Consider the following 72,089-nt stretch of genomic DNA (forward strand, 5'->3'; position numbering starts at 1 on the left):
GTGTTACATTTCATTACCCCATTATTAGACACACATCCTCAAAATTTATCATGTGGCGTGTGACCTCTAACAAAACATTAAATCATAAATACTAGTGTAAACATAAGTATGATTCCATTAAATTTGATTTTACGATGTTAACATTTAATATGTGTTCCCTTTACGATTAACAAGTATAAAAAATTGAACCCTTTATCACAACCTTAATTATCAGAATAGCCTCAATTAGGAGACTTGTAGGGCAAAAATAATCCAAGGGGGTTGGAAAGCTTTATTCATGTCTCAAAATTGATGTAGATTTGTTGAGTTATACGATTGAAAAACAAATAAGACATTATTTGGATTACTTGTTGTATTGGTGTTGTATGGTTGTGAAGCTTGGGGCAACACATTGACATCAAAATAGAGACAAACAAAAAGGTTGTCAAGGTGTTTAATCACAAGAAATTTTAAAATAAAAGCCATATTCCCATGTGAGATTGTCTTAGTTGAAGTTAGACCATTCCCAATTGAAGTAGCGACAATGATTGTGTTGTTAGTGTAGACGTATAAAAATGACCATATTCCTAAATGAAAATTTTATGTTCATTTCTCTATTTAATTAAATCCAATTTAATTAAATTATCCACATTCCTCTATTTTATTAAGTAAATTACTCAATTTATTTAAATAAAATTCACTATACCCATTTAATGAATAAATCATTTTATTCAATTAAATCCCCCCTATCCACTTTTAATTAAATTCAAATTTAATTAAATAGTTATCCTAAATTGAATCAATCTAATTTATTTAATTTCCCCAAATTGCAACCAAATTGAATTAAATTAACTTTATTTCAATTAAATCCTATTATCCCTCCATCTACTTGCAAAATCCTACATCTCCCACTTGCCTTCCTAAACCCCTTCTTAAATTCTTCTAGACCCTTCTAATCGCTTCTAATTAGCCTAACCCATCTTCTAAACATTGTCACATCCCTAAGCAAAGGGGAGGTCACTTCTCAAAACCTCAAAGTCTTTGATAACCATTAAAGGCTTCAAGTCTTGAACCACTTAATTCCCCAAAGTCTTCAATAACCATTAATGGTTAACTCAAACCCTCTTACATGGTTAAAAAATTTATTTTAACTCAACCTTCATCCAACCTAAGGGTCTCATCAAGCCTTTAATACTTTGACCATGATTATCTCTTAATCATTTGCACAAAGGTTTATCCTTGGATTAACTCTTAATCCATTGGGTAAGCCTAACTTAAGCTTAACCCTTATCTCTAGATAACCATAAGGTCTTCTTAGGCATTTAATGCCTCCAACCCCTTCTCTCAACCCAACCCTATGTTGACACTTGTCACCATTTCATTGGTGCCAATTACAAACATGGATCCCCAACTTTCAAACTCAACCCTTGATTAAACCATTTAATCTTGACCATCCATTGCCCTATTTTTTCTATAAACAGAGCTCTCATTCCTCCATTTTGATCATCCTCCAAACTTGTAGTATCACACTTATGTTTAAATACATTCAAGCTTTTATATATCATTTTCATGCTCATCATTTTAGCCTCTCTTTTAACTAGGAATTAGTCTAAATATGCATGTTTAGAATAGTTTCTTTATCATTTAGCTCAATATATCATGCTAGGATAGTATTCATGCTAACCTTGTCATCTTATCATCTAGTTTATTGCATTTCTAGAATCATGCATAGCTTAGGATGCATTTCATTCTAAAATCTATCAAAGCATCCCTCGTTCTTGCATTTACCATCCCTAAACCATTTTGCTCAGTGATCTGAGAGCAAAAACATTGGTTTGAGGGACATTGTGAGATAGAGAACCATGGGACCTACCTTGGGAAGCTGAGTAATACTTCATTACTCCATAGCTTGCACCAAGAAGTCCTGTGTGTGTGTGTGGACAAGTCTTTTGGAACATTTTTCACATATTAGGTTCTATCGACCTGCTTTTCCCGCATACAGTTAGGTTATTTAAACAAAATAAAGAACACGAAAGAACACCATCAGCTCAAAATAGTAGCAAAGGAAAAGCTAAATAGAAGAAAGACAACATGTATGAATCCAAATGCTAATTGGATGAGTAAATGAGGAATTAGAATGCAAGAGTGCTCAAATGCAAATGTAAATGAGGAATTAGCATGCAAGAGTGCTCAAATGCAAATGCTAATATCATAAGGTATGTGATAGAGAAAGTCAAAGTTGTCTTGTGGACAGAACAACTGAAGCAAAAAGGAAAATATTATGTCAAGCAATTCAACCCTGCATGTGACCACAAGCAAAAGCACTTTATAGGAACATATATAAAATGGAAATTTGTAATCCTAACTGTCCAATCAAGGAATAGTTCGCACAATCTTAGAGGCAAATAGGGAGGTGGAAAATACCTAAAGAGGAGTGGGTTGATAGAGTTTGTCATCTTTGCACATCAAGATCAATGGAAACATAATGGTATTGCATCATAGAGTGTACTACATGGAAACCAATTATGCTAGTAATAAAAAATAATTTCTTTAATAACTTTTTTTTTGGAGAAACGGATAACAAAAGCAACATATTATTTGATCAAAATTCATAGCAGAAAATATATTATCAACAAAGACATAAAAATAATGAAAATAGAAATTATGATTTATTGATTGAATTTTTATTTATTACTTGTCAAATCAACTTTCAAACTTTCAAATATCAGAGACCAAAAATCATTAAAAACTTTCATTTCATGGAAGTTGCAATTCAGTCTGAATTGATCGGTAAATTTGACAAAAAAATTTCTTTAGAGAAAATTCAAAAGTGGGTAGGTAGTAAGTAACGACTTACAACAGGATGGAGCTTCCATGCATAGCACCGTATCACTCTCAATAATTTGATCATTGACTGTAGAACACTCACGAGTTGGAATAAGGAAAAAGATGAGGTTCAAGTGAAGTTTTTTCTACCTGCACTTCTCTCCATATGCTTTCATGTTGAGGTCATGTTTGTAGCTTTTGTGAAGGTTGAACTCTGTCCGCTACATGTAAACAACAAATCTGATTTATTCATCAATTTTACACGGTGTGAAGTGTAAAATTATCATTAACTGATAAGGTTCAACCCTTCTTTCGGAGGAACAATGTTTCTTCCTTTGCTCTTTCTCATGATTTTCCCTTCAGTCATATGTGATGTGATTACCGATGGTCTGCCTGCAATACTGATTCAAATTACACAGAGGGGGGTGCATACTCCACAAAATTGGATCGAGTTATCAGTGATCTGTCTCGTAATGCACCTCAAAGTTCAGGGTTTAACACTTCTTCCCGTGGCCAATCTCCCACTAAAGTTTATGGCCTCCTACAGTGTATGGGTTATATATCAGCAGCGAAATGCTCACCATGAAGCTATTCTGTAACATCTCTTTATCGTGCATGAGATTTTCGTATCGGATTCCTCCCTATCCTCGTGTGTGGGGATGGGTGGAGGGGTAAAGTAGCCAATCCCATGCTGGAATATCCCCCCACTCCGTAACCCGCTCCTGGTCTTCATAGCCGCCTGTCCAGTTGATTTATGATCGGATCTACCCATAGAATTGTAGGGGTTGAGTTGGCCGGGAGGGGTGATGACATAAAGAAGACTTTTCCTCTCATTCTATGGCCCCCCACCCTCGCGTTCAGTCTGCTGGTGGGTCAGTCGAGTTGGACCAGTTGGTCGATTCCCTTGCCGTTGTGATGACCCGATGATGAAATAATGCCGTACCTGAAATGCGACTACCTGACACAAGGTCGGGTGGGCTACGAACCCTATGCCAGTATCCGATTGTGGGATTGCGAATAAGTCTCCCCTGAAAACAAGACCCCCGCTGCCGATTCTTGCCGAAACGACTATCATTGATTGATTGATTGATTGATTGATCGCCATAAGGAACTGCCGTTTGGTCGGGAGGATATAGTTGGGGGGCTGAAGCTATTCTGACTTCAAAACAGATCTTTTGTACAATGTGATAGTGACATGTTAGTCGATCGCAGTCATTTCTTGCAAAATCAACTGTGTAAAACGTGCGACTAACACGCGTGTTAGTCAATCCGTACTATCGTTTTGGAGCCAGAATAGACGCGTCCTAGTTGGGGTGGGTGGGTGGCCCCTTTAGCCCTCCAACTAGAGTCCCTGGGGTTCTAGCCATTTATCTTCTTCCAGAGGCCCCTTAAAATAGTAGGCGACGAACTCGACATTAGGCCGTGTGTGTGGGGATGTGTGGGGGGTTAAAGGGCCACCCGAAACTAGAGTTTCCCACCCACCAACATTAGCTCTATTCTAGAACTATTTAGTGTATTCTAGCTTAATCTAGCTCGATTCTAGCCCTTATTATAGCGTCATTCTAGATGTATTTTAGTGCCCCTACTATTCGATGGGGAGCCCATACAATTCTATAGGCATTATACTAGCGATCTGCTCGCCCTAAAATTCTATGGACTCGCCCTACAATTCTATGGAGCACATTAATGAACGCATTAATTTCAAATTAATTAGTCAAGTAATGACGCTTGCTATAATAAGGGCTAGAATCGAGCTTGCCCTACAATTCTATGTGGGCTTACTCTAGCAAGTGTCATTAATATCGATTCTAGCCACTATTTAACGGGCTTCAATCAAGCCCTACCCATAGAATTGTATGGTTATTCTAGCAGGCGTACATTAATTGACTGGTAGATTAATGTGCCCTAGCCCCCGCCCAATTCTATGGGGGTAGGGCGAGAAACTTGCACTCGATAGTTGCCTTGCTATTCTAAGGGGCCCCCCTACTATTCCCCTCGACATTCTATGGGGGGCTCACCCTACAATAACTATAGTGGGGGGTGGGGGAGGGCCCCTACAATTCTATGGCCCTACTATTCTCAAGGGGTTTCTCCAATTAGTTGTTCTGAGGGCCCCTACTATTCTTAAGTACCTGGTGTTTCGGCAACCATATAGAATAGTAGTGGCCTTTTGCTCTCTGATCTCTCATCGCCCATCAGCCGTAGTCTTGATGAACCCTCTTGTTCCCGTTGTGGTGTTCCAGCCTGAGCTTATAGCTTATAGCTTAGACCATGTATGTAATATGTATGTGATATCATCGAGATTCGAAGACCAAGATTCCTTCATCCCAATTCCTATGCAAGGTGAGCCCCTACTATTCTAAGGGGCCAATCGAATAGGTGGCCAATCAATCAATAGAATGGGTGACCGATCAATGGAATAGGTGGTCGAGAGCATCAATGCCCCGCTATCAATCAATCAATCATATTATGTATGTGATAGCAAGATAAATCAACCCCTATCTATGCGTATTCTATTCATGATCAAGGGTGGGGTAGAGATCTAATCCGAGGGAATTCTAGATCGAGGGAGAGTATTCCCCCCTATAGATCGAGGGGGAGCATAGATAGGGCTTCATCGAGAGGGTGAGTAAAGAATGAATCGCATGAATTGGAATAGGATGTAGCATATCTATCAGTTGAGTCCCTCGACCCTAACCTCCTATCTATATATGGCTCTTGAGAGGCGTATATATAGATGGATATAGATGCATCACTGTTTGCAAAGGTTCATAATGGAATGACGCTAACTAGTAGCTTCGTCCAGCACTTCTCTTTGGATGTCGTATCAAAGCATGCACCAAACATCGACCAGACTTTCTTTCTCTCCCTCGAAGCTATGATCTCTCGGAGGACCGGGATACGACTCCAGTCGTCACTATTCAACCCACCACATTGTGCTTAGATAGATCCCACTGCCCCAAATTTTAGAGCGAGAAGTGAATTCCCATAGAATTGTAGGGGCTTGCTAGCCCTTCAAATAGTAGGGGCTAGAATCCCTCATAGAATTGTAGGGGAGCTTACTCTAGCGTCATTCTAGCAAGTTTATCCATAGAATAGTAGGGCACTAATTAATCTAGAATTAATAAGCCTGCAATTATAGTTGCTAAAATCAAGAACTTTACTATTCATGAACACCAGTCGACGATTCTAGAACTATTTTAGTTACTCTAGCCCCCTACTATTCTAAAGGGTTAGTAGGCATCATTAATCTACTACTTGCATTGTTATTCTGGCTTATTCTCGCCCTTATTATAGGAGGTTTATTAATTCACTTCTCGAATTTATGAATTAATTGGGGGACACCCTACAATTCGGCAGAGCGATTCTAGAACTTTTTTAGTTACTCTGGAAAGCTAATAAATTGGAAGAGGGCTAGCCCCCTACAATAATCTACCTCCAAGTTATTCTAGCGTATTCTAGTGTATTCTTGCCCCCCATTTTCAACAAGGGCTAGCAGGTTTATCCATAGAAAATAGTAGGGCCGATTTAATCGACTAATTAATGTAGGGGGAGCTTACTCTAGCAGGCTGATTAATTGACATGGGGGGGGGGGGGATTATAGCGAGGGGTTATATTGCCTCCCACCAACGACACTATTCCGGGGGTGGGCCCCGACCGGGCCGAACAACCTCAACATTTCCTACCCCGATTATCTGTGTCAGGAACAAAGGCATAGAAATTGGTTCCAAGGGCACAAGCACTACCAACAGTAAGTAATGGAAGCATCTGAGTCAGTGCCAATCAAGTCTTAGATTTTGAGCTGTCAATATTTTGTTCCGAGCATGTTACATCACTATCTCCTCCCACCCGTGAACGACACTATGATAGGGTGGGTGGGAAACTATAGTTGGATATAGATCAAGAAAAACCATCTTTCAAAACTATTGGCCTAAACATGCCAACGAATAGGCTGGGGCCCTCCCACCCGAGAATTGAACAGGGTGGGTGGGAAGCCCCTTCTATCTCCTCCCACCCACAATAATGTCGAGGAAGGCCCACCCCAATGAGAATTGAATAAAAGGCTGATGTGAAAGCAGGAATGTTCCGGTAGCCAGCCCATTTCCAGAGATGCTATAGCTCCAAATGCAAACGCCTACTCCTTCCTTTTCTCCCCTCCTTCAGCGAATAAATCATTTCTAATGGCATGGCTCTGGCCAAGTTGAGATTTTAATGCATAGGTAGAGTGAATCTATCTTTTTGAATGCCCTTGGGAATGAGACCAATTGGGACATGAATTTGAGTGCTCCTCTTAGCCTCTTGTACCACTCTTTGTCCGAAGCGAGAAAGAAACTAGCGCGATCTTTACCCCATAGAATTGTAAGTGCTCCAGCTATCTAATCTAGAATTCCTTTCTATTCCCAATCGTCGTTTCTGACCCACCCAGACCAGAAAGAGCGACAACATACTCTAGTGCATTGATCGACACAAAGAACGAAGTTGCCTGATCGAATTCCACTAATAAATGACCTGTGCATCTTAATTACATTTTCGCATCAGCTTATACGTGGCAGAGTTGCCTCCATTCCCAGCCGGGAAGAAGGGATTCGATCCGGTAATAGAGAGGGACCCCTTGCTACCACCTCAGGTAGGTTTCGCCATGGTTCCCTCCCCTTTCTTGGAACCAGGAGGAATGAAGTAGTTTGACCTCTGCACTCGACCGATCCACCTGAGGTTTAGTCTTTGACTAGGGGAGGTGCTTCCCTAAAGGACACTGAACTACTCAACAACTAAGCAGTAGTTGGGAATCCAAAATATGGCTTTTGATACGAGCACTAGCTATGCAGCGGACAAAATGGCCCGCTCGATGCCATGGATCCTCATCTACGGCCATCCCACGTACGGTGTACATGACTTCTGCAAAAAAGGATGGACCCCATGCCATAAAAGTCTGCTGTTAGAGCTGTCCCTTCAATCCTATGGAACTGTGCCCAAATTTTGCTTTCCCACTCCCGTGACATATTTTCATTTTTTTGACTACTGACTACGTCCGTGGGGGAGGAGGAAAGGATTTTTTTTTAAATGTATGATTATATGTTTAAATTGAAATAATTTATTTTAATATTTTTAATAATTTTTTATTTATTATTATTATTTTTGGTTATATTTGTAAAATAATAAATTAATAATTAATAATGTATTTATATTTTTTATTTATTATATTTTTCTATTTTTTAAGTTATATTTGTAAAATAATAAATAAATAGATAATTATATATTTAATTTTTTTAAATAATAGGCTATATGTTTAATTTTTTTAAAATTAAATTTTTTTAATTTGATTTTTTTAAATGTTTGATTATATTTTTTAAATTGAAATAATTTATTTTCATATTTTTTACAATTTTTTTATTTATTAATTTGTTTGAAATAATAATTTATATTAAATTAATAATTAATAATGTATTTAAAGTTTTTAAATAAAATCAAACATAAAAGAAAACGCATAAAAACTTAAATTCAAACTATAGCATTTTTGTTCAAATTTAGTAAATAAGTAATAAAAGTAGAATGCATAAATTATACACAATATTTGTAGTTTATTCTACACATTCTGTCAAACTTATTTGTACATATGATTTTGAAAATGAAGTAACAACTTAGAACTTTTTAATATTTTTATATTACTTTAACTTAAATTACATTAATTTTATTTCATCATTTATTTATAAAAATAACTTAATAATAAATTTACCATTTTTCAATATCTTTTACAATATTTAAATCCTATATAACAATAACCAATTAAAATCTTTTTATTTTAATTTAATCAACAAAATTATAATTACACAATAATAAATAAAACTAAATCTAAAGACATGCCTTTTATCTAATATTTATAATCTTTTTCCAAAAAGAAACTAAAATTACATTAACATAAGAAATAAGTAAGTTATTTTAACATTACTTAATTTTATTTTCTTTCTTAAGTAATTTTTATTTTCCATACTAAAAGTTTTGGTGAAATTATTGATTCAAACCATAAAAGTTATTTGGATTATTAGCTATAGCATCCATTTTGGTATTTATATTCTTCCAACCAACCATTAAAGATAAGTTTCACACCACACCACAATTGAAAATTGAATAAAAAAATGGAAAAATCACACTTGAAAATTGAATAAAAAAAGGAAAAAATCACACTTGAAAATTGAATTAAAAAATGAACAAATCATTTATATATTGAAAAGGGGAATTGAGCTTTACAAATTTAAAATTTTAAAAAATTAAACATATAGCTTATTATTTAAAAAAATTAAATATATAATTAACTATCAATTTATTCTTTTACAAATATAGCTTAAAAAATAAAAAAATATAATAAATAAAAAATTTAAATACATTATTAATTTTTAATTTATTATTTTACAAATATAACCCAAAAAAATTAAAAATAATAAATAAAAAATTATAAAAAAATATTAAAATAAATTATTTCAATTTAAACATATAATCATGCATTTAGAGAAAAAAACTTTCCCCCCCCCCCACGGATTTGGTAAGAAAAACTGAAAAAATGTCACGGGAGTGGGGAAGCAAATCTGGGCACAGTTCCCATAGGATTGAAGGGACAGCTCTGACAGAAGACAGTTATGGCATGGGGATCTGTCCTTTTCGCAAAAGTCATGTACGTCGTATGTGGGATGGTGGATGAGGATGCATGGCATGGGGCGGGCCATTTTGTCCGCTGCATAGCCAGTGCTTTGATACGGGGTAATAGGGCTTTAAGCACTTGATCACCTGTGACACGTGGATTTCACACCTGGAACCCCAAATAGTAGGTATTATGTTCATTCCGCCAAGCCTGAAGAATCGTCGTCGGGTTCCCAAATGCTGGTGAATAATGGCCAAGGCTCGGGTTATTCTAGCGAGCTGATTAATTAACCATAGAATTTTCGGGGCCCTCGAATTGGGCTTAGAAGTTTTCACCTCGGGAATTAGGGTCACCCATTATTTGAGATAGGGCACAAGAAAGGTCACTAATACTTTGGTTGTTCAACCTTTCAACCCCAATAGAATTTTAGGGCCTTCGGTCGAGTTGGATGGGTGAGCTCTTGGACGGGTTCCTTCTCTGCGAGCTCTTCATGGCGGTCAGTGCAGTAGAGGTGAGCCCATAAAAAACTATAGGCGAGTGGTCGCTCCTCTGTGAGCTCTCTGTGGGGTTGGGCCTTCGGTCGTACCGTCTATAATTTATGCAGTTGGGAGGGGTTGGGGTGGTAATTTCTTCTTCCCAACCCACCCACCTACCTACCCCCTTAGAATAGTAGGGGCCTCACACCCAGCTAAGATTCCCCACAGCGTTGAGTGGGATGCCCGGTAAGGACATTTATAAGGGTCAAAGGTTGTTGGTCGGTCCTATAAAAACTACATTGCATGAGAAGCCATCATTTGCCACGAGGATTCGAGAGAAGAAAACGCGTTAGCACCTGTCCCCCTCATCAATGAGATGCCCACCACCAGTGTTTCTTGTCGATGTGTTCACCGGAATGATGTTTCAAGGTCGGAGCTATCAAGCTCTTATGCTACTCCCACTTCTTATGTTCTCAGCCTTGGGTGAACCCGACACTTCGACTTCCGACATAAAGGAGGGACCGCTTCTGATGACCATAATGAAACAAATCCAGAGGAAGAGGTCGGGTTTACTGTTATCGTTTCCAAACTCCATATCACGAGATACCAAAAATTGTTATTTAACAAATTCACCACTTTTGTATACTAGTATGTGTTTTGGCTTTAATAATTTTGAAATACTGATTTATGGTAATTGACAATTTCACCTAAATAATTTGGTAATTTTTCTCACATGTTAATTAGCAATTTCACTATAAAATTAAAAAAAATATTATTTTAAAATTTTATGTGTTACATTTCATTAACCCATTATTAGACACTCGTCATCAAAATTTATCATGTGGTGTGTGACCTCCAACAAAACATTAAATCATAAATACTAGTGTAAACATAAGTACAATTCCATTAAATTTGATTTTATGATGTTAACATTTAATATGTGTTCCCTTTTATTTGGCCTCCTCCCTTGAAAATAGCCTAGAAAAGCACTTGGAAAACCCTAGCAACCCTGTTCTTCGTGAGGGACTTATCGTCCTCATCATGGAACACACCAAATCCCTTGAAATTGTGCCCCCGCTTGCCAAGATTGGTATGCAGGCGGAGGTCCAAGACGTCTTTGACTCGGAGATGGACCTCGATAATAGTGGGGTTCCTGTTGATGACCCTAAATATGAACTTGCAGATGAAAAGGATAAGATGGTCAAACCTTAGGATGCTTAGTAGCAAGAACCCCCCCAGATGGGCAGCTAGTAAATACAAAACCAATAGCAAGCTAATCTCTAAGGCCGAACCCCTCACCAAAAAAAATAAGTTGCTGGCGAAGGATCACAGCCCGAAGACTACGGACCAAGAGATCAAACTAGACATCCCTATCAATGTCCAAAAAGATAATCAAGGGAAAGATGGTAGTCTGATGAATCTTGTCATGGAAGCCACCAGAAGCGCTGCTGGGAATGGGTTGAGCATGAAATCAACACCCTCAAGACGGGTGTTAAGGAAATAATTGGCATTTTCACTGCTTCCCCTGAACCCAACAAATCGGAAAAACTCATGCTCATGACTCAAAAACTCTCTCAGAATGTTGAGGTCATGAAATGTAACCATGAACAAAGGATTGATAAGGTGGAACAATCTATGGTTGAGATTAAGAAAAATCTCAAGAATCTTGTCGACATTAGTAAAGAAGCCATGAACAACAACATTGAGGGGCTTGAAAAGATTAACGAGATGGTTGTTGATTACAGATCCTTCCATAGTGACCCGGTGAAAGATCTTGGAGGAGATAAAGTGGCTGCTGGAGACAACAAAACCACTGGACCCAGTTCGAGAAGTAGGAGCAGAAACAACAACAAGGGTACCTCCAGATTCATCATGGAGGAACTTGAGGAAATCAACAAGATTTCCATTCAAAAGAACAAGGATCTGGTGCTATCGCTCAAATAAGAGTTTTTTTTCTTTTGCTTGTCTATCTGCATTTTTTGTCTCTATTTTTGTTTGGGGTTGATCCCCTGTTTTGCTGTTGTTTCTTGCCGGATTGGTTGTTGGCTGACTATTGTAAAACTTTAGGTTTCGGGTCCTTGTAAAACTCATTTACCCTTATAAAAAACAAGTATAAAAAATTGAACCCTTTATCACAACCTTAAGTATCATAATAGCCTCAATTGGGAGACTTATAGGGCAAAAATAATCCAAGGGGGTTGGAAAGCTCTATTCATGCCTCAAAATTGATGTAAATTTGTTGAGTTATATGATTGAAAAACAAATAAGACATTATTTGGGTTACTTGTTGCATTGGTGCTGTATGGTTGTGAAGCTTGGGGCAGCACATTGACATCAAAATAGAGACAAACAAAAAGGTTGTCGAGGTGTTTAATCACAAGCAATTTTAAAATAAAAGCCATATTCCCATGTGAGATTGTCTTAGTTGAAGTTGGACCATCCCAATTGAAGTAGCGACAATGATTGTGTTGTTAGGTTATTTAAAAAAAATAAAGAACACGAAAAGACACCATTAGCTCAAAATAGTAGCAAAGGAAAAGCTAAATAGAAGAAAGAAGACATGTATGAATCAAAATGCCAATTGGATGAGTAAATGAGGAATTAGCATGCAAGAGTGCTCAAATGCAAATGCTAATTTCATAAGGTATGTGATAGAGAAAGTCAAAGTTGTCTTGTGCACAGAACAACTGAAGTAGAAATTTTTTTTTATCTCAAGCAATTCAAACCTGCATGACAAGCAAAAACACTTTATAGGAACATATATAAAATGGAAATCTGTAATCCTAATAGTCTGATCAAGGAATGGTTCGCAAAATCTTAGGGCCAAATAGGGAGGTGGGAAATATCTAAAGAGGAGTGGATTGATAGAGTTTGTCATCTTTGCACATCAAGATCAATGAAAACATAATGGTATTGCATCATAGAGTGTACTACATGGAAACCAATTATGCTAGTAATAAAAAAATAATTTCTGTAATAACTTTTTTTTTTTAAGAGAAACAGATAACAAAAGCAACATATTATTTTATCAAAACTCATAGCACAAAATATATGATCAACAGAGACATAAAAGATAATCAAAATAGAAATTATGATTTATTGATTGAAATTTTATTTATTACTTGTCAAATCAGCTTTCAACCATTCAAATATTAGAGACCAAAAGTCATTAAAAACTTTCATTTCATGGAAGTTGCAATTCAGTCTAAATTGATCGGTAAATTTGACAAAAAAAATGCTTTACAGAAAATTCAAAAGTGGGTAGTTAGTAAGTAACGACTTACAACAGGATGGAGCTTCCATGCATTGCACAATATCACTCTCAAATTGTCAATAATTTGATCGTTGACTGTAGAACACTCACGAGTTGGAATAAGGAAAAAGATGAGGTTCAAGTGAAGTTTTTTCTACCTGCACTTCTCTCCTTATGCTATCATGAGGTCATGTTTGTAGCTTTTGTGAAGGTTGAACTCTGTCCGCTATATGTAAACAACAAATCTGATTTATTCATCAATTTTACACGGCAAGAAGTGTAAAATTATCATTAACTGATAAGGTTCAACCCTTCTTTCGGAGGAACAATGTTTCTTCCTTTGCTCTTTCTGATGATTTTCCCTTTTGTCCTCTGTGAGTACCGATGGTCTATCTGCGATAATTCCTCAACTTACACAGAGGGGAGTGCATACTCCACAAACTTGGATCGAGTTATGAGTGATCTGTCTCGTAATGCACCTCAAAGTTCAGGGTTTAACACTTCTTCCCGTGGCCCATCTCCCAATAAAGTTTATGGCCTACTACAGTGTTTGGGTTATATATCAGCAGCGAATTGCTCAAATTGTTTCATGGAGGCAAATAGCACTATTCAAGAACTTTGCGCCAACGACGTAGGTGGGCGAGTGTGGATAGATAACTGCTTCTTGCGCTATGACAACTCCAATTTCATTTCAACATTAGATACCAACTTTGCTCTCCTTGAGAACACGAAGAGTGTGACAAACAATATACAAGATTTTAAGTCCACGACCTCTGGTCTTCTTTCCAATTTGTCTGATAAAGCTTACACCGCTGAGATTAATTTATTTGCGGTTGGCTCGGCCAACTATTCAACCTCGCATAATATATACGGCTTAGTTCAGTGCTGGAGAGATATATCAATCAATGATTGCAAATCCTGTCTGTTTCAAGCAAGGAAAGCGCTGGAGCAGTGCTGTTCTTCAAGACAAGGAGCTCAGGCTATGTCAGGAAGCTGCACAGTGAGATACGAGATATACCCTTTTGTTGACTCCGGGAAGCCAGATGCTAGTTTTTCTATAATAAATAACTCTAAGGATTTCTCAGGCAATATACAGAGTTTCAAATCCACGACCTCTAGTCTTCTCTCCAGTATGTCGTTTGATCTAGCTAACTATCCTCCATACAAGGATTTCGTTATGACAGAGCCAACCAAATACTCAAATTCGGATGAGGTAATCGGTTTAGTTAGGTGCTCGAGTGATTTATCCAAGACGTATTGTAGTTCTTGTTTGCTCGAAGCAAAGCAATTATTGGAGAGCTGCTGTTCTTCAAAAGAATCAGCTCAAGTTACGTCAAAAAGCTGTATGGTGGGATATCATGTACACAAAATTTCTGACCCCGAGGCTCCCACAACTTCACCAACATCAACGCCCAGTCCACCGGTAGACAGGGGTCGTGCTAATCCACCTTCACAGGCAAAATCAAGTTAGTATCTCTGGCCGCCAAATCTATGTTTTCATCAATCAATTATTTTGTTTAATATATAGTTGTAAGGTAGATTGGGATGTCAAGACACTTGAGGGCTTGATAGTTGTAAGGTAGATTGGGATGTCAAGACACTTTGGAGGGCTTGATTGATTTTCTCCTCTTCTTAGCAAAATGACTACTCACAAGTTGATGGTCTTTTTTACTTAAACCCATTTTGCTGGTCTCATTCTAGTGGAAATGGATTGATTATGGAAAAGTCTTTTGTTTCCTTGACATACCTTTTGCCTTTCACACTAAAAATGGATTGATCATGGAGAAGTCTTTTGCTTTCTTGACATATCTTTTGCCTTTCATGCCAGCCCTTCCCTTCTAAGCTCTGGCTTACTGTGCTACCAAAAATTGAGAAGAAACTTTAACTCGCACCAGCCCTTCTAAGCTTTGGCTCGCTGAGATTAATTTATGGTATGGCCTTGCGTGCAAATTGATAATTAGGGCTCTCAATTCTTATTCATTATTGCATTTGTTCTGGCTTCTCTCATGGTTATGTAGCCTGGAAAGGTCTGCACATAGGCACTCCCCTTACCATGAATAATGCAGGGCATCCTGATTTGATCAAATCTCAATTTCGAAATAGTTTGTAAATAACCTGAAATTTTGGCTTTCTCCTTCTGATTTTACTAAAGTTTTGCAAACTCTAGCGCATCGACTTCAAACAAATAAAAAAAAAACATATGCTAGATGGCGAGGCAGCTGGAAGATGGGGTTGGCGCAGAGTAGAGATAGAGATGCGCATAGGAGGTGATGTAATTATAGGCCCGTTAAAAAGCAAGAAATAAAGGAACAGACAAAGGAATGAAATTCGCTGGAAACTGGAAGTACATTCTTTTTTAATTTAATAAAATTGCACAGAGAACTAGAAGGAAAAAGCGACCTGAAAACAAAAACAACAAGGGCTGCATAGTAGCAAGATAGGAGCAGGGGCGCATAAGTAAGAGAGGGGTTTATCAAATTTGAAGCATCTAAAATAAGATGAGGAAGCATAGGGAATAAAACAAGAACATAGAAGTGACTAGTTGAAGCTGCGCTGGAATAGGAAAAAGACTCCAGGTGGTTTGAGATTTCATTGTTTTAGGGAAAAACAGGGAATTTCAGTGTGATGTCCTAATTTTGTAAACATCTGAGATATAGAGGTAGAATAGGGGTGTGAAATTCTCAATTTCATTATGTATACGAGAGGTAAGAGCTTATGTCTGGTTTAAGAATGTTTGGCAGATTTTGGTAGCCAGTTCCTGTGTCAATTCATAATAGCTGTTATTTAGAAATTGTTCAATTTGGACTTTTGTTGAAGTTTGAGAAAGCTGCAAATTTCTTTTCTCTGATAAGACAAAAAGAAATTTGATCTGCATTATCCAGGGCACTCAAACACTAGCTGTGTTAGGATGGAGATGATTTTAACGATGGTTTGTCCATTAATCAATAATCCATTTGGTGATCTCTCACCTTGGACCAAAACTTTCAGATTCTTTAAAAGAGTCCAATCAGAATCCTGTCGGATCTCATCCATCCGGCCACCATTGATTTCCTTCCGTAGCCAGATTCCAAACAGAATTGTCGAATCTCCAATCAAGACAAGACGCACCAGATGGTTCTGGATTTGATTTCCGTACTCTCATTACACAAATTGGGAGTGCGTTGTGTCAAACTCTGGTGGAAAGATTGGAATGGGTATCCAGACACTACCTTCTGGAGTCACAAACCTGCTGCTAAGGGGTACTCTTGGCTCTCACCTCATCTGCTTATGGTCATGGACCAATTTAATTTTCGCTGGCAGTTACAATCCTCTCACAGGGTTTGGCCAAAAAGAGTTCAAAGGAGTCTGGGATGCCATTCTTAGCCAAAATTGGATCACTTTGCTTCGTGCCTTCCTATGGGTATTCGCCTCACCCACATGGGCATTTCCACTCCAATTGTCCATTTTATGGCTAAATTGAGTTGCTCATGCATCTTTGCAAAGTGCCTTCCTATGGATATCCGCCTCACCCACATGGGCATTCCCACTCCAAATTGTACATTTTATGGCTAATTTGAGGAGTTCAAGCTTGTTTTTTAATTCTTCCCACATGCTCGAGAAGCCTAGAATTGCTCCGTGACTTTTTAAGGCCCTTCAAGCTCAATTCCTTCTTGTGGCACATGATTTTGCTTAGAGATTAGTATTTTCTATCTGTGAAGCTTATTCAAATATGACAAATTTTCAAGATGGAAATTTTGTTCAACATATGTAAAAGATAGAAATGTTATTTTATTTAAATGCGTTTCTACTGAAAAGAGATTTTCATTATATTCTAAAGTTGTGTATTCTAAAATTATGATATTCTCTAATGTGCTTATGCAAATTGAGGTACAAGCTAGTAAAATTGCACTTCAAGTTGCTCATCTCCAAGAGCTACTAAACCACTAGGAAAATGCCCCTTGCATTATTTCGTAGGTCCCTATTGACTCCACCTTTTGATGTGGGCATAGGTGTGGACATAGCCACTTTACCGAATGGGACATTCATGGTGACCATGGGTCTTTCTCTCATGGTCTGGTAACCTCAAAATCTTAGGGACTTTTCTATTGTGGAGAATTCTCTAAGCCCTTGTGTCCACCTTCTCCTCAATAGGACACTGGCTAGATAAACACTAGTAAAATTCCCTATGTTCCACTCCCCAGCGCCCCAAACCACACTCAACCACCCCTAGAGAAGAATGTTAAAGATAATGTACTTACTAATTGGGGGCCAATTGATGACTCCACCCTCGCTAATGCTTGGGGGAAGCTAGATGATAATGCTCCCCTTCTACTAGGATTTGCATTAGTTGCTTAATTTTTGTTGGGCTTGGTCTGTACTTTTTGGTTATATGTTAAGGATATGCCCATATGCTAAGACTCATGGGTGTTTCTTTTATCATCATCCCATTTTTTGTGAATATTGTATTATTTTCTTTCAATTGATGCATAGTTAAATAAGATATATTCATAAAAAAATAAAAGATATATTGGGATGTCGAAAAGGATTTCGACCTCTTCAATTTTTTTAAATAATTAATTTTTTATTTTAGAACTAACAATTGGACTTGTAGATTTAATGGGCACACAAATAGTGTTTATAATATTGATTTTTATGTTACACTATTTATCTTATGGCTTGTCAGTGCCCAAATCATTTTTAGTGTTTATTTTGTTAACTACCATGAGTGATAAGAACAAATGAAATTAGTTGTGGCTCATTAATGCACTATTTATGACAAGAAAGAGAGGTATATTAGGTGACCCACTCTCATTCTTTAGAATATTGTAACAATATGGCAATAAAAAGAGATAGATCAAGCGTTACGCTTTCTAATCACTTTTCAAGAAAGAGTGTATGATTTGAACACAACTTTGTGAATCAAATCGTTAAGAAAATCACTTATTTTGCAAATGTTGTTGAATTATGTGCAAACTAGCTTAACATGCAATTGCACCCAATGTGTATTTTCCTTTTACATGTAGGCATATCCACCATTGCTACTTCACATAAAACAACACAAGCAACAACCTTCTAAGTTATGCATTTGACAATTGGGAGTTATTTGAGCATAAGCCTTTATAACTACCTCAATCTTTAACTTTTATAATCATCATGTATCACATTATTATAACATTATTATAAGAACTTGCTATGCATATGTGCCTCTATTGTGTGTTAGACCTTGTGTAATAAGAATTGGCTCCAGATAAGTTTGATATTTGATACCATACATATTCTGCATCTCATTTAATCTGCACCGCATGGGTTTGATACTTTGCAATATCTTGTCCACACATACCACACATTGTGTTAGACTTATTAGCATAGACATGGTTATCATTTGTTATTGTCAACTATATATATTAGCATTATATACCTTATACATCAGAAAGACGTTAGAGTAAACCGTTCCATACATTTGAATTGGCAATTATATCAAGTGAGTCCAACACTCAATCCCAACTTGTGTGCATATGAATTTGTATGCCACATCATTTAGGAAAATAAAAGAAGTAACTTATCCTTTTTTATCATGAAAATTCTCTCTCAATTATCTTCTTTAAAATGAATAACTGACACTGTAGCAGGCCATCTTTTTATTATAAACCTATAATACTGCACGCTTGGCGTGCACTTAAAACATAAACTTATGTAACTACACATGAAATTTTCTTATGCAAGCAAAAGCTGATTTGTAACACCAAGATTAATTTTCTGGTTTTTTGAATTGTTCCTTATTTGATTTATATTAGTAGATATTTTACAGAGTCTTTTTTCAATGATAATTTAAATGGTGCCTTGCAGAGAAGTCATCAAAAAGGTTACCGATGATATTAGGGATCACAATAGGCGTGATTTTAATCTTCGTTGCCTGTTCACTTACAATGTTGAGAAAACTTAAACCTGCAGTTTCCATGAATCCAGCGACCCTTGTGAAGCATAATGAAGGTGCTACTTTAGCTTTACTTGCTATTGTTTTGTAATTTTTTCTGTGTAATAACTAGTTTATCACAACTCTGATATATGGAGATGCCCAGAAAGGAGGCTATTTACGAAAGAGCAAATTGCCTTCAGCTTAGAAACTTTGATCGAAGCAACACAGGATTTTAGTGATAACAATAAGCTTGGAGAGGGAGGCTTTGGCCCAGTTTATAAGGTATGAATTATTGTAGACAGTACTATGTTGGATACCAATGATATTTCAATTAAGATTTTTCTTATACAGATGTGGGCTTGTTCAAATTCTAAGGGAACGACTAGCGACGGAAAGGAGATAGCAGTGAAAAAGCTGTCTGCAAGATCTGCACAGGGAAAAAGAGAATTTATGAATGAAGTGGAACTGGTGGCAAATATTCAACACAGAAACCTTGTGAATTTGCTTGGATGTTGCAGCGAGGAAACCGAAAGGATGCTTGTATATGAGTATATGCCCAACAAAAGTCTTGACACCTTCCTCTTCGGTGAGTCATTTCTTTGTTACCAAAATAACAAGTGTTAAATTTACTCTGTGACTTACATTTTTGTTTAAAATGGAAACAAAAACAGACCCAGTAAAGCGCAGAACGCTCGATTGGCAAAAGCGGTTTAATATCATTATTGGACTCGCTCGCGGCCTTCTATACCTTCACGAGGATTCGCAGCTTCGAATAATTCACAGAGACATCAAAGCAGGCAACATTTTGCTTGATGAGAATCTCAATCCTAAGATAGCCGACTTTGGCTTAGCCAGACTTTTTTCTGATAATGAAACTGAAATCCAATCAAGAGTTGCAGGAACCTAGTAAGAACGTTTTTCTACCTTTTCTGTTTGTTAGTCAATTAAACTGTAAACGTATCATCATGAGCTGGATTTTAATTGACTACAAGCGCGATATCATAAACATGAACATAAACATTTAAAAAACGATTGTTTTGACGCATGCAGTGGCTACATGGCTCCAGAATATGCTATGGGTGGGCAGCTGTCTGTAAAAGCAGATGTTTATAGTTTTGGAGTTTTACTCCTAGAGCTTGTCAGTGGAAGAAAAAATACAGACATGTATCTTTCAAAAGAAAAGCAGAGCATGGGACTATTGGAATGGGTAGGAATTTGGATTTTACCCAATTAGCCATTATTTCAGATGAGAGAGTGAATATTCATGAATGTTTGACCGTTGGTGCAGGCATGGAGACTATTCAAAGGAGGGCATGCTCTCAAAATTTTGGATATTATGTTGGCGGGAAGTTGCCCAGAAGAGCAAGTGATAAGATGCATTCACATTGGACTTCTGTGTACACAGGCTGATCCCGACAGCCGTCCAATGATATCTAGTGTTGTTACAATGATATCTAGTAATTCTGTACCGTTACCAGATCCAACCAGACCTGCGTATGTAAGCATGAGCAGTCAGAGCCCGAATGTTAGTTTCATTCCCACAATTTCTTCTCGGAATGAAATCTCAACAAGTGAATTAGAACCTAGATAATTCCTGGAATTTCTTATATTGAAGAAGACTTCTTACCACAATTCGAATTGAGTATTAGAATAAATCAAAATATAATATGATTTCTTCTACAATAGTTTTTAGTTTTCAGAAGTAGAAGCAACATATTAAAAAACTATTCTGTATGTTATTTATTAGTTTTCTACTTTGCATAAACATGTAATGTGTATATGATCCGTATATTTTGAGATAATCAATGTTCAAAAGCATTTTTCAATTATAATAATGAATTGTTTATATTTTGAAATAGTAATATTCTTATGAATTTTTTCTGGATTCGATTGTGTGTATTTTTTTCCATCAACGTTTCGAATCACACTCCGTGATTCATCATCAGGATGAAAAGAATTCCAAAGACATGAAAGATGTTGAGTTGCAGATTTGAGACAAAATATAAAGACATGAGGGGTAAGGGAGGGCACAAGGATCAAGGAAAAAAGAAAAAGAAAAAAGACCACCAAAAGTTAGGAAGACAAAAAACCCCTAGGAATAACCACCGAAAGAAAAAAACGGAAAGCCTAGCAACACAAACACATCTATTAAAAACAAGAAACAATAAAATAACTATAAACTTTATAAATTTATATATATACACACACACACATATGCATATGTTTATATACATATAAATAATACAAAAAAGCAAATAAACCAAAAGAGGAAGCAGGAGACGCTCAAAGGAAAAAGATAAAAGAAAGAGGGGGAGAAGTCACGGCGGGGGGCGGGGATGATACTGGAGGACAGAAAGTAATGGGTGCCACGAGATACTAAGGTTTAACCCATCATCGCGATTAAGATTGGAGGGGTGATGAAAAATAGCAATGGCCTCTTTAACTTTCCTTTTGAAAAAGTTGTTCTCCCTACACAATATCTGAGTGTCCTCCAAACAAATATGATGCTTGGTAGTTGACGAATGCTCAGCTAAGGCTGATTTGAGGGCACGTTCATGCTTAATGTCAACGCTATGCTCTTTTATTCTAGTCATGAACAAACGACCCATTTCTCCAATGTATGGGGTTCCACATGAGCATACAATCTTGTAGACACCTGACTCTAAAAGGGCATCCCTAGTGTCCTTAAGCGGGGGAGCATGCCTCTTAATGGTGGAAACAGGTTTGAAGGCACAACGGAGACCTTTTTTTTGAAGGATTTTTGAAATCTTGTGTGATATGCCTTCAACATAAGGGAGAGAGACAAATGGGGCCAGAGAAGGAGGAGAGGGCGAGGGGTTAGAGATGGAGAGGAAATAAGATTTGGCTTGGAGGAAGGCCCTAGTGATCTGTTTGTTCAAGTAGCCATTCAATCTAAAGACTTGATGAAGATGGGAGAGCTCTTGGTTTAAGTTATCCTTGCCACAAATCCGATGGGCTCTTAAAGCAAGGGTTTTGAGGATCCCAACTTTCTGGCTAGGGTGGTGATGAGAAGCCAAATGAAGATATAAGTTAGTGTGGGTAGTTTTGCGAAACACCTGACGACCAAGGGATCCATCAGATTTTTTACAAATTAAGACATCAAGAAAAGGTAATTGGTTGTTAGATTCAAGCTCTTTGGTGAAGGCGATAGAAGGAGAAACGTTGTTGAGGTGAGCATGAAACTCCTCTAACATTTCCAAGCTATGTGGCCAACAAATATTGGTGTCATTCATATATCGTTTCCACCAATTTGGCTTGAGGGAGAAAGAATGTAAGGCCACTTCCTCAAAATGTTCCATGAATAAGTTGGCTATAACCGGCAAGAGAGGGGAGCCCATGGCTACTCCATCAATCTGTTCATAAATAACACCTCAGAAGGAGAAAAAGGTTGACCTTAAGCAAAGTTCCACCAAAGAGGCGATCTCCTCATTGACCTTATGCTTGACAATCTTGATGGAGTCAAGAATAGGGACCTTAGTGAAGAGGGATACCACATCGAAGCTCACAAGAGTGTCTTGAGTGTCCAACTTGGTGTCCTTGATAAACTAGACAAATTGGTTGGAATCTTTGATAAACTGCACAAATTTATTTTGAAAATATTATATTCGTTTAAAAATATAATATTTTCAAAATAATTTTTAATTAATATCTCTCCATATTTTTAGGCCTATTTGTGTGGATATTTATATTTTTTTTATTAGAAATAGTTGAACAATCAATTATATGGATCAGGAAGCTATTCGCAATCCTGAATTAGACCACGCAAGGTCTCAGGATTGTATCTTCACTATACAAATTTCTCTAATAACATGCTTTCTACATAATAGAAGATTGTCTTCAAACCTGTTGGCTACTTACTAAGATATACAAACACATGTACTAAGCAAAAATAAATAAAAATACAAACATGTGTATTTATAAAGTGTAGGTGATCATCCTGTACATATAAGCTGTAAGTGATCATCATGTACAAAAACCATTCATAATTAAGCAATCTAAACTGTCCATATAGACTGTAAGTGATCGTTGTGTCAACAGGATGTGTGTACTCCCCTTCTATATTAAACCTGTTCATGGGCAGCAAAATGGAACTTGATGCTTTGCAAAATGGAAGGATTAGTCATGATAACAAAACACAAACAACAAGAAACTAATTTGTTAGTGTTAGAAATCACATGGAAAACACTATCCTAAGCAAGCATATCAAGGAAGACACTACAAGGCAAATAAAAAACTTAATGAATCTACAAAATGTAACTAAACACCTCCATATGCTCTCTATCATACTGGTAGCTTCTCCTTCCTTGTTCATCTCCTCTCCAAGTTCCAAATAAGTGCAACTCTCAGCATCTTTTTGCACTATGGATGTCTTATGGAGGTTCAAGATGAAAAATGATTTACTTTATGCAATGCAAGTGTAAACAAAAAGCTAATATTAGATGATATTGAATGAAAATGATTTATTTTAATCCAAATGACAATATATTAGTGATTTGTGCTAAGTGCTTTTCTCTAAAATTGGCTATAAGGTAAATGCATACAAGGTTTTTAGGATCTGGATTATGAGGAAATGAGCTCTATTTATAGAAAAAATGGAGCAATGAATGGTTGAGATTGAGTAATCTCAACAAGGGTTGGGATTGAAGGCTTAATGATCCATATGGGGGCTTTCAACCCAATCCCAGGATGACAAATGTCAACAAGAGATGGGTTGAGAGGAGAGGAAATAAGCATTAAATGCTTGACATGACTTGAGGGTTGACTTGGGAGGTAAGGTTAAGGTTGAGTTGAATGGATAAATTCATTATCCAAAGAATAATGCTTTTATCCAATGGATAAACTCTTGTGCAAGAGTTAGTGAAGATAACCATGGTCAAAGCAATAAATGCTTGAGGAGACACATGAGGGTTGAGTTAGGGGTCAAAGTCCCTAACCATGGGTGCAAGTGGATTTAACCATAAATGGTTATGTAAAAGCCATTAATGGTCATGTAAGAGCCATTAGTGGTTTGGAAGACTTTAGAGGTTGGATTGTTGAACACATAAAGCATTAAATGTTTTTCAAAGACTTTGGAGTCTTTGAGAAGTGACTTCTAGTTGCTTAGGAATGTGACAATATTTAGGGGATGGATTAGGCTAATTAGGAAGAGGTTAGAAGAATCTAGAAGGGAATTTAGGTTTGCAAGTGGGTTTGGTGGGTGAGGGAAAATAGGATTTTTATTAAAATAAAATTCATTTATTTCAACAAATAGGTGCAACTTGCATTTTCAGGAGAATGCAAGTGGGGGGGATTTTAATGATTTAAATAAATGTTTTATTTAATTTATTTAAAAGAGGAAAGGGGGTTAAATGAAATAAATAGGATTTATTCATTTAATTGATTGTGAATTTAGTTTAATGAATTAATTAAAATATAATTAAAAATTTATTTAATTAATAGGAGAATGTTTGAAGATGAATTAATTAAATGTTAATTTAATTAACTGGTGGCTAGTGGGTTCATTAATCAAATAAATAGTAAATATTCATTTAATTAAAATGGACAGATTTATGTGACTACAGAACTATATACCAAAAACCAATACATTAGAAATTTGTGTTATCACTCTCTACTCTTTGGTTGGCAAGGATTCTTGGTCCACCTTTTACTTGTACTCCCTTTTCTAGATTGTCCACTGAGTATTGATTATTGTACCTCCTTTTGAGCTCCTGGTAATGGAATATTGTCAGCTTAACCAAATGGTCGTTGTCTAGCATGTTTTACCTCTTCCTGTTTACCTCTACAACTCCATTCTTCATTAGCTGAACGAATTTATCCTTAGTGATCTCCATGGTCATAGTCACCCACAAAGAAACATTAAACACTATTGAGTCTTCTTGAAGACTTAGTGAATGCCCTCCCTATCTTTTGAAATTCATCCTCATTTCTATATTTTCAAATAATCCAAAGAATTTCAATAGAAGTATAAACTAAAATAAATTTAATGTTTTGTCTAATTTTTGTACAGAGTCATACAAGATCTCTTTTAAATTAATACAACCATTATCCCCCTATCCATCTAAGTTAGCAAAAAATATATTTTGAACCTCCCCAGCAAAGAAGCATTCAAAGAAATATGCTTTTGACAAATACTACAAATGTCTAAGCTAAAATAACAAGGTAATCTCTATAATAAATTAATAATAATAACACCCACCTAGAACAAGCTTTTTTGGGTTCAATCTTACTAGATCATAATGTTTTAAATATAATTGACCACTATTTTTTAGTCAAATCTAGATTCCAAAAGCCATTAATATAGTTGGCCATATTGCTAGTACCAATTAGAGACATCTTTACTTTTCACATTCTTCAATTTAGTTCCATCTATCCATTTATAAGCATCAAGAATATCAATAGCAAGTTCTTGTATAGCAAGAAAACTTATATTACTACATGCCTTTCTTAATATTGTATAAGTTCTCTAGTTTGAGGGGGCTAATCCCAAAGTCGTTGCAAAGGAAGGACCATGATCTCGGTCTCCCAGTATCAAGAATGTCCTTAAGCATTTGATGCCCTTACTAGAACATGGTTCTGCTGAGCAACTGTGTAGAAGTGCAAGAGGCTTGTTATTGTGTTCTAGGTTCCACCACAATGATCTAGAGAGAAGGGTCTTTTATTTTCTTAGACCACCACTATCTTGGAGATTGCTTCTAACATGTTCCCAAGATCTCCATAGGCTTCTAAAGACATTGGAACCAATAGGAATCATGGAGAATTTATTGGTCATAGATGGGTAAATGCTTCCAATTTTTGGCCTGCATAGGGACAACTTCCTAGATATTATTCCTAATTAATGCGTTCCAAAGTTCATCCCTTGCAAGGCCTTGACGATTCACTTAACAACTAGAGAAACCCCATGTAGTCTTAAGTCTTTCAACCCTAGACCACCCACAACATTCTCCATACAACACCATTCCCACTTAACAAAATATTTTTTCCTTCTCCCTTTTTCATCTGACCAAGGGGTTTTCCTAATCCTTTTTTGAATCTCATTACTTGATAGCTACTAAAGAGCCAAATAGGCTATACGAGGATAAAATTTTTTGACAAATTTGTGCTTTCCTTGCTAAGGATAGGTACTGTTTATTCCATTTGTCAATGTTCTTTTCAATTTTCTCTTTAATCCGTTACTAGATGCCTTTGAGGCATGGATTGATAGAAAATTAAATTCCCAATTATTTGAATTGTAGATTAGGGCTTCCCCATTGAAATTCATAACTGCAGAACCAATCTGGGGGGTGTAGTTCCATTGAGAATAATGGATTTCCTATTAGATAATTAAACTCTAGATGCTTGATAGAAAAATCCATTTTCTGCATTAAATTGTGGAAGTTGTCTTCCTCAATGTTAACAAATAGCACAGTATCATTTGCATAATAAACATTGAAGAGGTTTTTTTTATTAGGTAGTGTATGCCTAAAATGTGGTCTTCCACCTGCAAGAGGGAAAACACTTGAAACACACCAATGAAACATTATGTTAGAGGATTCAAATGAGAAAAACATATTAATCAACCAAAAAATCTAAAATTGTCTCATTTTTCTCTATCTCCAAGGATCCTTCAAATCAAGTTGGCTCTCAACTTGGAAGAGCACTTGATCTCTAGGATGACTATCAAAAGAATGAGAGATATGTATGATTCTAAGATCTAAATGGAATGCAACTAAGATCTTAGTGATATGCTAAATGGATATGAAACTAGATATGTTACCAAAATGAGAAGATTAGCATGAGATTAAGCTAGCATGAGAATGTTATGAACATGAGATTGATCTAGCATGGAAAAGAAACTAGCATGATATACTAAAACATGATGAAATCTATGATATAATGCAACTAAGATGGTCTAAAAATGCTAAGAGAAGACAATGGAGCTCCTTAGTAACCTACACAAAACAATTTAGCTATAGATTAGATGCAAATGAAGATGGATGATTGATTGAAGAAATGGGCTCTATTTATAGAGAAAATAGAGAAATGGATGGTTGAGATTGAGTAATCTCAACAAGGACTAGGATTGAAAGTTGTCAATCCATGTGAGGGATTCAATCCAATCCCCAGTTGACAAATGTCATCTTGAGAGGGCTTGAAAGGAGATGTAAGAGGGATTAAATTCCTGAGGAGACATGGTGGTTACCTTAGGAGGTAAGGTTATGGCTGGGTTAGTAGATAACCAATGGATAAAGCCTTTACCCAAAGTGTAAACTCTTGTGCAAGGGTTAATAGGATAACTAGGGTCAAATCCATGAGTGTTTGATGAGACCCTTGGGTTAGATGAGGGTTAAGTTAGAGAGAAAGTCTCTAACCATGAGGGGAGGTTGAATTAACCATTAATGGTTAATAGGACTTTGGGGGAAAAATTTGTAAGAGTCCTTCCAAATTTGAGGAACTCAACAAGTTAACTTGTTGAAGAAATAAAGTCTTAAATTCATTTAGAAGACTTTGTTACAAATTTGAGAAGTGACCTCCTCAAATTTAGGGAAAGGACATGATTAGGAGATTAGACATGATTAGGATAGGATTAGAAAGGCTTCTAGAAAAATGATTAAGGGGATGTAGGATTTTGCAAGTGGGTGATGGAAAATAGGCAGTTTTGGTAAAAAAAGATTTATTTTAGCCAAAATAGGGGATGCAACTTGCATTTGTAGGATTTTGCAAGCTGGGGGGGATTTTCAAATAAATTTTGATTTATTTAAATGCAACGGGGATTTTAATTAAATGTGAATTTAATTAAAATGTCTTAGAGGGGGCATTTAATTAAACATGAATTTAATTAAAATCACTTAGATAGAAAAAGGGGAATATTAACCAAATCTTTAATTTGATTAATGGGCCAATTAGAAGAAAAGGGGATATCAGTTAAACCTTATTTTAATTAATATGAAGAATTAGGGATAATTAAATGAATAAAATTCACTTAATTCATTGTGCAACTTTTAGGTGTCTACAGGTAGTGTAAGACCTTTTATTCTAGGGCTCGAGTTTGATTCCCATTCTTTCCCACCTCCTTGATTTTATATGGTCCCAACCAATGAACTTTGAACTTCCCAGGTCAAAGTTCATTACAACCATTGTACTTCAAAAGTAACTGGCTCGGATGGAAGTCCATCCGTTGAAGGTGTTTGTCACACTAAAACTTCTTTCTTCATTGGGCAATCTTCATCACCCACTGTGCCATCATCCGTCATTCATCCAACCATGTGAGGTTCATGAGATATTTATTTAGACTCTCTTCATTTCCAAGCATGTTCTTCGTTGCAATCCATAGGCTCGGTATGGTGTACTCAACTAGCATGATGACTTCTTAGTCGTACATGAGCTAGAACAAAGTGTGACCCGTTATCACCTTATGTTGTTCCTCCCAATCCTCCTGCTCCACTCCGCATGAATTGCAGATGATTGATACTAGTACTTTATTAGTCGAATATGCCTGACTGTTTGCCCGAGGGTAGTACATGGACTGGACAAATTGTGAAAAATTTTGAACTCCACTATCATTGTCCTGATGACTTGGTTGACAAAATGGACCCCCCATTCACTGGTGATCTAGATGGGAATACCAAACCTCATTACGATTTTCTCGAAGAGAAATCTTGTCGTACTAACTGCAGTAGTATCCAAAAGTTCTCTAGCCTTTGCCCATTTTGTAAGGTACTTGGCAGCCACAATGATGTATCGACATTTGTGCATACTATTGGCCTTCAGTGGTCCCACAAAATCTAGCCCCCACCTTTCAAACAACTCCTCTAGTTGAGAGGGGAATAAGGGCATAAAATCCCTTTTCAATGGTTTCCCCACCCGTTAGCATGTGTCACACCTGACAACCCACTCATGAGAGTTTGTGTATAGAGTCAACCACCATAGTCCTACCAATAGTACTTTTGTGTGGTGGTGTCGGGTCCCATGTGGCCTCTGGCAAGTCTATCATGTGCTTCCTTCAATACATTGGGAATCTCCTCTTGTATCACACACCTCTGGAGAATTTGGTCGAGTCCCATTTTGTACAATAGGCCCTTTATTAGCTGGAATGTCTTGCTCTTTAATGCCAACTTCCATCATTCTCTTCGCAGCATATCCCTCAAAACTATTGAGGTGGACAAGTATATTCATCAATATTTTCATAACGGGGAGGTAATGCTGCTGTATATGGTGAAAATGGATAACAATAATAACAATATTGAAAGGCTAAATGAATTCAACCACCAAACCCTAGCCTAACAACAACAAAGATCCACCATAACATATGAAGATTGCCTAAGACAATACAAATCACATGAAATCACAAAGATTATACCATCACATGTCCAATAGGGTTTTGATCTCCATTCTTCCTATCTCCATTGATCTTGCTTGATATATTTGCTCTCAGATTTTATATGCACAAGAGCTCAACAAAGAACAGAATGTGGTTGCAAGTAGAATCATAATGTAGTCAATTGATCAAGTTGTTAGGGTTTGATAATGAAGAAGGCATCTCCTTAAATAGAAGACACAATATGAAATGGAGGGATAAGATTGAGAGGTGTAAAAAGGAGGTCGGCTAGGATTAGAGGGTAGGTAGAAGAAATAGTAAAATAATGAAAGGGGTAGGTGGTGTAGGAATTAAGAGATGAATGACATGTGTCATGTGTAGAAAAAAATAATGAATTAATTAAATAAATAAAGATTTATTTAATTAATAGAAGAAGTGGGATCAATTAAATAAATAAAATATTTATTTAATTTAGGAAAAGGATAATTTAAATAAATAAATGTATTTATTTAAATGAGAAATAAGGCTAGAAGAGGATAAATGAATTAATTAAATAAATAAGGATTTATTTAATTAATAGAAGAATTAGGCTTAGATAATTAAATAAATAAAATATTTATTTAATTAAACATGACAATTTTAGGTGTCTACATTTTGCCCCTCTTTGAGACAATGCGGCTTGTCGCGTTGTTTCAAAGAAGATAAGATGAACTGATACATAGTTGCCCCAAGATGGGAATGATATGCCCCCTCGAGAGATTGGATGAAAATGTCTGGAAAGATTGCAGACAATCTCTCGATAAGAAAGACAAGATAGAATGGACTGACTGGATAAAGTGACAGAGTCACGGGATAACGAAGACTGACTCAAAAAATGAAGGCCAAGGCTAGGGTAGGCTATAAGATAGACCACGGGCAAAAGACATCCTCATTGTCATCTACACCTTCACGAGATCAAAGTGCAGAGCGAGAAAAGAGCAGCAGCAGTCAGCAGCGATGGCTTTCATACACAGATTCGACCGCGTTAGACGATTTCAGAGGCCAGCAGAGGTAGGAGAGCCGGTAAGTACCACCAAACCTCCTCGTAATTTGACACATTTTCTTTTGTCATTAATGCATGCCGAATAGAGCAATAAATGCGCTTAGAAGTAGGGTGCAAAAAATGCAAAAACTGGGAAACCGCGTCTGCGTCAGTGTCAGGCGCGTCGGTGTCTGACAGGCGTGTCTGTGTCAGTGCCAGGTACGTCTGTGTCTGGAACCGCATTTGTGCCAAAGCCGGGCGGGTCTACGTCCTTCAAGGGTGTATATGTTGCAAAGTCACGTTTGTGAACAATATAGGCACGTTTATGTCAAACAGGCGCGTCTATGTTGTTTAGGCGCGCTTGTGCAGTCTATAAGCGAGTTTATGTCTGGAAAATGCAAGGTTTTGTCTTCTAGGTCAAATCGGTAGTTCTGTGATGAACATACGCTGTCGATTGGATAAGCTGCTGAGAGGATACACTCAAGCAGGTCCTCTAGGAAGACTAGGATAGATCAAGGCACTTTGTGATAAACAGGGAGTACCCAAAGTATGAGCAGCACTTTGTGATGAACAGAGAGTGCAAATGTGAGTAACACTTTGTGATGAACAGGGAGTGTCACACACGTAGTACTTTGTGATGAACAGGGAGCACTACTAGGATAGATAGCAACACTTTGTGATGAACAGTGAGTGTCACTAGGATAGATAACCATATGCATTTAGATAAAAAGTAGCACTTTGTGATGAACAGTGAATGCCACAATGACTGACATGATTGATGTTCTTGACTGCAGGAGTATTTGCCTATGTTAGAGTCACGGGAGAGATTCCCGTCGACACAGAGGTTGCGACCGGAGTTGTTGTTTCAGGATAGAGCGGCCATCGAGGAGATGGGTTTGAGACACGTGCTATATGTGCTTGAGTTTCGGGCAAACATGGGTTTTCTGACTGCACTGGCTGAGAGATGGCATTCAGAGACTTGCACATTTCATTTGCCGATGGGTGAGATGACAGTCACCTTGGAGGATGTTTACAGGATTCTGCATATACCGATTGATGGAGATCTGATTCCATATGATCGCGACGGAGACAGAGAGGCTTTGAAACGGGTGTTTCAGGATCCCGACCTAGAGATGAGAGCAGGACATGTGGCATGGGACACCATAACCGCGACAGGGTTAGCCTTGCCAGCTGTGATCGAAGGAGCTATCAGTGGGTTCCTATGTCCGGACAGGACGACACGGGGGTTGGCAATGGGCTGGGGAGGAGCACTGGAGACACTGGTGACGCAGCACACTAGATATGCGTGGGGTCCATGTGTGTTGGCCCACCTATATTATGAGCTTCACCAGTTTGTATACCATGGATTAGTGGGACTGGGTTGTGGAGTGACACTACTGCAGGTTTGGGCATACGAGCATCTGCCTATTACGCGACCGATACATTTCAGAGGGAGAGGTCATGGATGGAGTTTTGTTCATCTGTATGACATGATCACTTCGCAGCCGCGGATTGGCAAGTTAGAGCATTGGCGGCAAGTGATAGATGACATTGACGTAGTCATCTAGAGGCCGTATCTAGGATGCGAGGAGTGGGAGGATGATGCAGTGGAGCTGCCTTACACCTTCCGGAGCAGGTATCTGATTGGGCGGATGCCCTATATACTAGAGAGACAGTTGGTGGATAGAGTATGTAGGCAGTATGGCAGGATCCAGAGGATGCCACGAGGCTCGGGTATGTATGCCCGCATAGTGAGGGATCAGGCGTAGTTCGGGCCTTTATTGTTATATGATCAGGCACTGACACAGCTGGCAGAGATGGTGCCCCTACCCTGGGATATGTGGCCAGAGATCGAGGACGTCGGGATGGATGCAGAGTATGCAGCATATTGGGCCGAGCATCCATTCCCTCGATTGACAAATCCAGGAGAGCTACTGGAGGGAGATGGAGGAGGAGATGATGATGATGATGATGATGGTGGGGGTGATGGAGGCCGAGGCCGACGGAGGCAAAGGGGAGTAGTTGGGGAGAGGAGGGTGGCACCTCGAAGGGAGGGTGGACAGGAGGGACAGGCCCAGGTGGTGAGGGGTCACGATGGATTGCCCCTGTAGGTACCAGCAGCACAGGGTCCTAGAGCACAGGGACAGAGATAGGGACAGGTATAGGGACAGGTGCTAGTACAGGCACAGGAGCAGGGACGGAGACAGGTACAGGGACCTAGGCATGTACCGAGATAGGTACCCATTCAAGTACCAGTACAGGCATAGGGACAGGCACAGGGGCAGGCACCCACAGAGGGAGAGCCACAGGCAGAGGCAGAGGGTGGGGATCCAGAGGAAGATGAGCTGATTGAGCTCAGGGAGATCTACCAGGGCCAGGCAGATAAGATCCAGGATCTGGAGAGGGAGAGGGACTGTCTCAGGACCAGGCTCAGGGATACTAAGTGGGAGAGGGATCAGGCGATTCAGCGCTACACGGAGGCTGAGACAGCACTGAGGGCAGGGAGGCAGGCGACGAAGGACACAGGAGCAGGCTACGCATATGTCCTGTGAGCCGGAGAGGAGATTGCCTACTGGAGGGACCTTTATTATGGTGCCATGCCAGTAGATCAGCGGGCGAGGAGCTTCCATAGACCATCGCGGACAGTGATAGCTACGGGAGGGAGCCGAAGGAGACAGGCATTGAGTGGTGGGGTCATGGGTCCTCCACCACCACCAGATAGGGGGGACAGGCAGGGTGATCCTGGGGCGGGTCCTTCAAGGGTTCAGATTCCATCGAGGCCAAGCGGCTCCGAGGGAGGGAGTTCATCATAGCCTTAGAGGGCTCCCTATGTATCAGTATTTGTACCATTTTTGTATTGTAAACACCTGCGGGTGATTTTGTAGCCATATGATTTTGACATCATTGTATCATGACACTTTATATATATATATATATATATATATATATATATGAGATGATTCATCTTTGCGGCAGCTATATGCATGTGTACCTATGTGATGAGATGTTTCTATGTGATGCTTATGATATGGATGCAAATATTTATATGATCCAATATATTTGTTCTTTTATGTTTTATATGCATATGCATGATGCAAATGTGAATTTATGTTATGCAGATGAATATGATAATGCAAGTGTAAATTGTGCTAACAGGTGTTGTGTGCAGGATGTGATGCAGTTTTGATATCTATATGTATGTATGAAATGCTTATATGTGGTAATGTAGGTGTAAACTACATGAAATGCAAATGTTTTTGGTGTGTCATTATACTCAGTCATGTGATAGCAAGCTACGCGGACTCGAGAAGGACGATGGAAGTTAATCAAGAAAGGGGGATGAAAGATAGAAGATATGAATGTGAAAGAGCTTCTTGTACGTTATCATCATTGAGCTTTATTATGGCAAAATAGGTTATGACAATCGAGGCATATGTTCAACCCAGAAAGTCATTGTACCTGTTTGCATGGAGATAAGACAGTCACAAACAAGGAATGCCCTAGTTCATACTAGACTCACAGTGTCCTCATATCCTTGGACAAGTCATAGCATTACTAAAAGACAATCCACAGACAGAAAATACAAATAGGTGACGATACCCCATCCTCGCCTTTCTAGTCAAAGACATCCTGGAGATAGAATCTCTAGTCAAAGACATCCTGGAAAAGCTAAAAGACATGTCACCAAAAGATAAAATCAAAAGAAAACCAAGACTCGACACCAACATCCACTGTAATCCTCACGTTTAGTGTCTCTTGTCACTTGTTTAAGTCGGATTTTGATTGTGGTCACAATGTTTACTTTCACAAAAAGGATAGATAGCACTGAACTATATGTTGTCTGAGTCTGTTGAAAGATTTGATTTGTTGAAGCCCATTGTTGCTGTCGTGTCTCATCTGAAACTGACTGAATCCATGAAACTGATACTTTATTGCGGAGAAGACAAAACTTTATTGCGGATCTGTGATGCAAATGTTGCTTTATTGTGGGTTGCACGCGAATAGACTTGAAGGAAGCTGGAAGAAACTATACTCCTCGAAACATGTGATGTTCTCAGTTCCACACCCATCACTAGACATATGATTTGCCTTAGCCACAGATAGGATCTGGTTTATTATGGATGGAAAGGGAGTGAAAAGGGGGGTTTACTATGAATGGCTAACCAATCTTGGGTAGATCAATAACAAGCCATGATGGGAATGGGTAAGTTTATTATGGATGGATAGGTTGTGAGTGTGTGCAAAGTGAAAGGATGAAAGTGAATCCTGAAGGAGGGAGGAGCAAAGTCTCTACGCATGGCACTAGTGACCCAGTTTTCACCATGGTACTTGCCCAGGGCACCACCGAAGTGGTTTTCACCATTGGACGAAATTATTTCTCTTTACTTTTTTTATTTTTCAATTTTTTTTGTTGTCACAAGGCGCCTGTTTGCCAGGTTTTCACCAAGTAACGATTTTTTTGTTTTTATAATTTTTTTGTATTTTTGAATTTTTTTAATTTTTTTGTATTTTTTCGAATTAGGATATTCTAAAGAACTATGTGTAGAACCTGCGAAGGTGCATGCTGTTGATAGGATCCTCCAAAGGTTCACCTTCTGTAGTTGAGAGCTGATATGCCCCAGATCCATATACTGCTGTAACAATGTAAGGACCAAGCCAATTTGGTTCGAACTTGCCCTTCTTCTCTCTGTCTTGCTGATTCTTGGGGTTTTCTCTGAGAACCAAGTCACCTACCTCAAATGTGCGAGGCTTGACTTTGTGATTGTAGCTGTGACTCATTCATTGTTGGTAAGCCTTGAGATGATTAAAAGCAGTTTGTCTCCGTTCATCCAGCAGTTCTAGTTCTTGTAAGCGAGAGACCCTGTAATCTTCATCAGTGATGATGTTTGGCAAAGAGACCCATAAAGAAGGTAACTCGACCTCAATAGGCAAGATGGCTTCAGTGCCGTAGACAAGTGAGTAGGGTGTAGCTCCTCTAGGTGTGCGGACACTTGTGCGGTAGGCCCAAAGTGCAGGATTGAGTTGGATATGCCAGTTACGGCCAGTGTCGTCGACTGTTTTCTTGAGAATTTTAAGAATTGTTTTATTAGACGCCTCATCTTGGCCATTACCTTGGGGGTAATATGGTGTGGAGAAACGATGGGAAATATGGAAGCGATCACAGAGTTCACGAACATCCTGATTTTTGAAGGGATGCCCGTTATCAATAATAATGGAATCAGGAATACCATATCGGCAAATGATATAGTTAAGGATGAAGGTAGAAATTTGTTTTCCAGTGACTTGTGTGAGAGGCACGGCTTCAATCCACTTTGTGAAATACTCTGTGGCTGTGATAATGAATTTATGACCATTGGAAGAAGGAGGGTGAATCTTGCCTATGAGATCAAGTCCCCACTGACAAAAGGGCCAAGGAGACGCAAGTGGTTGTAGTTCTTGTGCTGGTGCATGTATGAGGTCTCCATGAATTTGACATTGCTTACATTTTTTGACAAACTGATATGAGTCTTTTTCCATATTGGGCTAGTAATATCCAGTCCTAATGAGTTTCTTGGCCAAGGTAGGACCACTAGCATGCGGACCACATATCCCTTCATGCACTTCACGTAAAGCAATCTGAGCTTCGTCACTTTCTAAACATCTAAGAAGAGTGCCATCTAGACCTCGTCGGTATAGGATATCAGCTAGAATGACATATCAAGAGGATTGGCGAATGAAAGTGCGACGCTGGTTATTTGATAGATCAGGAGGTAGGGTATTGTCGTGAAGATATGTGAAGATGGAACCATATAACTGGGATTCGGGACCAACAACGCATATCATTTCAATAGGAATGATCTCATATGAAGGAACCAATAGGTTGTCTACCAGGAACTCATAGCAGGTTTCATTTTGAGGTAGATCAATTAGTGAAGCAATTGTAGCCATGGCATCTGCAGCATGATTCTGCTCTCTTGGTATCTGCTCAAAATCTATCTTTGTGAAGTGCTATTTCAAATCATCCACCATTTGTTTGTAAGGCATTAATTTTTCATCTTTTGTTTGGTAATCATCAGTTGCTTGACGGATGACAAGTTGAGAATCCCCAAAAACACGAAGTTCTTGGATCTTCCACTGAACTGCAATTCGTAATCCAGTTGTTAATGCCTCATATTCCGCTATATTGTTAGTGCAAGGAAATGATAAGCGGTATGATTTTGGTATAGAATCGCCTTGAGGAGTTATAAAGAGAATACCAGCTCCTACCCCATGTTGTGTGTATGAACCGTCAAAGTACAGTTGCCATAGCCTTGCATGTGATATTGTTAAAATGGATTCATTTGGAAATTCTGAATTTAGAGGAACATCATCAATCATGGGGGCATCTACTAATTGATCCGCGATTGCTTGTCTTTTTATTGCTTTTCTGTCTACATATTCGATGTCGAATTCACTCAGGATCATTACCCACTTGGCCAGTTGCCCAGTAAGTGTAGCTTTATTGAGAAGGTATTTTAATGGATCAATTCTTGCAATCAACTTAGTCTTATGAGTGAGCATATAATGTCATAATTTCTATGAAGCAAAGACCACAGCGAGACATGCACGCTCAATTGGTGTGTATTTTAGCTCATATCCCACCAATGTGCGACTGATATAGTATACTATTTTTTCCTTGCCATCGGCAATTCGTTGTGCTAGGAGTGCCCCCAGTGCTGTTGGAGTAGCTGATATGTATAGTAGCAAAGGCTGATCTGGAATTGGTGGCATCAAAATTGGCGGATTCAAAAGATAATCTTTGAGGGTCTGAAAAGCTTGTTGACAGTTATCATCCCATTTGAATTTGACATTTTTATGTAGTAGATGCTAAAAAGGATTACACTTATCTGCAAGTTGTGCTATGAATCTTCGTATAGACTGAAGTCTCCCTTGTAAGGATCGAAGTTGACTGATATTTCTGGGTGGCGGCATGTCCAAGATAGCCTTGACTTTTGTTGGATCGGCTTCGATTCCTCTTTTGGACACAATGAATCCTAGGAGCTTCCTGGAGGTTACCCCAAAGACACATTTCTTGGGGTTTAATCTTACTTTGTATTTTTCCAACCGATCAAAGACGATTGAAAGTATGTCCAAATGTGTATCTCTATCTATTGATTTACCCAAGAGATCATCAACATAATCTTCCATGGTTATGTGCATGAGATCATGAAAGATAGTGGTCATTGCTCTTTGATATGTAGCACCTGCATTTTTCAGCCCAAAGGGCATGACATTCCAACAAAAAGTTCCCCACGGACAAGTGAATGATGTTTTGCGTTGATCCTCGGGTGCAATCCTGATTTGATTATAACCAAAAAATCCATCCATTAAAGATAACATTTCGTGACCTGCTGTGAGATCAACGATCAAGTCAATATTTGGTAATGGGAAGTCATCTTTCGGACAAGCTTTGTTGATATCTCTGAAATCTGTACATATTCTAATGTTGCGATCTGGTTTACTGACAGGTACTAAATTGGAGATCCATTCGAGATAATCAATTGGGCATATGAATCCGACATCCAATAACTTCTCCAGCTCTGCTTTGACTAGTAATGCCACTTGTGGATGCATTTTTCTTAATTTCTGTTTCACTGGCTTTGCCCCTGGTTTGACTGTCAAATGATGCATTACCAAATCCGGATCTAGTCCAGGCATATCAGCGTATGACCATGCAAAGTTGATTTGTCATTCTTTGAAGAAGCTTATGAATTTTCCCCTTTCGGACTCTATCAATGATTGAGCCAGGAATATATTGTGTGGAACTTCTTCTGTACCAATGTTTGTTTTGATAGTCTCCTCTACCAACATGGATGACTTTTCCTCATATGATGCTGGGAGAATGTCGAGCCTTCCATCTTCGGGTGCCTCAGAGAGGTTTTCGCCCTCAGATACGTCCTTTCTTTTTACTTTTTTCGAATCAGATAGCACCACAGTGTGGTTTTCACCATAAGACCCTTGATTTGTTCTTATTTTCACATTTTTGCGACTGGAAGGTCCGACACCCTCACCAAAATATGCCATGTTGTTGAGTTCTATGGTGTATCCTGCTTTGTGGTCCCCAGGGGGAAGATCATCTCGTATGCCAAGATAGTCAATAATAGCTTCGTCATTTTGAAATGTGTCAAATTGTGCTGGTCCTTCATAATCCCAGTCAATGAGTTGGTGGTGAACAAGGGGAAGGCCTTTAATGTTTTCGGAGTTTGCAGGGCTAAGAGTGAAGATGTGGTTATATTCGGGTATATCGAGGTAATCGTTGAGGTCATCGATGGCACTCTCCTCATCAGTTTCGATCGCAAGCGAATCCAAATTGTCGTCACTAGTAGCGCCTTCCGGGACAAGTGTTCTCATCCTATGTGATTTCGACCTAGAACCTTGAGACGAAGACTGTGTGCAATCCTTATGGGTTGTTTCTTGACCAACTCTGAACTTTTTATAAAATTCCTCTTCTTCTGTGGGTTCATCTGGCTCTCTGAATGTCTCGGTGAGCTCATAATCACTGGAAGATTTGTCTGAACCCCATTCCCATTCGTTGGAATCTGTGGAATAGTAATCCTCTTGTTGAACTTTGGCAACTTTGATTTGTGATGCCTCTTCTGTCCTTTTAGTGTGGATCTTGGAAGTTAGAAAACCAAGTCCCTTTGAGCATTCCCTTTTTACAGTCAATTCAGGTTGTAAGGGCTCCATGACGCCTTCTTTGCGTAGCCCAAGAGGGCTTTTTCCATCATACCCAATTTTTTGTAGAATCTTGAAGCCTTTGCCATATTTCTCACAAGGTATATTGATCTGATCTTGTGTGTCCTCTTCAATGTCTTTGTAGAGCATTTTGTATAAATCTTCTTCTTCTAGTTCGCCCCATCTTTGAAAGGTAGTAGGATCCCATTTGAGTATCATGATGGATATTTACTTGTTAGGATGTGGCCTTCCATATTCTTTTGGAGAGCTCATGACTTGTCGTAAATACATGGTCTGATTTAAAGTGTATTCTCCCATGCCTTTGTCCTGAAATTTGCCTTTAAGTTCACCTTGTTTTGATGTCGAAGGTTTTAATGACTCAGGGTCAATGTATGCCGAAGAAGGAGCAGCCTCACGATTACTGGGAATGATGGTTTCAGTATGTGATCTCAGGTTATTGCAATATATGAACAGATTAGGATCACTGTTAACTGTTACCTCGACTCCATTATGACGAAACTTAATGCATTGATGATATGTCGATGGGACTGCCCTCATTTCATGAATCCAAGGACGTCCTAGCAATATATTATAAGTGAGATCTAGATCTAGGACCTGACAAACCACATCCTTTGTGACTGGCCCAATTCTTAGAGGTAAGGTGACTGTGCCCTTGGATGAGCGCTCTTCATCGTCATATGCCTTGATGGTGATTTGATTTGTTGAATTCACAGCTTTATCAGAATATCCCAATTGTTTAATGGTGCTCAATGTACAAATGTTTAGACCAGCTCCTCCATCTATCAGGACCCGCTTTATTCTATGTTTGTGTATGAAGGCTTCAACATGTAGTGGTGCATTATGTGGCTGACTTATGGAGGCGTCATTAGCTTCTGTGAATGTGAGGGAATGTGGAATGGAAAGGTATCCCACCATGGCTTGAAACTGGTCCACGTTCAGATCAGTAGGAACGGTGGTGTCTCTCAAGATTTTGTCAAGAATAGCTTTATGAGCGGGAGATATGCGTAAGAGCTCAAGGATGGAGATGAGCGCGGGTGTCTTCCCTAATTGTTCTACAAGGTCATACTCAGGTTTGGTTGATGAAGAAGCAGTATTTTTAGTGGAGGCACCTGGCAAAGTGATTTTACCTTGACGGGTTGTAACATGACATTCAGAGGTATGTTCGGAAGAAGATCCAACACCTCTTAGGACAATCTTGGGTCTCTGAGGAGGATTCTCAGGGTTTTTGTTCTTGATGGTAATAGTAGAGATATGATTGTCCATCGAGATATGATTGATAGTTGAATCATAGTTGTAAGGTGCTCTAGTATAGTTGGCCTGATCATCTATGACTTTGGCTTTTCCCTTGTCATGCTTTGGGAATGGTTCCTTAAACATCTCATGTTCTTGGTTGGATGAGTGTCCCTCAATCTCAATGTCACCTCTATCAATGAGATCTTGTACGATGTTCTTCAGTCGATGACAATTTCCTGTCTTATGACCCTTGCTCTTATGAAATTCACAATACTCATCATCATTCCACCAATTTGGTTTAACCTTTGGTTCATATGGAGGAAAATCTGGAACTGTGATTACCTTGTTTGCCACTAACTTTTTGAAGACTGACTCAAGTGGTTCTCCCAATGGAGTGTACTTCCTTCATGATCTAGAAGTTGTTTGAGTATTCACTTGATTGTTTGTAGAACTTGATCTTGAAAAGATGAACTTGGGTCGCACTGTGTTAGCATCAACAACACCATCATTGACTGTGTTCTTGTTTTTATTCCAAAATCTTGGCTTGTCTTTTCCTTTAAAGTCATCTTTGTTTTCCTTGAATATCTTAATGACTCCTTGTTCAATTAGAACCTTTTCTGTTGCTAAGCCTTTTTCAATAACATCCTTGAAGGTGGACAAACAAGCTTTCCTTAGATCATAGCCAATGTCCTTGTTAATGTTTTGAGTGAACATTTCTACCATTTGTTTCTGTGGAATTTCACAAGAGCATCTGCTAGCTAGATTTCTCCATCTTTGCAAAAATGACACAAAAGATTCTCCTTCTCTTTGCTTGGTATTGCACAAAGTAGTGATTGAGATATCTGTCTCTATATTGTAGGAGAAATGCTGAATAAATGCCTCTACTAAGTCACCCCATGACTTAATACCAGGTGGTAGTTGAGAGAACCATTCCATAGCTTGATCGCCTAAGCTTTGTGGGAACAATCTCATAAAATATGTTTCTTCTGCCGCTACCTCAATGCAAGCTATGAAAAATTGTCTTATGTGTGCCTTGGGGTCTCCTTTTCCTCTATACTTGTCAAATTTTGGCATCACAAAGTGTGCAGGAAATGGAGGCATTGGAATGCTCTTGTCAAATGGATAAGGACATATGTCTCTCATAGTGTATGTTGGTTTTGGTGTATTTATGTCCTCCATTTTCTTTTGTAAATCTCTGATTTGTTGCTCCAAATTGCTCTTAGGTGGAGATCGACTTCTTGTAGCATACCCCATGTTTGAGACACCAATTTGAGGAGGAGCTTGTTGCATGTATGGATGATATTGATCATACACATGTTCATATGGAGGAGGTCTATATTGATGCGGCATATATGGGGCACTTGGTATAGCTTCATGTTGAGGAACCCCATATCTATTTTGTGCATGTATACCATATTCTACAGGCATGTCATGTTCTATTGTGTTGCTCCCAAATTTGACATGAGGTTTCCTTGTGTCCAAATTTTGAGCATGCCTTTGAATGTCCAATTGTTTTGGTTGATCCATAGCTTGAGCATGTGATTGAGCATATCTTTCTACATAAGACTTCCATAATGGTCTTCGAAGGTAATTATCATATGTTTGACCATGTGCATGTGGGACTTCTGGTTTTTGAAGCAAAGCTGATGGTGATTCAGGTACCATATGTGGTCCTCTATTTCCTCCACTATTAGGTCTCCTTTGATCCATGTTGGAGTGAGTTTGTTGCAAAGGTCGGTTTTCCATAAGTTGAGACATGTCAAAATCATGAGGTATTTTAGCTCCACTTTGTGCCATCATGTGTAAAAAGTATTGTCTATCCCTCCTCATTATTTCTTCAACCAATCTATTGAAATGGGGATTCATAATGGATTCTTCTACATCTGCTGAATGTATTGAAAAGTTGTCCACATTGTCATTGTGTGTAGCATTGTTGTTTGTAGTGTCTGTGTTTTCCACATTTGAAATGTTTCTATAAACATCCATGTCAGGCAATGTAGTGTGCTCAGGATTGAAAAATAAATCATTGTCATACTCATAAGAACTCATGTTTGTGGACTCTTGAGCTTCTTTAGCTTTTCTCCTAGATTTTTGAAGACGGGTTTCAACCATGAACTAGGTATAGACCAAGATGTGAGAGACTAGATGAAAAATGAAAAGAGTATGGAAGACCAAGAGTTGTATGGAGTGTAAATGAATCTGAGGTGTACTTGCAAATGTCCAAAGTGTAAGACCAAGTATGTATGTAGTAGAGTAGGTGTGACTTCCAAAAAGAGGATAGTTTCTCTTGATGAGGTAAGCTGACCTTGACTCTAAGTAAGACCAAATGAGACCCAAAGGTAAGAAACCTTGATGAGGGACCACTTAGCAAAGTGTTGTTGTATGTAGTGTGTTGACAAAGTATGATGAGGACAAGCAAGTGACCTTTTGACTCAAGTTTAGACAATTGTGAATGTAATGAGAGATGTAAAGAAATGACGGACTATGTGAGACCCAAAGACAGGTTGAATGCTAGATGAAACCTGAAGAAACAACCTAGGAAGCTCAAGTATTCTGAAACTGATTTCTTTTGTTTGCTGGACTGTAAAAATTTTCAATTCTGGACACAGACGCTTCTGTATACTTCACAGACATGATTCCCAGACACAGACGTGTCTCTATTCGACACAGATGCTTCTATACACACAGACGCTATTATGCCCTTCACAGACGCGCTTAGATGACTCAGACGCGGTTAAAACAGACACAGACGCGTTTCTGTAAACTTGTGCAATTTTTACAATCTGTGAAGTTGTTTTGTTGTGACCAAATCCGACTGTTTGACTGTTTTTCGTGACAAGAGGACACAATGTTGATGAGGACTCAATGTTTGCAAGTGTTTAGACTCCAAAAGTGTGTTGTTTGATGTAAAATGTTTTGCATACACTTGAAGACACAAAAGACACAATGTTTTGTTGTTTGGTCTTGAATGTTTGAATGTTTAACATAAGACAAGCACAATTCTTATGGCTGGCCAAGACAATAGTTGTTGATCCCACATAGGGTTTTACCCCCGAGGCTATGCTATTCAGAGCGGATACTTAGATTCTTGACCTCATTGGCTCCACCCTTGGCACTCACTTCTTGGGTCAGCCAAGCATCAATCCCCATGAAAACTCCCCATGGCGAACTTTGTATCTCTACTAAGAACCGTATGTGTGTGGGCCGCTACCAGAGGTCCGACCTCCTGCCCCAACAACTAGAAGGATTTGGGCCTCTAAAACAAAATGGTGCTAGTAAGGGCATCCGCTCGTGTGGCCATACATGCGGCACTTTCAGCTCTGTAAATATAGAAGGCTCCCAGCCGGTAGGGGTTATGCCCTACAAATGATCAAATAAATTTGATCAAACGGGTTTATGGGGAGACATAGTGTCGGTATGAACTAATCAGCACACGTTATTCATAGTTTTCACCATGAATACATTTGATTATAGTGGTTCGGATGAGGTGGGTTTTCCTCGCTACCACTTGGGTCGTTCTCTTCTCACTAGTAGTCCTAATGACCACACGGGAAGATAGGCCCTCTAAAGATTAAACAAAAAGAGCCTATTGCTCAAGACACAAAAGACAATGATTCAATTTTAGTGCACTAATGGAAGTGTTTGCTAATCTATGAAAACAAGGCACACAACAAAATTTCAAAACCCTAGCCAAGGACCTGCAACAAAATTTGTTAGTAGTTTGGGTTGTTTGACATAATCACCCCTTCCTACAAGTACACAAGTTAGGTAAATTTTAAAAACCCAAAAGACTTTGTGAAAGAGGGGCCTTCAACAAAAACGTTCTGCTTCCAAGACAAGCTGCACAAACTTAGTTAGCTAGATCTGAAAGGGTTAGTCCAAAAATAAACCAGAACTAAAACCCTAAGTGCAAAATCCAAAAATTGAATCGATGAAAATTTGAAAATTTTGAAGCAATATATACACAGACGCTTTTACCCACGACACAGACGCGGCCAAAAATCACAAACGCCCTTATCCGACACAGACACGGGCAGAAATAATGCAAACGCGCTTCTGAAACACAGACGCCCATTTCTGAAACCTGCAAAATAAAACTTGTCAAAAACACAGACGCGATTCAAGATTCCGCAGACGCTCCTGAAAATTAGAGACGCGATCCGAAAGTTCGCAGACGCGGAAAAACCTAAAATGTTGTCGAAAAATGTCCGATCTGCAACTTCGAAAACGCAAAATCTACAACAAAAAGGTTAAATGCAAAGGGACAAGAGTCCCACCGGGCGTGCCAAAATGTATATGGTGAAAATGGATAACAATAATAACAATATTGAAAGGCTAAATGAATTCAACCACCAAACCCTAGCCTAACAACAACAAAGATCCACCATAACATATGAAGATTACCTAAGACAATGCAAATCACATGAAATCACAAAGATTATACCATCAAATGTCCAATAGGGTTTTGATCTCCATTCTTCCTATCTCTATTGATCTTGCTTGATATATTTGCTCTCAGATTTTATATGCACAAGAGCTCAACAAAGAACAGAATGTGGTTGCAAGTAGAATCATAATGTAGTCAATTGATCAAGTTGTTAGGGTTTGATAATGAAGAAGGCATCTCCTTAAATAGAAGACACAATATGAAATGGAGGGATAAGATTGAGAGGTGTAAAAAGGAGGTCGGCTAGGATTAGAGGGTAGGTAGAAGAAATAGTAAAATAATGAAAGGGGTAGGTAGTGTAGGAATTAAGAGATGAATGACATGTGTCATGTGTAGAAAAAGATAATGAATTAATTAAATAAATAAAGATTTATTTAATTAATAGAAGAAGTGGGATCAATTAAATAAATAAAATATTTATTTAATTTAGGAAAAGGATAATTTAAATAAATGTATTTGTTTAAATGAGAAATAAGGCTAGAAAAGGATAAATGAATTAATTAAATAAATAAGGATTTATTTAATTAATAGAAGAATTAGGCTTAGATAATTAAATAAATAAAATATTTATTTAATTAAACATGACAATTTTAGGTGTCTACAGCTGCTATTTGGAATAGATGTGCATCTAGGAAATCTTCATTCACCCCCTCTAGGGGCTCTCCGGACTTAATTCTTGACAGCTAGTCTCCAATCACATGGCTTTTCCTTGGCTGTACTATAACTGTGAAAGTAAATTCTTGGAGTAGCAACAACCACCTGCTCACTTGACCTTGAATGACTGGCTTATTTACTATGTACATTAAGGCCTAATGGTCGACATAAAACATGAATGGTGTCACTAGGAGGTAATAACAGAATTTCTGGATGGAGTACACCATTCCAAGTGTCTCCCTTTTTGTTGTGTTGTAATTTTGTTCAGGCTTGGAGAGTAGGCAACTGGCAAAGAAGATGGGATGATCCAGTCCTTGTACGCCTACATGTGTCAAGGTGGCATTGATGGCATGGTTAGAGGCATCCACATGGATGTGGAACTCCTTGTCCCAATTTGGGTATGGCAGGATTGGCACACTCACCAATCGGGATTTGATCTCTTTGAATGCCTCTTCTTGTTTTGCCTCCCATGCAAATGGTTCACCCTTTCTTGTCAGCCTGTCAAGAGGACAAAAGATTTGTGCGAATATTTTGATAAACCTATGATAATAGCTGATGTGTCCAAGGAAAGATTTAACTCTTGTCATGTCCACCGGACTTTCCATGTTCACGATGACCCCTACTTTGTCTAGATCTATCTTCAACCCTTCCTTGCACACAATGTGACCTATCAAGTTGCCTTATGTTATCATAAATTGACACTTCTTCATATTGAGAGTGAGTCGGGCTTGACGGCACCTCTCCATGCATTCTCCTAGTGCCTTTAGGTGGGTTTCTTGCTTGTTGTAGATGGACCAGTCATTGAGGAAAGCTTTAAAATTTCCAACAAACATCCTATCAAAAATGTGTAGTATTGTTCATTGAAAGGTGGTTGGAGCGTTGCATAGACCAAAAGGCATCTGGTTGTATGCATACACTCTATCTTCCACTAGAGTAAGTGCACAAAGATGGGGGGCCAAAAAGGGGTCTTAAGATGTCACTTTGTTTTCGAAATCAGCAAAATCTGAACTTCGACAAGAAAATGAAGATAGTTACACTCAAAATATGAGGATACAGTAAGAACAAGAGTTGTAGTGCTCCAAGTCTACTTTCTAAACTACTAGTTTTTTTAAATGGTGGAGATTAAGGGTTTCAAAAAGGGGGAGCACACAAAGTGGTGCTATTTTTTCAGAAAAAAAATAACATAGCATCTGGTGTGCTCCCCCTAAAATGTTAACTTTTTTTTTGAATTCTTAAAATCGCTCCAATGAGAAACTAGCTAACACTAATGGTATGATGAAATAATAAGTATCCGGTAGATTATTGAGAGGGGGGGTTGAATCAATAATTAGAAAAACTTATACAAACTTTCCAAACTCAAACTCAAACTTACAAAGTAAACTTATCAATGAAATACCACTATCAAGATCAATACTCATAAGAATATGGGTTGACTATTATAGCAACTTAACAGTAAACAAAATCAAACTTGTAAACATCCAAATGCTTCATTTCTCAACACTTCTAGCTATCATGCCTTATCATAAATAATTAATCAAATCAACCATAAGATCATAACCACAAAACATTCACCGCATGACACAAGTATTTATACGTGGAAAACCCAAATAGGTAAAAACCATGGTGAGATGAGACTCACAAGAAAATATTTGAACTCTTCTGAAGTTCGCCTTGTTAGGAGCCTAGCCTGTTAAAGCTTTTATAAACGTCTTGTTAAGAATTGATCCTGTTACGAATCACTTGATTAAGGGATTGACTACAAATGCCTTGTTAGAAGCAAATACCCTATAAGGAGTAACCTCAGTAGAGGATTTGAAAATCCAATCTAATGGATCACCTTGTTAGAGGATTTAATAAGTAACCAAGCTTGTTAGAGCTTACCCGGTTAGGGGATTTCAATTCTGTTGTAATTGTCAGAAAATAATAGGAGTTTCTTGATCTGTCTAATAGCACTACATTTCCTCGATCAGGTCTATTTAATCTTCTATCTGCCTTTACTCAAACTACAGACTCATTCTTTGGTTAGGAAACCACACACTCAACTGATTTCTGCCAACATTAAAACAAAACAACTTCATCGACCTTAAATACAAATCAATTAGGTCGGTAACACAACAAAAATCTAATCCTCTCATCATTGAGATTAGAAACAAGTCGGTACAAGAATGACTGTTGGATTTCATAGCAATCTCATCACATCAATTAAGAAAACCTCAATCGCTCCTTGATTAACGCTTCATCGAGCTCGGTAACTCATCACGCGCTTTGCATTAGATGCAATACATTTTGTTCCTTCCCTAGACAAACAAACATGCCAAAACATTTTGAACTTGTCTTCATACAACATGACCTTACATGTCACCATCATTACTGCTCAACATCAAATCATAAACCAACATAACCAATTCAACAACCTTAATCAACTGGTAGGGTTTATTGGTTACATAACATAGAAAGGGTTTAACCTTTTACTCCGATTACCGGTTCAACTCACAAACTTACTTACTGATTTACAATAACCTTCGCAAAGCTCTTCCTATCGGTTACAAGACAATATCAACAATAACAACAATATCAGCAACATCATTAATATAATTACCGGTTCAATTGACATCAATGACAACATAACATATCATTAATGCAATCTTCATGCAAATGCCAACAATCTCCCCCTTTGGCATTGATGACAATACAAAATATCAACATCATTGCTTTGTTGTTGTGATTATGAATAGGAATCCTGGTTTACATTACCAAGTATTCACATGCTCTCTCTGTCTTCAGTCTGTCACTGGTTTTCCTTTACATAATTCTTCTCCCCCTTTGATAGCAATGCCAAATTGAAAGTAAAACATGTAATATCAAAATTTCACTATGTATCAACAACATACTACAACTTGATGCTCCCCCTGTGGAATACATCTACCCTTGTAAAATTTTGCAAGTGTTTCAGGGACTGATGCAGTCAACATCATGTTCAACTGACTTCATGAAGAGGGACAACCCCTAATTAACTTCTAAGATACTCAAAAGTAGTCTTAGGCAAAGGTTTGGTAAAAATATATGCAAGTTATTCCTTGGTAGAAACATGCTGTAAGATAACATCTTTACTCTGAACTTTTTCCCTCAAGAAATGATACTTCAATTCAATGTGATTGGTTCATGCATACAAAACAAGATTCTTAGAAATATTTATGGCACTTGTGTTATCACATAAGATCTTTATAGGTTCTTAAATCTTCATCTTAAAACCTTCCAAAATGTGCCTCATCCAAATACCTTGTGTGCAATTCATATAAGCTGCAACATACTCAGCTTTAGCAGTAGATTGTAAAGTGTAACTCTGCTTTTTACTACTCCATGAAACAAGCCTTCCTCTAAGAAAAAATGCTCCACCGATTGTGCTTTTTTGGTCATCAACATTTCCTGCCCAATCAGCATCTGTGTATGCCTTCAAATCAAAGTTTTCTCCATATGGATACCATAATCCATAGTCAACAGTACCTTTAAGGTATCTAAAGATTCTCTTGGTTGCTATCAGGTGTGTCTCCTTAGGATTCTTCTGGAATCTAGCAACTATGCCAACTGCATGGGCAATGTCCGGTCTGTTGTGAACAACATAGTGTAACTTGCCAATCATTGACATGTATTCCTTCTCATCAACAGACTTAGATTTATCTTCCTTGGACAACTTACAACCTATAACCATAAGTGTCCCAACTGGTTTACAGTCACTCATGCCAAATATCTTTAAAACCTCTTTCACATACTTAGACTGTGTAATGAAAATACCATTCTTCATTTGTTGTATCTACAAGCCTATGAAAAAAATTATTTCCCCTACTAAAGACATTTCAAATTCATTTTTCATTTCATCTGCAAAACTGTTGCTCATGACATCATTACCTCCAAATATAATATCATCAACAAATACTTCACTAACTAGCATTTCATCTCCTTTAGACTTGAGATATATGTTACTACCATCATTGGTTCTCAGAAAGCCTATCTTCATTAGATGTGTATGAAGCCTTTCATACCATGCTCTGGGTGCCCGCTTTAATCCATATAAAGCCTTATGAAATCTCCATACCATGTCTTTCTCATCAGTTAATGCATAACCATCTAGTTGATCTATGTATACCTCTTATTCCAATATCTCATTCAAAAATGTAGACTACCATCCATCTAATATACCTTGAACTTCTTATGGGCTGCAAATGCAAGTAAAGTTATGACACCTTCCAGTCTTGCTATTAGTGCAAAATTGTTGCCATAGTCTTCTCCTTCCTCTTGTGCATAACCCTTGCACACTAATCTTGCCTTGTTGCGAACTACAACACCATCTTCATTCAATTCGTTCTTGTATACCCATTTAGTACCTATAACATTCTTATTTACTAGTCAGGGTACTAGGGTCCAAGTGTTGTTCTTCTCAATTTGATCCAATTCCTCCTCCATAGCTTTAACCCAATAATCATCACCAAATGCCTCCTTAGCAGTTCTTGGTTCAATGGTGGAGATCATGCAAGAATTCTCTCTGATTTTTCTTCTAGTTAGTACTCCAGCATCCTTATCTCCAATAATCTGCTCAGGATTGTGATTCAGTCTCACATGTCTAGGAATAACATGATCATTATCTTTAGGTTTAGCTTCTTCTTTGTCATCATCTACTTCTAAATTTATCTGTTCTAGTTGGACTGTTGCATTAGAATTTTTCTTGCCGGTTTTAGATTTCACAGTTTTTGGTTCCAAAAACAAAATGCAAGGATCTTCATCCTTTTTCTCTGAACTAGTTCCTTCTAAGACTTCAAGAAATTCATTCACTCAAACATTAGCACTCTCAATAATTATTTGTGTCTAGTTGTTAAAAAATTTGTAGGCCTTACTCTTGGTGGAATAACCAAGAAATATGCCTTCATCACTCTTAGCCTCAAATTTACTAATGTAATCACCTCTCTTAATAAAACATTTCCTTCCAAATATCTTAAAATAGCTAACATCGAGTGATCTTCCATACCAATATTCATAAGGAGTCTTTTCCTTACCTTTCTTTACCAGAACCCGGTTCATTGTGTAGACAGTTGTGCTGACAACTTCTCTCTAAAAGGTTTTTGCAACACCTCCTTGTATCAACATTGTCCTAGCAGCTTCAATAACTAACTGGTTGTTTCTTTCTATGATTCCATTCTGTTGTGGTGTTCTTGATGCAGAAAGTTGTCATTCAATACCATTCTCTTCACAGTACCTAGTGAATTCCTCATAAGTAAATTCACCGCCTTGATCTATCCTTAGACATTTTATCTTCTTATCACTCTCTTTTTCATCTAAGGCCCTGAATGCCTTGAACTTGCCAAAAGCTTTAGAATTATCTTTCAAGAATGTAACCCACATCATCCTTAAGCAATCATCAGTGAGAATCATGAAATATCTATCACCTTGAATGCTTTTTATTCTTATTGGTCCATAAAGATCTGTATGAACCAAATCTAACAAGTGCTCTATTGAGAAGGATTTGCTTTTGAAAGTTGAAGAAGTCATCTTTCCTAACTGGCATTCTTTGCAAAGAGAATTAACCGCTTTGTGTAACTGAGGCAAACCTCTCATTGTCTTGGACTTACTCACTTTAACAATGTTATCAAATTTTATATGACAAAATCTCCTATGCCAAAGCCAGCTTCATCTATTTTTGCAATAAAACAGTTGCTAACTTTAGAATTGAGATGAAATAGGCTACCTTTAGTTTGTTTCCTGGTTGCAATCAATTCACCTTTGTTGTCAAGGATTTTGCACATACCATTTTTAAACTCCAATGGGTTTCCTTTATCATTGAGTTGTGCCACACTCAAAAGATTGTGCTTTATTCCTTCAACCCATTAGACATCATCTGCACTGCTCTTCCCATTAAGAGAAATAACTCTTTTACCTTTAACCATGTAGGGTGAGTCATTGCCAAATCTAACTACACTGCCATCAAATTATTTCAAGGAAAGAAATTTGCTCCGATCACCAGTCATATGATGTGAACAACCACTATCAATGATCCAATCATCAGAGTTATCCATCCTGGATACTAATGTCTTCTGCTCTAATATCTCTTCCTTAATAGCTACAAACACAATATCTTCACTAGCATCATCATCAGATTCTTCATCAATGATACCACTATCAATAGAAATAAGATAAACTCTCTTGCCTTTACCCTTATACTTCTTGAATTTGTCTCTCTTATGTTCATTTTCACCATTAGGACAATTAGCCGCTATGTGACCAATCTTGTTGCATGCAAAACATTTTAAAGGTAGTTTACCTCTATATTTACCAGTGCCTCTGGGCAACCGCTTTGCCAACAATGCTTCAAGCTCCACTAAACTATCTTCATCATCAACATCTCTGCTGGATGTAGATTCATAACCATTACTAGTATCTCTACTTTTTCTCACAGATGGGTTAGAAACAGAAGCTCTAAATGTAGACTCAGATTTCTATACACTACCATCATAACCATTTAATTCAAAATCAGTAAGCTTTCCAATGATGGAGTCAAGAGTTACCTTAGTTTTGTCAATGGACTTCGGCTCCTGAATAGTTGCAACTCGAATAGCATAGACTGGTAGCAGGGTTCTCAGTACCTTGCTGATTACTGTGGCATCTTCCACTTTCCCTCCTACACTCTTAATTTCATCGACTATCTCTTTTATCCTTTGACCATACTGGTGGATATTCTCACCTTCAGACATCCTCATGTCATCAAACTTTCTTCTTAGACTCTCCTCTTTAGCAATCTTAACATGTTCATCACCGCTATAAATCTCTTCAATTTTTTTTCATACTTCATATGCAGTTTCAAGACCATGAACATCTACATATTCACCATCAGACAGGGAACTAATAATAGCTTCCTATGCTTGATGATTTTATTGTTGTTCTTTCTTTTGAACATCAGTCAGAGTTCTAGTAGGTGCAATATACTGAGTTTCTAAATGATCCCAATACTGAGTTCCCAGACTCTTAATGTAGATCTTCATTATGTTGCTCCATATCCTATAGTTATCTTTGTTGAACTTCAGACCTTCCTTCTTCATCATGTTCTAGTAAATATTTTCCTCGAGTTGTTAGGCTTAGATCTTAGAGAATCTGAGAAGCTCTGATACCAATTGATGGTATGATGAAAGAATAAGTATCTAGTAGATTACTGAAAGGAGGGGGGGTGAATTAGTAATTAGAAAAACTAATATAAACTTTCCAAACTCAAACTTACAAAGTAAACTTATCAATGAAATACCACTGTCAAGAGCAATACTCATAAGAATATCGGTTGACTATTATAGCAACTTACCAATAAACAACATCAAACTTGTAAACATCCAAATACTTCATTTCTCAACACTTCCAATTATCATGCCTTATCAGAAATAATTAATCAAATCAATCATAAGACCATAACCACAAAACATTCACCACATGACACAAGTATTTATACGTGGAAAACCCAAATAGGTAAAAACCACGGTGAGATGAGACTCACAAGAAAATATTTGAACTCTTCTGAAGTTTGCCTTGTTAGGAGCCTAGCCCATTAAAGCTTTTACAAAAGTCCTGTTAAGAATTGATCCTATTAAGAATCACCCCGTTAAGGGATTGACTACAAATGCCTTGTTAGAAGCAAATACCCTATAATGAGTAACCTCAGTAGAGGATTTGAAAATCCAATCTAATGGACCACCTTGTTAGAGGATTTAATAAGTAACCAAGCTTGTTAGAGCTTACCTAGTTAGGGGATTTCAATTCTGTTGTAATTTTTAGAAAACAACAGGAGTTTCTTGATCTATCTGAATAGCACTACATTTGCTTGATCAGATCCATTTAAGCTTCTATTTGTCTTTACTCAAACTGCAGACTGATTCTCCATTTAGGCAACCACACACTCAGCTAGATTCTGCCAACTCTTGCCAACACTAAAACAAAACAACTTCATCGACCTTAAATACAAATCAATTAGGTCAGTAACACAACAAAAATCTAATCCTCTCATCATCGAGATTACAAACAAGATGGTACAAGCATTACCGTTGGATTTCATAGCAATCTCATCACATCAATCAAGAAAACCTGAACCACTCCTTGATTACCGCTTCATCGAGCTCAGTAACTCATCACGCATTTTGCATTAGATGCAATACATTTTGTTCCTTCCCTAGACAAACAAACCCGCCAAAACATTTTGAACTTGTCTTCATACAATGACCTTACGTGTCACCATCATCACCATTCAGCATCAGGTCATAAACCAACATAACCAATTCAGTAACCTTAATCGGTTAGGGTTTAACAAAAACAATTGGTAGGGTGTACCAGTTACATAACATAGAAAGGGTTTAACCTTTTACTCCAATTACTGGTTCAACTCACAAACTTACATACCGGTTTACAATAACTTTCACAAAGCTCTTCCTACCGGTTACAAGACAATATCAACAATAACAACAATATCAGCAACATCATTAATATCATTACCAGTTCAATTGACATCAATGACAACATAACGTATCATTAATGCAATCTTCATGCAAATGCCAACAAACACCATGTAGTTTATGTCAGATTTTTTTACTAATGTTTTAATGAATATATGATTTTTTACTAATTTAAGAAGTGGACACATCTTGAAAAACATAAATTTGAGCGTGCTCGCCCTAAAAATTTGTGAAAACTAATAAAAAAAAAAAAGTTGTGTAGAATGGAGTCTAGTTTCTAAAAAAGTATTTTTTTTCAAAATTTGATAAACCAGTAAAAATCTATGGTCTAAAAATGACATGTTGGTTTTTGACAAAAAATGGACACACTAACAAAAGAAATTATGGATGAAGACCTTAACATTATCAAAATTTGAAAAGAATTATGTGGTTGGATAGCTAAGAGAGAGCTTGATGATTGCATGGTTTTATTTTTTTAATTGCATTGAAACACGTGCAAACCTAACAAAGAGCACGAACAAAAAAGTAAGAAAATTTTCAATATTTGTTGGAAAACATGTCTCGGGCCTAAGAAGGGAGTCCAAGCCTTTGGGTTGGATGCCCAAGGAAAATCCAAGACAAAGGCTTATTGTTTTCCAAGGAAGACAATTTGGTGCACGCCAAATGTATCTCATAGAAATTTTCGTGTTACAAAGCAAAAAGTGTTCCCTCCCTTGGAATATATACATAAACTATAACTTTTAAGTATAAGTCATACTTTAAGTTATATTTTATGTATATATTTTCAAGATGTTTGAGAGTGGTTCTAGATCTCTAGGACTTATAATGTAGATTCTAGTTTTTTGAGTATTCATATAAATTTCAGACAGTCAAATTTCAACAATCAGCATTATCTCTCTAGTCTCTTCCCTGCATTATCTATCTCTCTTCCTTAACCCCTACCTCTTTATCTCAATCTCCCTTTCTCCATCTCTCTATCTCACTCTCCTCTCTCAAGTGTATTTCTGTCTCATTCTCTCCCTCACCCTCCCTTTCTCCTTTTCACTTACCTCTCTCTCTCTCTCTCTCTCTCTCTCTCTCCATCTCTCTTCCTCTCCTATTCTTTATATCTTAATTCTCTCCCTCTCAGCCTATATCTCTCTATCTCACTCTCCTCGTCTCTGAGGTGTATCTCTCTCCCATTCCCTCCTTCTCTCCTCCCCCTCCCTCTCTCCCTTTCTCATTATATCTATTTCTCACTCTCTCCCTCTCTCCCTCTCTTCACCTCTCTCCATCTCTAGTATTTTGTAATCTCCTTCCATCCCTTCATCCCTCTCACTCAGGCTCTCTTTATCTCTTACTCTCTCTTTCTCTCTCCCTCACCATCTCTCCCTCTATATCTTAGGTATCTCTCTCACATTCCCTCCCTCCACCTCTTAGGTCTCTCTCTCACAATCCCTCCATCCACCTCTCAGGTCTCTCTATATCTCTTCCACTCCCTATCTATCTCTCCCCCTCTCTTAGGTGTCTCTATCCCATCCTTTCCCTCCCCATCCCTCTCCCTCTCTCCCATTCTCCCTATTTCCCTCTCTCTATCTCTCCCTCTTTCCCTCTTTTTGTCTCTCTCTCTACTTTTATCTCTCTCCCTATCTCTCTCCCTATCTCTCTCCCCTTCCCTTTCCCTTTCTCTATCTCTCTATCTCCCCCTCTCTCTCAAGTGTTTCTCCCATTCTCTCCCTCCCCATATCTCTCTCTCTCTCTCTCTCTCTCTCTCTCTCTCTCTCTCTCTCTCTCTCTCTCTCTCTCTCTCCATCTCTCTTTCTCTCTCATTCTTTATCTCGTAAGTCTCTCCCTCTCAACCTCTATCTCTTTATCTAACTCTCCTCCTCTCTTAGGTGTATCTCTCTCCCTTTCTCTCCCTCTCTCTCCCCTCCCTCTCTCCCTTTCTCATTATTACTCTTTCTCACTCTCTCCCTCTCTTCTCATCTCTCTCTCTCTCTCTAGTCTCATATACTCTCCTTCCATCTCTTCCTCTCACTCAAGCTCTCTCTATCTCTCACTCTCTCTTTCTCTCTCTCTCACCATCCCTTCCTCCACCTCTTAGGTATTTCTCTCACATTCCCTCCATCCACTTCTCAAGTCTCTCTATATCTCCCCTACTCCCTATTTATCTCAAGTCTCTCTCCTTCTTTATATTAAATATTTCACTCTCAACCTTTATCTATCTATATATCTCCTCCTCTCCCGTGTGTGTCTCTCTCATTATTTCTCTCATGTTCCCTCTAACTATTTAACCTCTCTTCATCTCATTCACCCTCTCCCTCTCTTTGTATCTCTCTAACTCTCGTTCCCTCTCTTTCTCTCTAATTATTTCTCATTTAATTCTCTCTCCATCTCTACCTCTATCTCTTTATCTCACCCTCCTCTCTCAATTGTATCTCTCTCATATTCTGTCCCTCCCCCTCCCTTTCTCTTATTCACGTCTCTCTCTCTCTCTGTCATTCTTTATCTCTTAAGTCTCCCCCTCTCAACCTCTATCTCTCTATCTCACTCTCCTCCTCTCTCAAGTGTATCTCTCTCAAAATCACTTCCTCTCTTCTCCCCCTCCCTCTCTCCCTTTCTCATTATCTCTCCCTTTCTCTTCCTCCTCCCTACCTCTCTAGGGTCATATGGTGTCCTAAGGGGCTAGGCATGTGTTAAAACACCATATGACCCCATAGGACATCATACGACCCATTACAACATCAGGTTGTCCTAAGGGGTCATATGTTGTCTTAAGGGGTCATATGGTGTCGTTAGGGGTCATATGGGGTCCTAAGTGGCCAAGCATGTATTAGAACACCATATGACCCCTTAGGACACCATATGACCCCTTAAGACACCATACGACCCATTAGGACATCATATTGTCCTAAGGGGTCATATGGTGTGATGAGGGGTCACATGGTGTCGTTAGGGGCCCTAAGGTATTTTAAGGGGCCACGCATGTGTTAGAACACCATATGACCCCTTAGGACATCATATGGTGTCCTAAGGTATCATATGTTGTCCTAAGGGGTCATATGGTGTCCTAAGGAGTCATATGGTGTCATTAGGGATCATATGGGGTCCTAAGGGCCCACAAGTGTTAGAACACCATATGAAACCTTAGGACACCATATGACCCATTGGGACATCGTATTTTCCTAAGGGGTCATATGGTATCATAAGGGGTTGGAGTGTCATAAAACTGTGACCCTTGCAATTTTTGACCACAGTAGGGTCTTCACATTGGTGAATCGAATCCCCAAGCTTGATTGGAGACCCAAGACTTTCTCAATCCTTGAAAACTGCACTTTTTTCGCACTCCTGCACTGCCTAAAATTGCTTCCTGTCCTTAATTTAGGGCAGGATAGGGGCGTGGCACCCCCATCCCCCCTAGGATAGAGGTGTGGCACCCCTGTCCTTGCCCTATTTTAGGGCCCCTCCATTAAAAGTGTGCATTGAACTTTGCATTTGCAGTGGGAAAACTTTCCCTATGTCGGCCTATGATGAAAAATTATTCTATTAACCCTAATTGATGAATATATAAATCATTTTTACCCTCCTATTTGAAGGAGGAGGTGAAATTTGCATAAGTTTGGACATATACAAGCATTCAAGTGCATTCAAGAATCCTTCTAAACATTGAGCATTCTCAAGTCTCCCTTCAAGGATAGGTGTTGCATTCAAGTCAAGGATTCAACCACTGAAGAGGAGATCTCTTTCATCATTCGATTCCACACAAGAAAATCTATCTACATTCCTATTGCATCCTCTCTTGAGGCGAATTACATTTCAGTCTTTCATTTACATTTACTTGCAAGTAATTTCTTTCATCATTTGGTTAATTCCAAAATTGGGGTTTGACCTGAAGGCAAACCCCCAATCCCAACCCCTTTTCCTCTCTTTTTTGTGTGTAGGTTGCAGGTGCACGGTTGTTTTTGCAAATTTGGACTCCATTTCCAGAGGTAGAAAAACCCTTCATGTTTCACGGATTTTTCAAAGAACCTTGTGTACTTTCAACACATTCTCGATGACTTTTCCTCAAATTCTTAGGACGGCTTTGTCTCAACATATTATAACTAGATCCAATTGCACGGCTTCATCCCATGCTTCTATTTCAAGTTATAATCAGTTATTTGCTACTTTTACACTTAATCTTGAAACACCTAATTCCAAACAACAATCTTTCCATTCTCAATGAGGGGTTAGCTTGTCATCTTTGTACCATTATCAATTCATTTAGTATTCAATCTCTTTCCTAAAGAGTGGATCTAGTGAATTTCCCCCCTCTTTTAAATGTAATGTGTGTGAGGTGATTCAAGGGAAATCTGCAGTGAAACTTTCATCTCTCCTCGGAGGGAAGAAAAGTTTTCCTCTTGATCTCCCCATCATTCACTTTTCCCCACATTACATTTTCGTGAACCTGACATCTTACATGCTTTATTTTGAAAATCATTGCATATTATACATTTACAAGTTTAATTTTTCTGCAAACTTAGTGGTTAATTCATTCAAAACCCTACTTTTTAAAATTGAAATTGAACTTGTGTTTTGCAAAAATTGTTTGCTATTGTCTTAGATCTGAAAATTGCTTTGTTTGTCAAATTCAATTTCTTCATTGTCTTTGCAAATCAAATTCACAAAATTAAGAGGTTAATTGTCAAAACCCTAATTTTTAAAAATCATCTTGAACTTGTGCAAAAATTGAATGTCCATTCAATTTTTAGATTTGTGATTGTTTTTGGACTTATTCTCTTTCCTAAAATTCAAATTTTCAACTTCCCTCCTTTTTTCAAATTTCAAAAATTAAGTGGTTAGGTCCTAAAACCTTGATTTTCAAATTTAATTGGATTTTGTGCAAATTTCAATCAATTTTAGTTTTTTGAACATTTTTCAAGGTGTCCCTCTCCATTAGGTTTGACCTTTTTCAAATTAGCAATTCAATTCCTCTTTTTTTTCTCAAAACCCTAATAGGGTCCTATTTTCACATTCAAACCTTAATTTCATTTATCTAGAGATCGTAAAATCCACTGATTTGTTGGGGTTAGCTTTAAAATCATCGTAACTTTCATCCCTGAAAATTTATGAAAAACTTGGGAGGACCGTGTGCACTTTCAACATAGTCCCTGACTTTTTTCCTGAAATTTCAGGAGACTTTTATGATTGTATTTAATAGCTTAAATCCATAAAATTGGCTAATTTTGTCAATTTTATATCCCTCTAAAATTGAAAATACCTTCAAAATTCAATATTTCAAATTTCAAGGAAAATTTTCAAATTAAGAGGTTAATTATAATCTACCCTGATTTTAAAAATTCTAATTTTAAAATTAAGTGGTATCCCATTGGCCCTAATTTTAAAATTTCAATTTCCTTTCATTCATCATAAAATTATTTTTGGAAATTGTGTTATTTTCTCCTTTCAACAATGTTCAAAATTGTTTAATCATTGTTTTCTCAAATTTTGCATTATTCAATTTTTGTGCACTTTGTTCCTATAATTCAAAATTCAAATTAAAAATTTCAAATTTTCTCTCTAGTGCATGAGTTTTACCACTATTAGTCCTACCTATACTATCCCCATTAGACGAAGCATTAGAATTAAGGCTTCCCAAGGTTTAATTATCGAGGAGATGGAGCATAATTTGGGTGACTTCTTTAATGAGGATAATGTTAATTCTTCCCATCCTAATGATGTCCCTATCTATCCAATTGATGAATCTCATGATGAGGAAGAAACTTTGAGTAGAGTTTCCATAGATCAAATTTCAAAATTGGACAATCAATTTGATAACTTTTAACAATGGATGTCCCAAAAATACCCTAATAGTGAAGCTCTTCCATTAATTGAATGCCTTAAACACATGATTCAAAGTGATAAGAATGGAATTGATATATTGCATGGCATTTCTCATATTGTTGATTCTATTGTCATGCCTATAAAGAGTTGTGCCAAAACCCTAGGTTATTCACAACCTCCTACACAAGTCAATCTTTCTATTCCTTTGACTACTCCTATGACTAGTGTTCCTACTTTTACCTCGAACATTATGGCTACATCAACTCAAAATATCATCCCTACAACAATTAGTCATGGGGGAAATCCCTCTTCTTCATTTAATCCTCCATCTTTACCTATGTCTTCAATAAGCATTCCTATTATCCCTCAACCAATTAATGTGACACAAGGGGGCAATTCATTCAATAATTTTATTCCTCCTTTAAGTCTCCCATTTCCTACTCAATCATCACCTATGCCTACTTATCATAATGTCCCACCACCTTATTCTCAATCAATTCCTTCTTTCAATAACATCAAACCACCTTCTCAATCAACCATGTCTAACATTAATTCTTCTACCGAAGCGACCGTTAACAATCTTGCTCAAATTGTGTCTTCCTTACAACAACAAATTGCTTCCATGAGTCAATCCAAGTTTATTGTGCCCACATTTGATGTTGCAACTCCACTTTCTCTTGATATTGTTAAAGGTGTCCCACCTAAGCATGTTGAGGTCCCTTAATTGTAATTCTATAATGGAAAAGGTGATCCTCTAACACATGCCAAAACATTTCAAACCTTGTGTACTGACTTTGCTTATGATCAAAGATTGCTTGCAAAACTATTTACAAGAACACTAAGAGATATGGCTTTACAATGGTATTTCTCTTTGCCTTCTTATTCTATCACATCTTTTCAACAATTAGCAAATGCTCTCATTCAACAATTTCAAAACAACATTGGTCCTAAAATCACTTTAACTGATTTAATGCATTGTAAACAAGGTGTTAAAGAAAAAGTGACTGATTTCATTGGTAGATATGAGCATTTTTGTGCTCAAATTTCTTTTCCTGTACTTGATAATGATATTCAAATAATTTTCATTTCTAATTTGAAAAAAGATATTAGGGAAAAGCTTCTTTTGTCTGATTTTACTTCCATTCTGAAGTTGTGCGCAATAGTCCACAATTATCAATTGGTTTTGAGTCAAATGGAGAAATCTACTCCTGTGGCTTTGAGTGATAAGGGGGAGAGCGTTCAACTATTTGCAAAGTTAAAACCAACAAAAGGCTTCATCAAGTTCAATGATACAATCAACAACAACAATGTGAATGCTACAATAGTTGTGCCTCCTATTTCTAAATTTTTCAAAAGAGAAAGACAATTTACTCCTTTGAATGAATCTTTACATAGTATTATGTCTTAGTTGTTACAAAGAAATGTTATCAAACTTCCTCCTATAAAACTAGTTGATTTGTCTAAGCGAGCATCCCCTTATTTTGATAACAATTCCTTTTGTCAATTTCATTGTCAACCTGGTCATGATACTGAGAAATGTTTTGCATTGAAAAGTAAGATTCAAGATTTGATTGATAATAATAATATATATGTGGTAGGTATGAATGATAAGGGAAACAAATTAGTAGCTCCTCCTAATCAAAATATTAAGACTTTTACTCATCCTTTGCCTTCTCATACCTCTAACGTGATTCAGATTGAACATACCTCTTTCTCTCCTTTTGCTCACTACCACAACTTCGAATTTAGTGAACATGGTAGAGAAACAAGAGACACCTAAGGATCCTTGTATTACATTTGACCCTAGTGAGACCATTAGAGCATCTGATGGCCCTTTATACATAGTTTCAAAGGTTAAAGACATACCTTGCCGTGGTGCTCTTGTTGATCCCTCTTGAACGGTTAATGTCATCACTAAGGAGTATCTTTACACTTTACAATTGCATAAACCAATTTATGATGATACTAATGTGGTTGTGAATTTATTTGATGGATTCTCTTGTCCTACCATTGGTTCTATCACCCTTCCTATTGAAGTTCACACTAAATCTATGGATGTCAACTTTGTTATCATTCCTTCTTCTAAGCAATTTTGTGTGAAGTTGAGTTACCCTTGGCTATCTTCCATGAAGGCTATTTCTTCTCCCATTCATAAGTATTTAAAATTTCCCCACAATAGAGAAATCATAATTGTTAAACAAAGCTTATTTCGACCATCTGAAAGAAGCCCAAGTGTTCCTATTGATTTCTTTTGGCCTAAGCAATTTCAATCTCTTCCACCAAGGAATCTTATCAAAAATGGAAGAAAAATATGATCTTATCCTTAAGTCAACCTAGATCCCCAACAATTTACATTCCTATCATTGTTGAAGGTGAAGTTCTTCCCCTAATGGATAGAACTAATCTTCCTTTGAAGGAAAATCCTCAACATATTCCTATGGATGTAACTATGCCTTCTCCTAAGAACAAGAACAATATTCCTTCTAAGGTTAGACCTATACCACCTCCTCATGATGGACCCAGTCTCCTTCCTACACCTACTATTCCTCCTTTATATGGTGTGGTTCCACCTCCTTCCTCTTATAGAGAGAAGAGGCTTGCCTCCCCTCTTTCTCAACCTAAACCTTCAACTATAAAAAAGGAAAATATTCCTCCTTCAACAAATGTTCCTCCTTCTCACCCTTCTACTAAGACTCGATGAAATCATTGAGTGAGAGACTGCTGACAAAGATGCCATGCTTGAGCATGTGAAGTTGTTCCTCAAAATATTCAATCTCCTATAACTCTAGTAGTTGACATGATTCCCTTTTCTCCTAAACAAGATGTTGAACATAAATCTCCAAACCATAAATTGCAAAAAACATGTGATGGTTTTTGTGAGAGATCCTCTTTCTATAAATCTTGATAAGAAAATAGATGAAAATATTATTCATGATGGAAATAGAACTCCTAATGCTTTTGATAGTGACTATGAATATGTTGATGTTGACAATCATTTATTAGATGAATTTTCAAAAGCCCTAATCCTAGCTCCTAGAATCGAACAAAGTGACTTACCACATGAGCATAGTCCTTGTTTGGATCTTGTGATAGCTTCATTAGATATACTAAATGTCACTCCTCTGGCATATTTCCCGCCTTCCCAAAATAGTGATCAGCAAGATCGGGAGGTGGATGTCATGCTAGGTTAGCAACATTAGCACCGTAGATCTTCTCCCTCTCTCCTCTCTTGCTCTTTTGTGACTATTCTTCTATGTGTATCCACGTTCTTCAATTTTTCCCTTAATGTCTACTTCATGAGGATGATGCAAAGCATTGAGATCTCTTTTGGTCTCTTTCATGTTGACTCAAAAGACACTTGTGTTCCCTTTCTTCCTAGGAAGTTTTCTTTCTTTGGGGAATGATGATTATTATATGTATATACATATATGCTATACATGAGTTATCATACAACATACTGACCCCAAGGAAATTGAAACTACCTCATGTTTTGTATTTATTATCCTTGGGTTTATTCCTCGACTGGGGGCTAAATCCTTGCAGTAACGTGCTCCCTCTCTTTTTTGTCTCTTGGGTGTATCCTACCTTAAAGCAATCGCTTCTGATAAGGCGTGCACAATCACTTTAACATGGGGGCATACACTCTGCTCATATTTTTCTTCTTGATACTTAAAGTTGCTTAGTGAACTTGGCTTTGCTTTGTAATTTTAGCATCCTCGTTGTTCATGACTCATAGTAAGGGGAACCTTGCTACTTGCATTCATGGTTCTCCCCTTCTTGATCTTCCCTTTTACTTTGTCAATCAAAGTTGTAAGATCCTTAGTCCATTGGGGACTTGATGCATCTTGCCTCCTTGACGTGGTAGAAGTCTTTCAATCTTGTTTCCCTGTACTTTACCGACAATATTGGCATATGCTTATACTCCCACTAAAGTGGGGGCTAAATGTAGTGTCATAAAATTGTGACCCTTGCAATTTTCAACCACATTAGGGCCTTCACATTGGTGAATCAAATCCTCAAGCCTGATCGAAGGCCTAAGGCTTGCTCAATCCCTAAAAACTATACTTTTTCTGCACTCCCGCACTACCTAAACTTGCTTCCTATCCTGAATTTAGGGCAGGACAAGGGCATGGCACCCCTGTCCTTGCCCTATTTTAGGGCCCCTCCATTCAAACTGTACATTGAACTTTGCAATTTCAGCAAGAAAACTTTCCCTATGTCGGCCTATGATGAAAAATCAATCTATTAACCATAATTGACAAATATATGTCATTTATACCCTCCTATTTGAAGAAGGAGGTGAAATTTGCATAAGTTTAGAGATATAAAAGCATTCAAGAACATTCAAGCATTCAAGCTTCCTTCTAAGAATTGAGCATTCTCAAGTCAATGATTCAACCATTGAAGAGGAGATCTCTTTCATCATTCAATTCCACACAAGCAAATCTATCTACATTCCTATTGCATCCTCTCTTGAGGTGAATTACATTTCGGTCTTTCATTTACAATTAATTGCAAGTACTTTCTTTCATCATATGGTTAATTCCAAAATTGGGGTTTGACCTGAAGGCAAACCCCCAATCCCAACCCTTTTCCTCTCTTTTTTGTGTGTAGGTTGCAGGTGCACGGCTGTTTTTGTAGATTTGGACTCCATTTGCAGAGGCAAAAAAACCCTTTTCATTTTGCAGATTTTTTGGAGGACCGTGTGCACTTTCAACACGGTCCCGATGAATTTTCATCAAATTCATAGGACAACTTTGTCTCAACATATTATAACCAAACCTTGGTACACAACTTCATCCCACGCTTCTATTTTGAGTTATAATCAGTTCTTTGCTACTTTTACACTTAGTCTTGAAACACCTAATTCCAAACAACAGTCTTTCCATTCTAAAAAAGGGGTTAGCTTGTCATCTTCACACCATTATCAATTCATTTAGTATTCAATCTCTTTCCTAAAGAGTGGATCTAGTGAATTTCCTCCCCTCTTTTAAATATAATGTGCGTGAGGTGATTGAAGGTAAATCCACAGTGAAACTTTCATTTGTCCTCGTAGGAAAGAAAAGCTTTCTTCTTGATCTCCCCATCATTCACTTTTCCCCACATTACAAGGGTCATGTTATGTACAAAGATGTTAAAAGGGGTCATATAGTGTCCTCAAGGGTCATATGGTGTCCTAAGAGGTCATATGGGGTTCTAAGGGACTAGGCATATGTTAGAAGACCATATGACCCCTTAGGACACCATAAGACCTCTTAAGACACCATATGACCCATTAGGACATCATATTGTCCTAAGGGGTCATATAATGTTATGAGGGGTCACATGGAGTCGTTAGGGGTCATTAGGGGTTTTGAGGGGCCACACATGTGTTAGAACACCGCATGACCCCTTAAGACAATGTTAGGACATCATATTGTCCTAAGGAGTCATATGTTGTCCTAAGGGGTCATATGGTGTCCTTAGGGTTCATATGGAGTTGTTAGGGGTCATATGGGGTCCTAAGGGGCCAAGCATGTGTTAGAAGACCATAAGACCCATTAGGACACCATATAACCCCTTAAGACACCATATCACCCATTGTCATGAGGGGTCACATGGTGTGGTTAGGGGTCGTGAGGGGCCACCAATGTGTTAGAACACCATATGACCCCTTAGGACACCATTAGGACATCATATTATCCTAAGGGGTCAAATGTTGTTCTAAGGGGTCATATGGTGTTCTCAGGGGTCATGTGGCGTCCTAAGGGGCCAGGCATGTGCTAGAACACCATATGACCCCTTAGGAAACCATATGACCCCTTAAGACACCATATGACCCATTAGGACATCATATTATCCTAAGGGGTCATATGGTTTCATGAGGGGTCACATGGTGTTGTTAGGGGTCATAAGGCATCCTAAGGGGCCACGCATATTTTAGATCACCATATGACCCCTTAAGACACCATTAGGACATCATATGGTGTCCTAAGGTGTCATATGGTGTCGTTAGGGATCATATGGTGTCATTAGGGGTCATATGGGGTCCTAAGGGTCCACACGTGTTAGAACAACGTATGACACCTTAGGACAGCATATGACCCATTGGGACATCATATTGTCATAAGGATTCATATGTGTCATAAGGGGTCATGTTGTATACTAGGATGTTAAAAGGGGTCATATGGTGTCTTAAGGGGTCATATGGGGTCCTAAGGACACCATATGACCCCTTAAGACACCATATGGCCCATTAGGACATCATATTGTCCTAAGGGGTCATATGGTGTCAAGAGGGGTCACATGGTGTCATTAGGGGTCATAAGGGGTCTTGAGGAGCCATGCATGTGTTAGATAACCATATGACCCCTTAGGACACCATTAGGACATAATATTGTCCTAAGGGGTCATATGTTATCCTAAGGAGACATATGGTGTTCTGAGGGGTCATATAGTGTTTCTAGGGGTCATATGGGGTCCTAAGGGGCTAGGCATGTGTTAAAACACCATATGACCCCTTAGGACACCATATGACTCCTTAAGACACCATATGACCCATTAGGACATCATATTGTCCTAAGGGGTCATATGGTGTCATGAAACATCACATGGTGTTGTTAGGGGTCATAAGGCTTCCTAAGGGGCCATGCATGTGTTAGAACACCATGTGACCCCTTAGGACATCATATGGTGTTGTTAGGAGTCATATGGGGTCCTAAGGGCCCACACATGTTAGAACACCATATGACACCTTAGGACACCATTTGACCCATTCAGACATCATATTGTCCTAAGGCATCATATGGTGTCATAAGAGGTCATGTTGTGTACTAGGATGTTAAAAGGGGTCATATTGTGTCTTCAGGGGTCATATGGGGTCCTAAGGGGCCGAACATGTGTTAGAAGACCATATGACCCCTTAGGACACCATATGACCCCTTAAGACACCATATGACCCATTAGTACATCATATGGTCCGAAGGGGTCATATGGTGTCATGAGGGGTCACATAATGTCCTTAGGGGTCATAAGGGGTCCTAAGGGGCCACACATGTGTTAGAACACCATATGACTCGTTGGGACACCATTAGGACATCATATTGTCCTAAGGGGTCATATGTTGTCATAAGGGGTCATATAGTTCCCTGAGGAGTCATATGGTCTTGTTAGGGGTCATAGGGAGTCCTAAGGGGTGAGGCATGTGTTAGAACATGATATGACCCCTTAGGACACCATATGACCCCTCAAGACACCATATGACCCATTAGGACATCATATTATCCTAAGGGATCATATGGTGTCATGAGGGGTCACATGGTGTCATTAGGGGTCATAAGGCATCTAAAGGGGCCATGTGTGTGTTAGAACACCATATGACCCCTTAGGATACCATTAGGACATCATATGGTGTCCCAAGGTGTCTATGGTGTCCTAAGAGGTCATATGGTGTTGTTAGGGGTCATAGGGGGTCCTAAGGGGCCAAGCATGTGTTAGAACACCATACGACCCCTTAGGACACCATATAACCCATTAAGACATCATATTGTCCTAAGGGGTCATATGGTGTCATGAGGGGTCACATGGTGTCATTAGGGGTCATAAGGCGTCTAAAGGGGCAATGCATGTATTAGAACACCATATGACCCCTTAGGACACAATTAGGACATCATATGGTGTCTTAAGGTGTCTATTGTGTACTAAGGGTTTGTATGGTGTTGTTAAGGGTCATATGGGATCCTAAGGCTCAACACGTATTAAAACACCATATGACACCTTAAGACACCATATGACCCATTGGAACATCATATTGTCCTAAGGGGTCATATGGTGTCATAAGGGGTCATGTTGTGTACTAGGATGTTAAAAGGGATCATATGGTGTCCTCTGGGGTCATATGGTGTCCTAAGGGGTCATATGGTGTCCTAAGGGGCCAGACATGTGTTAGAAGACCATATGACCCCTTAGGACACCATATGACCCCTTAAGACACCATATGACCCATTAGGACATCATATTGTCCTAAGGGGTCATATGGTGTCATGAGGGGTCACATGGTGTTGTTAGGGCTCATAAGGGGTCCTAAGAGGCCACACATATGTTAGAATGCCATATGACCCCTTAGGACACCATTAGGACATCATATTGTCCTAAGGGGTCATATGTTGTCCTAAGGGATTATATGATGTCTTGAGGGGTCATATGGTGTTGTTAGGAGTCATATGGGGTCCTAAGGGTCCAGGCATGTGTTAGAACACCATATCACCCCTTAGGACACCATATGACCCCTTAAGACACCATATGACCCATTAGGACATCATATTGTCCTAGGGGATCATATAGTGTCATGAGGGGTCACATGGTGTCAATAGGGTCATAAGGCGTCCTAAGGGGCCATGCATGTGCTAGAACACCATATGACCCCTTAGGGCACCATATGAACATTATATGGTCCTAAGGTGTCATATGGTGTCCTCAAGGCCCACACATGTGTTAGAAGGGGTCATATTGTTCTAATGGGTAATATGGTGTCATAAGGGGTCATATGGTGTCTTGAGGGGGCACATGGTGTCGTTAGGGGTCATATAGAGTCTTAAGGGGCCACGCATGTGTTAGAACACCATATGATGCCTCAAGGCACCATATGGACACCATATGGTGTCCTAAGGTGTCATATGGTGTCCCAAGGGGTCATATGGTATCGTTAGGGGTGATATGGGGTCCTAAGGGGCCAGACATGTGCTAGAAGACCATATGACCTCTTAGGACACCATATGAACTCTCAAGACACCATATGGACATTATATGGTGTCCTAAGGTGTCGTATGGTGTCCTAAGGGGTCATATAGTGTCGCTAGGGGTCATATGAGGTCCTAAAGGGCCAAACATGTGTTAGAAGACCATATCACCCCTTAGGAGACCATATGACCCCTTAAGACACCATATGATCCATTAGGACAACATATTGTCCTAAGGGGTCATATGGTGTCATGAGGGGTCACATGATGTCATTAGGGGTCATATAGTGTCCCTCTCCCTCTCTCCCTCCCATTGTTTCCCTTCCCCCTCTCTCTTTCTCCCTCCCCCATCCTATCTCTTCCCTCTCCCCCTCTCTCTCCCTCTCTTGCTCTCTCTCCCTCCCCTATCCTATCTCTTCTCTCTCCCTCTCTCCCTCCCATTTTTTTCATTCCCCCTCTCTCTTTATCCCTTCCCAATCCTATCTCTTCCCTATTTCTCTCTCTCTCCCTCCCATTATTTCCCTCCCCATCTCTTTCTCCCTCCACCATTCTATCTCTTCCCTCTCCCTCACTCTCTCACCCTCTCTCACTCTCTCTCCCTCCCCCATCCTATCTCTTCCCTCTCCCTATATCCCTCCCATTGTTTCCCTTCCCCCTCTCTCTTTCTCCCTCCCCCATCCTATCTCTTCCCTCTCCCTCTCTCTCTCACCCTCTCTCACTCTTTATCCTTGACCCATCCCATCTCTTCCTTCTCCTCTCTCTCACCCTCTCTCTCTCACCCTCTCTCACTCTTTATCCCTCCCCCATCCCATCTCTTCCCTCTCCTTCTCTCTCTCACCCTCTCTCTCTCACCCTCTCTTTCTCTCTCTCCCTCCTCCATCCTATCTCTTCCCTCTCCCTCTCTCCCTCCCATTTTTCCCTCCCCCCTCTCTCTTTCTCCCTCCCCCATCCTATCTCTTCCCTCTCCCTCTCTCTCACCCTCTCTTTCTCTCTCTCCCTCCCCAATCCTATCTCTTCTCTCTCTCTCTCCCTCTCTCCCTCCCCTATCATATCTCTTCCCTCTCCCTCTCTCCCTCCTATTGTTTCCCTCCCCCCTCTCTCTTTCTCCCTCCCCCATCGAATCTCTTCCCTCTCCATGTCTCCCTCCCATTTTTTCCATCCCCCCTCTCTTTCTCCCTCCCCCCATTCTATCTCTTCCCTCTCCCTCACTCTCTCATCCTCTCTCACTCTCTCTCCCTCCCCCATCCTATCTCTTCCCTCTCCCTCTCTCCCTTTCTCTCCCTCCCCATCCTATCTCTTCCCTCTCCCTCTCTCTCTCACCCTCTCTTTCTTTTTCTCCCTCCCCCATCCTATCTCTTCCCTCTCCCTCTCTCCCTCCCATTGTTTCCCTCCCCCCTCTCTCTTTCTCCCTCCCCAATCCTATATCTTCCCTCTCCCTCTCTCTCTCACCCTCTCTTTCTCTCTATCCCTCCCACATCCTATCTCTTCCCTCTCCCTCTCTCTCACACCCTCTCTCACTCTCTATCCCTCCCCCATCCTATCTCCTCGTTAAGCTTCCCAAGTCACCCGATAATTTTGAGCCACACCATAGCAATGCTTTCCCTTGAGCGCTCAAAGTGTGAAAACTATCAAACTTTGACATCATGTATCTCAGAGCCAGTGGCACATATGGATGAGCTATCTAAACCTAGAGGCTCATTTGGTGGATGACAACAAAAACCTCTCCTACTTTTAGACAATTCAATTCCATTTTCTTGTGGTGAGACTTTTTCTATCGCATTAAAAACCGTCAAATGCATTCAATGAAAGGTGGCAAAATAGCATAACTTTCATTCCGCTCATCATGGCAACAAACCGTCAGTGTGATCATGTCTGAGTGGTTTGTTTTATGCTAGGTATGCCCTTGTTTCACTTCTCAAGTCACCTAATCATTCTGAGCCACACCTTAGCGATGCTTTCCCTTGAGCATTCAAAGTGTGAAAACCATCAAACTTTGACGTTGCATAAATCAAATCATGTTACATGTATGGATGATCCGTCTAAACCTATGGGGTCGTGTGGTGGATAACTACAAAAACCTCTCTTTCTTTCAGACAACTCAATTCCATTTTCTCATGGTGAGACTTTTTCTGTTGCATTAAAAACCATCAAATGAATTCAGTGAAAGGTGGCAAAATAGCATAACTTTCATTCCACTCATCGTGGAAACAAACTATTAGCATGAGTGCTTTTAGGTGGCTACATTTACGCTAGGTATGCCCTTGTTTTGTTGCCCACGTTGTCCAATCATTTTGAGCCACACCTTAGTGACGCCTTCCCTTGAGCGCTCAAAGTGTGAAAATAGTCAAAATTTAACGTCGTGTATATCGGAGCCCAAGGTACATATGGATGAGACATCTGAACCTACAAGCTTGTGTTGTGGATGACTAAAAAAACCTCTACCGCTTTTGGACAACTCAATTCCATTTGCTCATCGTGAGACTTTTTCTGTCGCATTAAAAACCATCAAATGCATTCAGTGAAAGGTGGAAAAATAGTATAACTTTCATTCTGCTAGTAATGGCAATGAGCCATTAGTGCAAGTGCATCCAACTGGTTGGGTTTATGCTAGGTATGCTCTTTTTTTGCTGCCCAAGTTGCCCGATCATTCTGGGCCACACCTTAGCGATGCTTTCCCTTGAGCGCTCAAAGTGTGAAAACCATTAAACTTTGATGTCGCGTATCTCAGAGCCCATGGCACATATAGAGGATCCATCTTAACCTATGGGCTCATGTGGTGGATGAATACAAAAACCTCTCTTGCTTTCAGATAACTCAATTCCATTTGCTCATGGTGAGACTTTTTCTATCACATTAAAAACCATCAAATACATTCAGTGAAAAGTTGTAAAATAGCATAACTTTTATTCCGCTCATCATGGCAATGAATCGTCAGTGCAATCATGTCTAGGTGGTTGGGTTTATGCTAGGTATGCCCTTGTTTCACTGTCCAAGTCACTTGACCATTTCCAGCCATACCTTAGCGACGCTTTCCCTTGAGTGCTCAAAGTATGAAAGTCTTCAAACTTTGATGTCGTGTATCTCAGAGCCCATTGAATGTATGGACGAGTTGTCTAAACCTACCGGCTCATATGGTGGATGACTACAAAAATATTTCTTGCTTTTGGACAACTCAATTCCATTTTCTCATGGTGAGACTTTTATTTGTCACATTAAAAACCATCAAATGCATTCAATGAAAGGTGGCAAAATAGCATAAATTTCGTTCCACTTGTCATGGCAACTAAGTATCAGTGCAAGCACATCTAAGTGACCAATTTTACGCTAGGTATGCCCTTTTTTCTCTCTTCAATTCGCCTGATCATTCGAAGACACACCTTAGCAATGCTTTCCCTTAAGCGCTCAAAGTGTGAAAACCATCAAATTTTGATGTCACATAACTTGGAGCCAGTGGCATATATGGACGATCTGTATGAACCTATGAGGTCATATGGTGGACGACTGCAAAAACCTCTCCCACTTTCGGACAACTCAATTCCATTTTCTCGTGGTGAGACTTTTTCTATCGCATTAAAAATTGTCAAATGCATTCCGTGAAAGGTGGCAAAATATTATAAATTTCATTTCACTCATCATGGCAATGA

At 38.6% G+C, this 72,089-nt stretch overlaps 1 protein-coding gene across 2 annotated transcripts; it reads left to right on the forward strand.

The window, feature by feature from the left end:
* Positions 1 to 13,344: 13,344 nt before the first annotated feature.
* On the forward strand, positions 13,345 to 20,782 carry LOC131061067 (cysteine-rich receptor-like protein kinase 15). 2 transcript variants are annotated; one of them, XM_059219988.1, is made up of 7 exons: positions 13,345 to 14,634; positions 18,995 to 19,138; positions 19,228 to 19,346; positions 19,416 to 19,650; positions 19,736 to 19,970; positions 20,115 to 20,271; positions 20,353 to 20,782. In XM_059219988.1, exons 1-7 carry the CDS (start codon positions 13,497 to 13,499, stop codon positions 20,653 to 20,655), a joined length of 2,331 nt encoding a protein of 776 aa, XP_059075971.1. In that variant the 5' UTR covers positions 13,345 to 13,496; the 3' UTR covers positions 20,656 to 20,782. The 2 variants fall into 2 exon arrangements, with proteins under 2 accessions (XP_059075971.1, XP_059075972.1); XM_059219989.1 differs by having other exon boundaries at positions 13,346 to 14,634; positions 19,440 to 19,650.
* Positions 20,783 to 72,089: the final 51,307 nt, after the last annotated feature.

Source organism: Cryptomeria japonica, chromosome 4 (assembly GCF_030272615.1).
Source record: "Cryptomeria japonica chromosome 4, Sugi_1.0, whole genome shotgun sequence".
Taxonomy (NCBI): Eukaryota; Viridiplantae; Streptophyta; class Pinopsida; order Cupressales; family Cupressaceae; genus Cryptomeria; species Cryptomeria japonica.

What these genes read in the sequence shown, in the direction of transcription:
- LOC131061067 (XM_059219988.1), top strand. Translation starts at nt 13,497, where the DNA reads ATGTTTCTTCCTTTGCTCTTTCTGATGATTTTCCCTTTTGTCCTCTGT. An exon ending in ACCTTCACAGGCAAAATCAA is followed by an intron (nt 14,635 to 18,994) that starts GTTAGTATCTCT and finishes GGTGCCTTGCAG; the next exon opens with AGAAGTCATCAAAAAGGTTA. An exon ending in GCTTTGGCCCAGTTTATAAG is followed by an intron (nt 19,347 to 19,415) that starts GTATGAATTATT and finishes TTTCTTATACAG; the next exon opens with ATGTGGGCTTGTTCAAATTC.